This window comes from Psittacula echo, assembly GCF_963264785.1.
Source record: "Psittacula echo genome assembly, chromosome: 2".
Taxonomy (NCBI): Eukaryota; Metazoa; Chordata; class Aves; order Psittaciformes; family Psittacidae; genus Psittacula; species Psittacula echo.
The window spans coordinates 27,505,010-27,577,098 of NC_137737.1; the positions used below are offsets into that span (position 1 = coordinate 27,505,010).

The following is a 72,089-nucleotide window of genomic DNA, read 5'->3' on the forward strand; positions in this document are numbered from 1 at the left end:
ATATTCAGGAACAGATAGGAGGTGTGGTGTTGTTTATTTGCAGTGTTTTGTTTTGGTTTCGTTTGTTTGCTTGTTTGTTTTAAGAAACTGAATTCTGAAGCAAAAGTGAGGTCATGTACTCATAGAAGACATATATATGTATTTGCTCTGTAATATTTTACCATATTTTAATTTACTTCTCAGTGCAGACTAATACCTTATTTACATTTCTGCACATTGAGCAAACATCCTTGCTAAACTGCTAAGGAGCATGCCTAAACTTTTTATAAGAAACTAGAACTAGTTTAGAAATCAAAGTGTATGAGCAATTTTAAATTGCTTCTCTGAAAGCACCTCCTCAAGGTCTTACCTACCACAAATGAAGTCTTATGCTGTCCAGTTTTTTAGGCTTTCCAGTAATTCTTTATAGTCTGTTCTAGTGTTAATAACCTCACTAATTTCGGTTTGTGAGCAAACACTGTCATATCACTTTCCTCTTCCCTTCCCTCACTTACTGTATACTTCAATAAGCAAAGGTACTGGAGCACTTCCCTACTAAAGAGCAGTGTTGAGGTTGAATCAGTGCTTTGAACCACTGAAAACCAGAGAAAACTGAAACAAAGTTTTATTACCTTGCAGCAAGTGATGTTTCGGGCTCTTTTTAATGTTCTCATCATGAAGAGGAAAAGTTTATTAGGTTTGAATGTAATGCAGACATCCTTTTCAAGGAATGTTATAGGAGGCATATACTGTTAAATTTCTGTAACAGCATGAGTCCTTTCCTTGTGTAGCTGAGCTTCACCTTGTAAGCCAGCCTGCTCAGGAAGAAGTTGGCCAATTATTTAGCTGAAAGATGAATTATATACCCCCAGATATTACCTTCCCCTTGCTGTGTGGGTGGCTCTGCAGGCTGAAATGCTCTTGAAACCCAGTGAGTATCCTGGCAGCCCAGAAGAGGTCTTCTAGGTCTTCTGCTTGGGATCTGTATTTATAGAAGACTCTGGATGACAATTGCTTGAGTCCAAAACGTAAATAGTCAAATCCCTTTGCCATTTTCTTCAGCTTTCTCAATGGGAAAAAGATCTTTTTGAATGGTTAAAGGAAGTCTGCCTTCACTGGGTACTAAGAGTACTTAATTATTGTATTCCTCTTTACAACATACTTGTGAGGTTGGGAGATGCCATTTTACTTTGGGTAAGTTCTTGCACTACATTTAAGCTGCTCTAATGGCTAGCTGCTGCTGAATGAGGTAGTCCCATAGCTCATACTTTGCCATTACTTCCACAGGCCAGCACAGGTGAACACTGACTCATCATGCCTGGGCTAGCTCCCTGTGAGACCAGATAAGCACCACTGTTGATGCAAAGGAGATGTAGCATTGCTGCTTTCTGGAGCAGCCAGCCAGACAACCACCCAGTCAGATGGCAACCTCAAAAGCAGGCTTAGCCTCAAGCAGAATGCCAGGTGATCTTCTCTCTTGTCTAATACCTTAAAAACTTTGGAGATTTAACCCTGGTTCTATCCCAGACTTGATCTGAATTAATTCTTTAATCTCAGCCTCTCTCTCCATGGAGGCATTATGTTACTTCCTTGCATTAAATAGGAGTTCACAAGCATTTAAATTGATTCTAAAATGTGTTGGCTTATATTTTAATCTGCGCTGACCTCTAGTTAGATATAATGGTATTAATTCTTGTTGTGTCTTTACTAATAAGAACTGTCAACAGCCTTGCTTGTCCATTATGCCAGTCATCTTGCAGTTGTGCCAAATCAATCAGCCCCTTTCTCACTGGCTGCAAGAGGCTGCATCACAAAACATTTTTGCTACAGCTTGAAGAGGAGTCATTCAAGTTCCCACCTGAGCCTACTTCTAGAAAAAAACCCAGAGTTCACTAGTAGACTTAAAGCTTGTGACCCATCAATGGCAAATCCTACAGCCTAACTTGTCCTATGATCTAATTGGGACTGAACTTTGGATACATATTTACATGGAGAATAAGCTGCATTTCTATATGTACTAAGCTGTGTAATTAAAAGGAAATGACTTTGAAATAACTGGGGAGATGAGCAGCTCGCAAGATCTTTTTGTGGTTTGTTTTGATTCATATGTGATCTCATGCAATGCCAACTCTGAGCCCTGAAGAAAAGCCTGTGATGTGATGATAACCTTTATATGAGTTCACTCCCTCTGATACACTAGCCTTAATTTAACAGGATCTCTGTAAAGGTGGGAGGAGTGTGATGCAGCAGAGGCAAGAATTCTCAATTTATTCATAGTGCTGCCCTAATTCCTGCAGTACAAATTGTCACCTGTTGCTCTGTGTGAAATTATAGTGCTGTGAACATGAGTAATGCCAATTTCTTCTTCTGCTCAGTGATTTGTTTCTGGTGGGTTTTTTTGTTTTTGTTTTTTTTTTTTTCTTCTTATTTGGAATTTGTTCTGCTCTTTGATGTAGCCTCTAGTTCTTCAGCTCTGGGCTGAGATTGTTTACTTGTTTCCAATAAGTTATATACAAGCATGAAGTGAAATGGTTAATATCACAAATATATTTGTGAAGTCTCATTAGTTTTCCAAGGAAACTAACAGTTCTCAGCAGAAGGAGCTTCTGATTGAAGTGTTCCTAACATCTGTCTTAAAGGGTCAGAAAAGGAAAGCTAAACTCAAACCTGTCCCCTCACTTTCCATATATAGGGCAAATTGACAAGGAGCACAGTTCACTAGTCCTACGACTAGATGGTACATAGAACATGGGTTACATTGATTGAATCATGCTTAAAAGCCTTCAGGCTAAACGTTATATAGTTTTCAGGAGAGTGTGGGAAGCTAGGAAGCTTCCGTGGTTTCCCTAGTGAGATAAGTGGGGTTTTTTAAATTTTTGTTGGAACACTCAAAAGTGTTTGATCTCTGATGTATGTGTGTGTGGTTCTAGTTGTATAGTGCTTAATGCATGCATAAATAATTTCTTTATCTCACCGGCGGAGAGCAAGAGGTGCCTTTAATGGCTCTGAGAGTTACCTTTTTGCCTGCCAGAGTGCAGGTATTTATGCTCTGTCAGCTGGATTTAACCCACAGTTACTTGCCTAGCTTGCACTCTTAGGTGGATACTAAGAAGGCTGAGCAGAAAAGTGCTACTAATCTGGAAAATATGTAACAAGGATCTTTGTACCTTGGAAATTCCTGGTGTATTTTTACCAGTAATGATTGTACTGGAGTCATAAACCACACAAGCAGTAGATACCGTATGCATCACTGATCTGCTCCCCAGAAAATTGAGAATTTCTCTAGACTTTTCCTCATACAGTGTATGGTAGAGAAACAGAAGGACAATTTGCTTGAAGTTGGAGCTTACTGAACTTAATGGAAGTTGCATCCACCATCACTGTTATTTTTATTTATTTATTTTTAAGCAATATATAATCATAGACTTCTAAGTCTGGCTACTGGTGAGTTGTTTTACCAGATAAATGGAAGCACGGCAGAGAGGAAACAGTGTTAGGTGTGTGTGCATACATCGGTAATTTTCTGCTACCTCTCATACATAGCTACAGTTTACTTATATATGATTTTGAAATGTGATTTCTGCTCATAGCTGGAATGGGAGGCCAAACCTAACAATGCCAAAGGCTTCCAGGAGGCGTTATGAATACCTGCCTTGCTTTCCAGCTAATTGCCTTTTCAGAGCGTGAACACCTTGGGACTCTGTGTGGCTCTTGTGATATTTATACATTTACTTTTAAAGCCCTTTTTCTTGGTGGCAGTTTTCTTCCCATGGCATTTGCATATCCATTGCTCTTGTCACTGATTTCCTGAGTGGTCTGGGGCAAGTTGTTTGGAGCTGGATTTTTAAGGGATTAGCACAAGCTTATGCAGTTCTTATGGCAGATGCTGGAATGTGACTATCGGTCTCTTTGTGTTTTAGTCTTTCCATCTGTAAGCTTGTCTATCTCCATTTTTATCCCATCCCTTCCTTTCTTTGTCTTGTGCATTAAACAATCAGTTCATTGTGACCAGGCTGGGCTTGCTATGAATTTGTACAAAGCTTAGCAGAGGGATGCTAGTCCAGCAAGTTCTACCAGGATAGAAATGAAACCCTGGTTTGGGTCCCAGAAAATATAAACAACAGCTTTGGGTTTCAAAATTGGATTTTTTAAATTAAAAATTCAATAAAAATTATTAAACTTGGCATAATAACAGGTAGATGAAATCTGTGGTCTTGATTCTGCATAGGAAGAATAAAGATGATTGCTTTGTTTCTTTGGTCTTGAAATCTATGAATAAATCGTATTTAGTGATTCTTAAACAGTCTGGCAATTATAAGACCTGCCAGGTTTTGAGCTTCTATTCCTGTGGTGCTGAAATCTGCGTGTCTCGAGCCCCTTTCCTCTTGGGACAGATAGATCTGGGAGGCTGAAAAACTAACATGTTTCTTATGAGGCAAATAACCTGTCTCCTAATACTGAGAAATTGGAGTGAAAGCTCACTTTCCCTCCAGACAAAAAGTTCAGAAATGGATTATGGGTTAAGTCTTAGGTTTTTGTAACACTAATCTCCAAAGAACTTTAAAATGAAATTACTTGTGTGGACGCTAGTGATTCAACATACTGAATGATGATCACAGACATCAACTTACTATTGTAAAATCTTGCTAGAATCAGCAATGTGTGATGAATCTGCACTGTAAAATAAAATTATCTGAACTGACTTTCACAACAGAACAAGCTGTTTGGCTACATTTGTCAAGACTGTCTGGGCATATGGTCATTTCTGCTGCACGTGAAGTTGAGTGAAATCTGAAGTTCTGAAGATTAGAACTTGCACCAAATTAGACAAATATCTTTACATGTCCTTACTGATGATTTGCTAACTGATACTTCTCACTGCTGGTGCGTGTGACATAGCTATGCAATAGCTAACAGAAAAACACTACATTATAGAAGTTTTTTAGATCATGGTTATTCAAGTTTTGAGCAAAGTTGTACATCTTTCTGTTTCTTACAGACTAGCGACCTACAGAAATATAACCCTGGATTGTGAACAGTCAGGAGATGATCTAAGCCAACTTCCTGCTGAACAACATTTGGACCATGCATATCCAGGAATAGTTGACAAATTAAAGTTTAGATGAAGCTTTGGAAGCAGAGCGTACTTAATTTGAGTATTGATTTTCATACCTCATGCTTTTCTTTCCCTTTGTGTACTAGGCAGCTCTTTGCTGGAGAATCCTAAGTTCTGCAGATATCTGCTTGTCATCATTAATGACTTGAAGCATAGAAGAATAATTGCCATAAAAGGGAGACTGAAAATTTCACCCAATAAATTGCACAGTCAGGATTGCATGTGTCTGTAGAAAAAGAGATATAACGGGAGTCTCCTGTCTCACTACAGCCAAGGAAAAACATCTTAAGCAAAGTAGCTTGTATCACACACTAAGATCTGTGTTTGATTTGGCATTTATAAGCTAAAGGTTAAAATGATATCTACACATTATGACACTTGAATACTTTCATCAATGAACCTCTGACAGTGATGGCAAGGATACGTGTGTAATGGCAGAAGTGAGCTGCTTGATCTGAAGAGTTTTTCAATTGCACTGTAAATGTGTTGTGTATGTTGGTCTCTATAGAAAACCCATAAAATAACATATTTGGTTAGGAAAAAAACCCAGACAGTAGGATTTTTTGTGTATGATTCTGCAGTATTTCACATAACACAGCACACATTTTGAACTGTTATCCTGAGAATTAGGAGCTAGTTAAAGGTGCAAAACTCAAGATTTACTGCCTAGGAGGTGAGATGGGTAGGGTAATGCTTTGATCATCAAAGTCAGTGACCTTTTGGAGAAGCTGTGAATGCTTCTTCCCACACTTCAGGACAAATGGAGCAAGGACAGTACAGTTACGAAGGTGAATCAAGAAAAAGTGTTTCTTTAGGGTTGGCATTTGGGAGGTGTTGCTGAATAGGCTGAATTCTCTGAGCTAACATATGGCATGTGCCTTCAGGTTCCTAATTAGGAAAGTCAAAGTACTAAAAAGCTGTTGTGAGTGTGGACTGGAGTTCAGCTTATTTCACTTGTAACTTTGTTCCAGTTTTCTTTCTGTCTGAAGCAAAGGTTACTCTGCTGTTATTCATTGGACTGAAACTGGTCAGCTAGAGGAACTCCAGCTTCAGAGGCCTTTATCCCAAAAGAAATTGCCTGTTGTGGTACCTGTAGAAACTTTTCACTCTGGGCTGTTTAGTGATATTTGAAATGGTTGTCTGCTCCTTTCAATCTGCTATAGCCAATATATAGAACGCTTAGCAGTTTCCAGCTGTCAGAAAAGCCTCAACTCTAGGCAATGCATGAAAACTTCATTTCATAGTAATAGTTGTGAAATTAGTGTGGCCTTGCATGATGTTTAAATATCCTAGTGGTCCCAAATAATTTTTCTGTAACTTACTTCTGTAGTCTGACAATAGCTTATGTAGCATTTTCACTTCATACACCAGATGATTATTCTTCCTTGTGAATGGAGGATCATAGGGCTGCAGATGTGGTTTTGGATGATAAATGATGCCCACAGTTTCTTTATGTAGGAAACCAGTGAGGTCAAGGAACTGCAGTATTTTCAGAAACTTAATAGTAAAAAAATACTGATGTGCTCGGACTACACGAAGTTGGAAGGGGAGCATGCTCAGTGTTTGTGAAAGGTGAGTCACACCAAAGGATTGACACCAGAATCTTCACTAGTGGAAGGTTGCCAGGTCTTGCAGAGACTGCCATGAATTTACTGAATGTAAAAATTCTTGATGGAGTGCAGGACTGACTGGAGCTGGGGGGGCTCTTTTTCTGGGAGGGGTGCTGGTGGTAGTAACATGACGGGGACAGACCAGAGGGAAGCTGGGGATAACATATTGAAATAGAATCATAGAATCACAGAATAGTAAGGGTTGGAAAGGACCTTAAGATCATCTAGTTCCAGCCCCCCTGCCATGGGCAGGGACACCCCACACTAAACCATGTCACCCAAGGCCTCATCCAACCTGGCCTTGAACACTGCCAAGGATGGAGCATTCACGACTTCCCTGGGCAACCCATTCCAGTGCCTCACCAACCTTACAGTAAAGCACTTCCCCCTTATATCCAATCTAAACTTCCCCTGTTTAAGTTTGAACCCGTTACCCCTTGTCCTGTCACTACAGTCCCTAATGAAGAGTCTCTCCCCAGCATCCTTGTAGGCCCCCTTCAGAGACTGGAAGACTGCTATGAGATCTCCACGCAGCCTTCTCTTCTCCAGGCTGAACAGCCCCAACTTTCTCAGCCTGTCTCCATACGGGAGGTGCTCTATTCCCCTGATCATCCTCGTGGCCCTCCTCTGGACTTGTTCCAACAGTTCCGTGTCCTTTTTATGTTGAGGACACCAGAACTGCACACAATACTCCAAGTGAGGTCTCACGAGAGCAGAGTAGAGGGGCAGGATCACCTCCTTCGACCTGCTGGTCACGTTCCTTTTGATGCAGCCCAGGATATGGTTGGCTTTCTGGGCTGCGAGCGCACACTGCCGGCTCATGTTAAGTTTCTCATCAACTAACATCCCCAAGTCCTTCTCCACAGGGCTGCTCTGAATCTCTTCTTTGCCCAACCTGTAGCCGTGCCTGGGATTGCTCCAACCCAGGTGTAGGACCTTGCACTTGACACAGTTAAACTTCATAAGGTTGGCATCAGCCCACCTCACAAGTGTGTGGAGGTCCCTCTGGATGGCATCCCTTCCCTCCAGCGTATCAACCGAACTACACAGCTTGGTGTCATCGGCAAACTTGCTGAGGGCACACTCAATCCCACTGTCCATGTCACCGACAAAGGTGTTGAACAAGACTGGTCCCAACACCAATCCCTGAGGGATACCACTCGTTACTGGTCTCCAGATGGAGATTCAGCCATTGACCACAACACTTTGTGTGCGGCCATCCAGCCAGTTCAGGGATTATATTTAGAAGTTACTGATCTGCAGCCCTCCCAGATGGCTGTTATTACGTGTTATAATTATAATATTATAATTAATAATTATATAATATATAATATATATTATATATACAATATATATAATAATTATATAATATATAATATATAATATATATAATAATTATATAATATTATATATAATATAAAATATAAAATATAATATAATATATATAATATGTAATATTATAAATTATATATATTATATAATATATATATAAATAGCAAATATATATATATATACACATCCACAGAGAGAGAGAGATATATCATTCCTTAGTGCATGGACCAATCCCTATAAAGCTGCTGAGTCCATTCAGTCCATGATGTTGGGCTCCATCTTTTGTAACAGTCTTTCAGAGCAGGAGCGGCTGTGTGCAGTGTTCACACTCATGAATAACTTGGGCAATAGTGTCTATTGCTAAGTCCACCCCTCGATCATGAGTCCATCTCTATGTTTCATCTCTGCCTTGATGGCCTGAACTGTTATGGGCCCACCAGGCTCAAAATAATTCACCCTTCCTTTCAGCAGTTTCTGCAGCTTGTCACTGGGGTCTCCATACAGCTGCCTTCCATCTCCAATGCTTCCAAAACACTGGAGGAGCCCAGGGGACTAGATATTTGCCCATATTTTCCCACACACCTTGCTACTCATGACTGTCCAGCCTCAGGGAAAACCTCTTGGTGGTCGCCCAATATCGTCGTCTAATCCTAGACAAGACCCAAACATGACTCCGCTTAACTTTTGAGATCAGACAAAATTGTTGTGGATAAAACACACTCTGTGTGTGTGCCAACATAGTGATCCCCATCACAATCAGCAGGCGGTGCTCAAGGGTACCCAAAGGCCATTCAAAACCTTCAGAACTCTCAAATGACGCTGCTGTACTTGTCACTGGGGCTGGTGTAGCTGCTGTGCTTGGAGCTGGAGTAGCTGCGCTGTCTGCTGCAGTCAGAGTTTGAGTAGCTGCTGTACTTGTTGCAGGGGTGTGTGGGAATGTCTCCCTCATAGGCTGACCACCCGAGGAGGGGAAAAAGGATGTGTAATCGCTATGCTCTTCCATTATATACCTCCCAAAATATAGAGGTGGTGACCACACTGGGAACACAAGCCAGATCAGTTTCATGATCAATGAGTCTATAGTATTACAAGTCATTACCATGAAGTACAGTGAAACAAGAATCTTAGGCCAAGGCCCCCAGCCGATAAACACTAACACAGCAAATACCGGCTGTAAGTAAGGTACGACATGCTGAAACTCCGAGATCAAGAGCAACAACTTTGAGAGCAAATGAATCAGCCTTGTGACGAGTGGCTATTAATCCAAAACAATGAATGCTTATCACAAATATGATTAGACACACTCTGCTCAGATCTGTGTTTATCTCAACCCTTCATGCCCCACATTGAGCGCCAAAAAGAACTGTTGTGGTTTAAGCCCAGCCATAAATCAGAACCATGCAGTCTCTGTTTCACTTCCCCCCTTCCCCCCCACCACTCCCGGATGGATGAGGAGGAGAATTGAAAGAATGTAACTCCCAGGGGTTGAGATAAGAACAGTCCAGTAACTAAGGTATAACACAAACCACTGCTGCTACCACCAATAATAATAATGATAAGGGAAATAACAAGGGAAGAGAATACAACTGGTCACCACCCACCGACCGATACCCAGCCCGACCGAGCAGTGATCTAGCCCTTCTGGGTAACTGCCCCCTGTTTATATAGTGTGCATGACGTGCTGTGGTATGGAATACCTTTTTAGTTAGTTTGGGTCAGGTGTCCTGTCCCTGCTTCCTCCCAGCTTCCCATCCTCCCTGGCAGAGCATGAGACTCAGAAAGTCCTTGGTCAGAGTAAACATGACTTAGTAACAACTAAACACATCAGTTTCATCAGCACTGTTCCCAGGCTGAAAGTCAAAACCACAACACTGCACCAGCTACTAAAAAAGGAGAAAAATGACTGCTACTGCTGAACCCAGGAGAACTGGGTAGACACCCATCTTCACCAATTTTTGCCCCAGAAGTCAGTGATGTTGGCTCAGAAGGAAGGGCTGGAACCAGTGAGGAGGTAAGGTGCCTGCAGTAGCCTGAATGGTAGGGCTGCTGTGAAGAGCAAGCTGAAGATGTGCTGCTGCTTTTAGGTATGAAAAGAGACAATGGGTGATTGAAGTCAGCATAGGAATGCCTGGGCAAACATGGGGAATTTCCCTGATTTGTTGTATGAGCAGTTTATTGATTGAGTTTTGGAGGTTGGACAATTGGCTGGTGATAGCCTCAAGAATGGTTTCTGCTTATGAGCCGTACAGCGAGACAGGAGAAGGAAACACACAGCTTTAATATGCTTCTAGTGGGTAATACTATCCATTGCAATATAATAGTGTGGTTTTCCTGGATGGAAAAACTTGCTTTCCACTGAGGTATTGCATCCAGGCTAATGGTATGCCTCACAGATGGACGACTGCTGCTGGAAAGACAGCTGGACGCTGTGGTGCAATGGAGAGAATGAAGGTGGTTAAAGAATATAGGGACTAGAGGAAGAGGAGCCATAGCACAACTGTCTCACTGTCGTGGTTTAAGCCCAAGCTGTAAATCAGAACCACGCAGTCTACTGCCCCCCCCCCCCCCCACCTTTCTTCCCTCCGCTTCTGGAGGGATGGGGAGGAGAATCAAAAGAATGCAGCTCCCACGGGTTGAGATAAGAACAGTTTAATAACTAAGGTATAACACAAATCACCACTGCCGCCACCAACAATAACAACGACAAGAGAAATAACAAGGGAAGAGAATACGATACCGCCCGTCGGAAAAAAAACAGCCCGACGGACCAGGGGACGTGCCCTTCCGGGTAGCTCCCAGTTACATCCCCTGGCATGACGTGCTGTGGTATGGAACACCTCCTTGGCCAGTCTGGGTCAGGTGTCCTGTCCCCGCTTCCTCCCGGCCCCTCCTCCTCCCTGGCAGAGCATGAGACTCACAAAGTCCTTGGTCAGTCTAAACATCGGTGTTATCAGTTTTTTGTTCCCAAGCCAAAAGTCAAAAACACAGTGCTGCAACAGCTACTAAGAAGGAGAAGAAAAACTGACTGCTACTGCTGAACCCAGGACACTCACAAATTCTTTCACTTCTGAAAAAGAAGAGAAAATCTTCAAAGAGTGACTTTGTCACCACTGCATAAAAATGGATGAGATTGGACATGTTATACTGCATATCATAGCAAACAGTATGGAGCAAAAGCATAGATGCCCTCCCCTGAATAGGTGTGAACAGATGTCTCAATCTATGAGCCTGTAAGGCAGCTAGATTTAAGAACTAAATTTAGACACGAGGGTACTCAATTTGTTGGGAACTTGTTGCCTCAAGTCTTGAACTTCACTGTTCCCTTAAAACAATATCCAGTGTTATTGTAGACTGATGTCCATTTTATTTAAGATAGAATCATCCCTATTTTGGTTATAAAACTACCAGTGATACTGGAAGCAGCTCTTCTTTGTTTTCATAAGCGGAATTTCCTTCTTGTTGAATACCTAGTCTTCTGTGATCAGAGATAGATTATTTAATGGGATCTGATATTTCATGGCAGTTTATCTCCCTCCAACTTCATTTGTGTTGCTGGATCATTACCATTTTAGAATCAACCTGACAATCATATTATTTCAGTAAAAATATTCTGTTAATGATACTATTAATAAGAAGTAGTTAAGAGTACAATTCAGAGATTCAAATGTCCTTCATTAGTAGAGAAACTATCCACTTAAACATGAATCTCTTTTTGTAGAAATAGAGAGCTTTTTGCTTGACAAGAGCGTTGTGTAATTTTTTCTCTAAAGGGAGATTCTGCAATATAATGAGAGGCTCTGGGTTCAGCTTTTAGAGAACAGAATACATTCTTATGAATTCACTTCCCTTCTTCCCTTCAAAATTACAGTGTCAAAAATACATTTAAAATATTGGCAAGTGCAGTTTAATGGATATCTCAGCCTATTATTAACAACACAGGCACAAATATTTTAAATGCAATGATGTCTCACTGCTGGAGGAAAGTTCAGACCAAACTTTGGGGCCTGTAATTGTCACTAAAAAGCAACAAAGAAAAAATGCACTTTCTGCAGTATACCTTGGAAACTGTCTCTGTGATTAAGACTCCCTCTCTGATTCTCTCTTCACTATGTTCCTAAATTGCCAAGGACTATTAAACAAATTTTTCAGCCAAAACAGATCAATATACGAAAAATAGAAATCAGTCTTTCTTTGTAAATATTATCACAATCTATCAAACATACTGTTTATGCTGTTACATATTCCCTGTGTCTGTTATTTGGTCAGTCAAGTAGAGCAAAATGTAATTTGTGGATGCACTGGAGAATAATTATACTTACAGTTATTAACTCTTCAAACTAACCTCTAATGACAACCAGAGGAGTCCTTGCCAAATGGATTTACTTTCTTCTACCATACTTAATGGAATTCTTTCCCCCAACACAGATGGCTGCCTGTTTCATTTTTTTCCATGTTGAGCTGCTCATATGTCACCCTCTCCTCTCATTTCTACCCTCTCAGTATTGACCTCTTTTTATATTTCCTGGAAGAAAAGAAACAAGTGACTGACTTGAGTCCTCTCTCCCCGCTGCCCCATTCATACCCTCCACAATTAGGATATCTTCTTGGCTAGTTCATACATGTTGAAAGCATGCATGACACAATTTAAACATTGATATCAAACTCTGGGTGTGGCTTGGCATGTTAACTTATTTTTTGGTGTTTGTGTGTTTATGGCTTTTTATTTTTTGTGTCCTTCCTTCCCCCCTGCCAAGTTAACCACCACCAAACCAAAGTGGTTCTATGTAAAAAGTCCACCTGACAGTGCAGGCTTTCTGATGTGTTTTTCCTTTCCACTGGAGCACAAGCCTGTTGTGCTTATGGAAAGAGCCCTTTCTCTTCCCCTATCTCATCAAAAAGCACAGCTCACTGCCGTATCCACTGGTATCTTTCTCCAGGTGCTCACCCTAGGTTGCTGAAACCAGAACACCAGGAGAGTAAAGGCACCTTTTATATGCCTGGGTACCAGTTTCGATTGCCTTCAAGTTCTCATTGCATGTTTTGCTAATGTATCTTCAATCTACATCTGTCCAGAATAAAGCGTCAGTATCCAGGCAGCATGCTGACAGGCAATTTAGTTCCGCAGTTGGATGCTGAAGACTGGGTCCTGGCATAGTGCGGCTGCAATGTTTTATTATAACATTTTTAGTCTGGAATAGCAGAAAAAACATCCTGCATATTTTCAACTTATCCAGCTCAAACAGGCACTTAAGATCTCTTCTTAACGTTAATTACAATTATAATTGTAAGAACTTTAAGAGCTGTGAGCAAGTAAAACACAGGCCCTTTTCTCCAGGAGGGTTACTTGGTGCATTCTGCTTTGCCCTGGTGCTGTGAAAAGAGCACAGCTTTTGTATTCACATCACTGGACCAGATGAGATTTAAATGTTGAAAATTGAGAAGTATTTTTAGCTTGCTTGTGCTCAGCCTTTAAATGTAAAAGCAATTATTTCTATAAACATGTGACTCCTAAATGCTTGATTGTCAGTTCCTAATGAAAAACTACTTCACTACTTGACCTGGGTTTGATTGTCTAGAAACTGGATGCTTTACTTGCTTTCTGGGTGGATAGTAGATATGCTATTTTCTATATGTAACTGGAAGAGTGTTAGTCAGATGTTGCCAAAATGAAGTCTTCAGGCAGAGAAAGCTTCTTTTGGGTTTTTTTTGTCATGTCACTGTGACTCTGAGGCATACAAAGGATTTCTGCCTCTTAAAAAAATGGATTTCTTTTATGATCCTTGAATTTACCTCTGAGATTGTAAATCATTCAATACTGTTAAAGCTACTTCTACTTCTGTCCTGTACCACTGTTTCCTGCCCTCAAAGACCACAGTTCCTGTCTGTCAGTCTGCAAAGCTGACTTTTGGCATTAACAGGCAGAGACACCAGCCTTTTCTGGGGAAGAACATAATAAAGACTGTGCATAGTTGGGAGTAGGCTCTAAGCCAAGCTAGTGTGCAGATGTCTAAGGCCTTTATCTCCACTTGATACTAACAGGTAAGCTGCTCAGTTAAAGACCCAGTGTAATATCTGCATGCAGCTTGGTTGCAAGGTAAAGCCTAATTAAACCGAGAAGAAGAAATCAGAGGCTTTTGCAAGGTAGTAAGCACATGAGTTCATAGAAAAAATAAGCTAATACACTTACAGTTTTCTCTGTTCAGCAAAAAGAGGAAATATTACAATTTAACATTATGAATTTGGATCCTTTAATTCATTTGTTAGTAATATCTTTACTTTCCATCTTCAGTTCTTTAAAAAGAACAGAACTTACTAATGTAAGTAGAAGGCAACATATTTTTTTTCCTGAGGCCAAAGTGGAAGCATGGAGTATTTCAGATTGGTAGCTGAAACCTCAAAGACATCAAGACTTAACTACACATTCTTGAGGATTCTTGAAAGCAATATTCCCAAATGTAAAGTTTGCAATTGGTAAAAAAAAAAAAAAAAAAAAAAGTTCTAGCCCTTATGCTTACAGCAAGCAATTTTAGAAGCACAGATATTTGGAATGGAAGGAAGGACACTTGCCTTGCAGAGGGAGGGTTTACGATATAGTACTTTTTACTTGCATACAGCCCCAGCTGGGCTGTAAAACAGCCAGTTCTGGGCCACCCAGAACTGTAAAAACCTACTTGTGAACTTGTGGAAATCTACTGAGAGGATGACTCACTTCAAACCCTGTTTTTGTTGTGCTGAGACTACTAGCTCTACCTATGCTAGCTCAGACGCAGTATTACCAGAAGCAGTTCTGTCAGTTACAAGCAGCAGTGTAGACCTATGTTGAGTCCGCGGAAAGCTTACACCCTGGGTTCAGGAAGGAGTGTGAATGGCTCTGCAGTTCCCACAGGGTGATAAAATTTCAGAACACTGAAAAAGTAGCTACCAAACTTGACAGCTATTTTAACAGCAGAGGAAACCAGCAGATGCATCAATTGAAAATTCTTTTCTATCATTATAGGCAAAGTTATAAGTAATAGGGACATACTAAAGCATTAAAGTTGCTGCCAAGCATTAGTAAAGTAAGGGCTGAGATCTCTTGAAGGCGAACATTAAAAGCCATTTCTGTCTCTGTTCGAAATGAGATACAGCTCCATTTCCTTGACTGCCTCATATGCACCAGGCTAAGAGAATAAGTCAAAGACTATCACTTCAGCTGAAGGTTTTGTTTGCTATCCTGTACTACCATTAGCTACAGTGCCACAGTTCAGCCCTGTAACCATATTGGTAAACTTGGGTCCAGACTCTGAGCTGTATAAAGCTGTTCCAGGTCACAAGTACCAAAGGACTGTTAAAATATGACCTAATACTGTAATGTTTACCTAGGAACATATCAATCTGCAGAGAAGAGGCAGTGTTTTAGATTTGATGGTGATGTGTAGTGACTTCTGAAACCATCTCTCTTCTGTGTATTGTTTTTTCTTTAGAATTCCTTTTCTTCTGTCTATGTAATAGAATTTAAATAATTCAGTATATTCAGTATTTGGTCAGATCACCATATTTAACATTCTGGTGAGTATACCTTGTTCCTTTTTTTAGCAATAAACTTGTAGAGTAAGTCTAACAATCCACACTATATAACTAGCAAGTTGTTTTTTCCCTATGATAGCTAAAAGCAAGCCTGAGGAAGGAAGCACATCTCCAGCACCTCCTTCTGTTGCTTGTCCTGTCTGTGTAAACACATAAGCTTCATCCTCTGGATACAAAGGCCATGAATCATTGTGAATAATGGTATGGCTGAGTAGTACTGTTTGTGTAAGGTTCATGTAAGAGACCATGGGAAGGCACTGCCATGGGAGAGTTATGCTCTTAATACAACCTGCTTTTGAAGAAGGGTTAAGATTGAATTAAAGGAAAATTGCTACTGTTTTGCTCTGGGATGCTGATATTTTAAAAACAGAGAGTAATGCCTTCTCTCTCATTTTTGAGGGCAAAAGCAGTGGGGAATTGTTTGCTTTTGGGCTTTTTTTATCTTCTTCCTTACCACTATTTTAAGCACAGCAGGACATATTTTTTTTGGTAAAGAGACTGGAAATTAAAAAAGCAGTGCACTTGAATTTTAAAAGACCTGGAAGAGATTTCTGGAGTCATCACATGCGGCAAAAATTCCATTTGTAGAAAATCTGTCTACTGACTTCTGGGAAACTGAACTTTCTACCTGAGACTTTCCTTTTCCTCTAATGCATTTTTCTTCCCCTGTAACAGTGCTGCAACATGCCTGCCAGCAGCACTCTGGGTCCTGAGTCCCACTGTTTTATGGGTCAAGCGATGCACTCCAGCCTTGAACAGCAAAGTGCACCTGGCATGCTGTTTTTTGCCCTTACACATAAAAATGCCACATCTCTCAGCAGTCACTCAGGTTCACTCCATGGTCACCTCCATAGCTGATCTCTTTCCAATCTCTTCATTTCTCCATTCTCTGCTCACTTCACACTGTGAGCTAACATGCTGTCAGTCAAATCATTCTTTGCACCATTAAGCACTTGTCAGTTTACATCTTTCTTACTCGGTAGCTGTAGCAAATGAAAAGCTTAGCTTCTGATTCTTCCTATAAGTAATTCTCAGATTTTTTCAGCAGAAGGGTTTCCCCTTTGCCACTGATCAGCATGGTTTTATATCCCATATGCATTGATTTCTTTTCTCTGCATGATAGTTCTGGATTTGTACAGGTAGGTTCCTAGTTAATAGGGTTATCCTATGAAAAATTTGAGATGCCATTTTATCACAGAATGTACCCATGGAAAAGGGGGAGCATTGGATTTTCTTATATTTCTAATCTCATACAAAGACATTAGGGATTTATACATTGCCAGAACTTAGGCTGGAACACAGGAGAGACAGGATGTGGCCCTGGTGCCAAATCATGTAACTGTTCAGAAGGCACATTGCCTGGTACCCAATGGTGTGTGTACAGCTTGTCCCCAGCATTTCCCACATCCCTTAACATGCTGAACAGACATGGTCATCTTTTGCCCAGGACTGATTATATCTCCCCCCTTCTCTTGTCCTCTTCTTGGCTGGCCTGAAAATGTGCCTGAATCACAAAGGCTCCCTCATCACACTCACATATGCTTTTGAGGTAGGGAAGCATGACTTATTTTTGAAAGTGGTTTTCCTTTCCAGTATCCGCCTCTTCTGTCCTTGTGCCAGGCTAGTGGTGAAGGTTTTAAGGAGTTCCCAGAGGGAACTTTCAGGAAATAGCTTATTCTATTTGCAGAAATTCTTAGTATTTATAAAACTTCCATATGCAATCTTGCGCTTATGTCTCTGTCAGTATACTCCCACTGTGTAAAGTGATTGCTTTTCTTTCTCCCTCCCCTTTCCCCATGGGTTTCCTATTTTAGCAACTGTGCATCTACTTGCACTCTTATATACTTTCCTTATCCTTACTGCTTCCCACTTCATACAGCTACTGAAGCAATTGTGGGTCTTCTATTTAAAGAACTGTTCTTAGATTCTCATGTCAATTGATCAATAAATTATCAGTCAGATGCTGCATCTCAAAATGCTGAAAAACTGAACACATTGTGTAAACATGCAAGATTTTTATCTCAAGCTTCTGCTTCAGGAATTGGGGAGGTTTAATTACACCTGCGTAATTTTAAAATAGCAGTGTATTTGTTGCCAACACTAAAGCAAAATTTATTTCCTTTGACGGAATCTGTATACATTATCAAAGATACTGTCTTTTATCAGAGACAGAAGGAACAGTGATATTTTTTAACAGGTATGGGATGTCAGATCTTGGAATTATGGTGCTGGGTTTAAAGAGTCATTTTAATTCCCAGTCTGTTTCAGGTGGGAGTATTAATAGCAGAAGCCCCAAAGTATTAGTCTTGGAAGCTAGCTTTCACTACTGTCTGAAATCAGCAGTTCTAAAGCCAACATCTGACATTTCTGGTAACAGAGGATCCTGAAAGTCCATATAGCCTTGTGATAGCAGAGTGGCTGGGTGACAATTGGGCTGACCTCAGCCTTGCACCTGCCTGAGTGCAAATCAGTACCTGAACAGATTGCCATTAGCTGAAGATAGCTCTTGTGGGAAGAATAAAAAGTACCAATTTATATTTGCAATGAAAAAAAAGATATCTTAAACCATTGCGTTTTGCAACGGAAACAGCTGACTTCCAGTTTCTATGCTTTGATATAAGGTATGCTTCCTTTTTCCCATAACTCACCTACTAGAACTGTAACTGAAAATTCCTTTTTCTTACAGTCACAGCAAGAGATCTGCTTAGGCTGCAGTTGCTGCAGAAGTAGCAGGCTGCAATATTTCAGAGTCTTGAACAAAACTGGCTATTGTATCCTGTGGATGCACAAAAAAAAACCTTCTGGCTTTTTTACCTCTTTTTTTTTTTTCTTGTTTATTTGTAGGGTTTCTTTTCAACCACACATTTAACGTATTTATTGTGTATCAGCATTTATACCCCAGTATGTATAGGATCAGTAACAGGATTCCGGGACATTCGCTAAATGGCCTCTTTGTTTATAGCACTAACTTGATGAGCTTTTCCTGCCCCTTTGAAGACCTGCAACTTGCTTTTCTGGGCAGCTGAAAATAGCATAAGGCAATGGGTACCTTGCGAGGTTAACCCTCCTGCTGCCTGCCTTGAAGGGATTCCCCTTCTGCTATGCCACTGCAATAGTTTTGTTGTTGACTGTCTCTCAACTGCAGCATCTATTTTACAGCTTTCATGTGGTTCAGTCCATTGCAAACTGCATTAAAACCAAACAGAACTTCTTGTAGCCAGAACAAGGAAGAGGAGAGACCTGAATGTCCTCTCTTTGGGCTGTTGCTGTGCTGGTGTGGACCCTAAGGAAGGGTACTTTACATCATTCGTGTACAGACTAAAGAGAAAATCTGACCTGATGTTCTCTCAGGGAAGAGCAAAGGAAAAATAATAAAGTAGGAATAATTGGATGTCCTTTATATTAATTGGCAAAGGAAGGAACAGAGATAGCTCTGTACCTATCATGATTCTAGTCAAACTTATTTGAAAACAGGTATTAGGATGTTTCTTTTTTTAAAAAGACCTGAACAGAAGTTATTGTACAATTGGCTCAGTTCCAATTGCAAGATGTTGAATTATGTGGGTTGACCTTCACTATGGACTGGGATACCGTATTGTACAACAGCTGTAACATCTGGTGTTTTTGCTGCAAATGAGACAGTAAGACTCAGGATTGTGGTGCTCTTGGGCAGACCATAACTTCACTTTTTTTTCAATTTGTGTCACATCACATTAACAAAGCGCAATTATTCTTCAACAGTTTCCCCTTTTTCAAATTGCAAACTTGCTGATGTTTTACATGTTTAACTGTTTCCTAGGAGGTAAACACTTCCAGTAGTGGAACAGATTCCCTAACCAGTGGAGAGATTCCAAGGAGCAGGTCAGAGGGGACTTTGATTGATGTGGATGACCGGATGCCTTCTGGCAGCTACGGTACGTTTCTTCTGCTACTTTCTGTACTAAGGCTCTTGGCCTAAAGTCTTTATTTCTGAAAAACTCTAAATAATGTCAGGAGCTTTAAGTACTCTGTAAACCCCTGTACACGTCTTAAAGTTATTTTTTATTGCTTGTGTCTTGCACTACTCAGGCCATCGTAGATGTCTCTGAAGTCAGAACATTGGGGATTGTCACAAGGTCCCCTAGAATAAACTTGCTGTCATATAAGAGAAGTCCTCTGTCCTCTGCCACAGCAAACTCGGGTTAGACAGGTTAGCAGGAAGAGCTGGAGCCATTAACCTTGCATGAATAAATGTCAAGACAGGGAAGAGAAGAGGGAGTTCTTAGCCAAACTACATTAATTTTGGGATTTAAGAACCAGGAAGGCAAGGTAATTTTGGAGTTAGGCCAGTTTAAAAACCAGAGTCTCAGCAAAGTTGATTTAATCTCATTGCTGTTTTAACACAAAAGATAAGAAAATATTTGCCTCCACAAGGCAGGCATTCTCCTAGCTGTTTTGTCCAGCAGCAGATAGGAGTAACAGTGAACCTGGCACTTGCTGTGTGAGTTGAGAAGAAGGAATTGTTTCCTCTCTAACCTCTTGCACCCAGTAATCTGTGCTGTTACCTTGGCGTGAGAAAGTGTTCGGCCTAATGACTCAGGCTTTGTCAGAGTTTTCTGCTCACAATATTCCTGTAGAAACATACCCTTTAGGATATGGGAAAAAAAAACCAGGCTAAACCCCTCACATTTCTTTTGGGACTAGTTAATTTAATTTTTAATAGCTGATAATGATTTGACTATAATAGCATCACAGCACTAGGAAAGCTTTTGGCCTGCAAAACAAAAGGACTTTCCAGCTCCATCTGGTGGTTCTGGCCAAGGCTGGGTGTCCTGGGCTCGCTCTCCCCTGCAGCTCACCTGGAAGGCTCTTCTTCAAACAATGCCTTGCTGATGGGCAGCTGGGGAGCAGGTAAATTCCACTATGGTTCTTCCAAATTGGGATTTTTCTAGAACTGTGGAAAAAATTCATGGCTTTGGCTTTTTGTCACAATTCATGACAAATGAAATGGAAAAAAACCATACTAACATTTCTCTTTTTTTTTTTTTTTTGTGCATGAATGCACTGTCCTTGCAATTGAGCAACAATTAGTAACCTTGCAGATAGAAGTAATACTTAACGATATAGATATGCTGAAAGAATAGAAATGTTGAATTAAAATTCTTTACAAAGATGTACAAAGAATGGATAGATTAACCTTTATATATGTAGCAAAATAATGGAAAACTGAAGTAATGGAAACCCTCAGCCCAAAAAGCTGTAGATACTCTATTAGCTGCAAGAAGCATGAGTCTTAACCTATAAACCAACTTCTGTGAACAGTTATTAATATAAAATATAAGCACACCTTGCCTTCAGAAGAAATGAACATTAATTAAAAATAAGTATTTTTATTAAAAAATATATTTAAATATCACACCCCCCACTTGTCTATTAAAGTACAGTCTCAGAAAATTTAGTAGCCACAAAAACATTTCTCTCCAAACTTCAAATTGTATAAAACCTCATAAATGATAACAATTAATTCTTTTAATGGAAAGACAGTATAAATTCCACACACCCCAAGATAAATTCTAAGAGCACTGTTATCAATTAAATGCATGTGCACTAGCATGAAAAGGAATCCTGAATAGTACATTTGTCTGTACTGTCTGCAGTGTTTGAAAAATGAAACAGTAGTTATTTAATCTTTGCAGAGAGTTAGATAGAAAGGAAAGACATCCATGGCATTTTGTAAGAGGCCAAAGATTACCGGAATAGAAGGATTTAAACCTCATGGGACCTTAGCATACTTGATGCCAATTAATAGTCATAGGAGTTGATAACAATCAGCACCTTGCAGAAGATGCTTTACATCCTTCACCACTAATTTGTTAGCCATCTTTATATTAGCATAGATTCTTAATGCTACTTAGAAACCAATATTAATACTCTTTAAAAACTTGAAGGAGAAATATATAAATTATCTATTTGCATTTTAGGAGAATAAATTTAGTCACTTGTTAGCTTAACAGACTATCAGTTGGAAATTAATGGAATGTCTCAAGTCTCTGTGCTTTAGAAAATGCTTTTGTTTTTTCTTTGAAACAGATGTCAACGAAAGCAAATCAGATTTGGATATTGACTGGCCTGATGTATTCAGACATACCAATGTTTCCAAGACTAATCCCTTCTGGAATGAACTGTCAGCCTCCAACCCTTTTGTACATGACATAGCTGCTTCAAATAGAAATGAAAACTATAAATACCTTTCGATCTTAAAAGCAAAACCCTATTTATTCTCCAAAGTTTCTAGCAACATGGATTCTTTGGCTTCCTCAGGCGATGAGCTAGATATTGACTGTCTTCTAAGAAAGACTTCAGCAAGAAGATCTGGACGATCCAAGAGTGTCTCTGACTTCCTGGATATTGTTGATAACAGAAGATTTAATCCTCGCAAGACAACACCTCAAAACCCTATAGCTTTGGACATGGCATGGCTTCAAAATGATCGTGAAGCCTACAGGATGGCTTGGTTGAGTCACCGACAACTCACACGATCTTGTCTAGATTTAGAAGCCATGAGCCATAGTCCTGGATGGGCACAAACGCAAGCTACAGACATCCATGTAGTTTGTAAACTGAATCATGAAGGGGGTTCAGTACAGCTACCTGACTCAGATATCAACATTCATGTCCCTGTGGGTCATGTATTACCTGGGGAATTCCAAGAAGTCGGTTTAAAGGCTATCCTTAACCCTCCATCGTCATTTAACAATGAGATGTCTAGTACTGTAAGTCCTCTGATAGAACTTACACTGAGCAACCTCAGCACAAGGCAAGCCATTTTCCTAGAGGTGAAAGTCGCAGCTAAAGTGAAGAATGATCCACTCAGCCAAGTTATGAGTGACATTGTATGCTTTCTTAGTCTCAACAAAGAGGGGCCTTTTAAGAAGTTAGAGAATTGCTACACTTATCAAGATACCATACAAGTGAAACTAACGGACCTAAGTCATGTGATGTATGCAGTGATTGCTGTACAAGCAAACAAAATCCAGCCTCCAGCAACTAATGTCTGGGACTACGTTCATAGAACAGTCTCAGTTGGAATTTATGGCCCCAAACACATTCATCCATCTTTTACAGCAGTTTTTACAGTCTTTGGTCATAACTACATTCCAGGAAAACTCACCATTTGTGATATAAAAAAGGGAGGGAAAAACATGCCTCCCGTTGTATTTCAGCTGTGGGGAAAACACACATTTCTGCTTGAAAAGCCACAAGATCTAAACATTTCTTTGGTATCCTGTGATCCAGATTTTGAAGTGAAAATGGAAGAACAAAGCAAAAAAATTAAGGAGGAAGAGCTGAAATCTGGTGAACTGGTCCGTCAACAATTCCTGTTTTCCATGCTTGGATGTAAGGAGATGCATTTCTTTGTTTTCCTCGTTCAGATTAAAGTCTCAAAAAGTAGCCAAGTAACGCAGTTCCATGTTACAACTCCTGATCCAGCTCCAAAATTAAGTGGAATTATCAATAGGCCAAAGCACTTACAAAACTGCAAAGAAATCAAGTCTGAGCCGTGGCTTTTAATACCAACAGTTAAATACCCAAAGTTCCAAGATAAAGCCTTGAGTGTTAATACTTATGGAGTCGCTTTGAAAACTGTGTTACGTCAAAATAAGATTGACTATTTGCTAGAATATTTTAAAGGGGACACAATAGCACTTCTTGGTGAAGATAAAATAAAAGCTGTGGGACAAACTAAAGTAAAAGAGTGGTATGTGGGAGTTCTAAGAAAAAAGATTGGTCTTATACATTGCAAAAACATAAAAGTGATTTCCAAAGAACAAGCTATGGACACTGCTGATAGTGAGCTTACAACCAGGAATCTTGTTGAACAAATTGCATTGCCATTCAAAAAACTGACTTACATCTACTCAGTAGTTCTGTCTATGGTATCAGAGAGTGTTTATGACTGGAGAGCTTTGGCTGAGGTGCTAGGATATTCACATATGTGTTTGGATGACTTTAATGAGGCACATGCTGATAAAGAATCGGAGAGAGTTGCACATGTTGTCAAGAGGATGAAGGAAGACTGCCATGCTAACAAAAAAAAAAGACTATTTCTTTATGAGCTCATTGTTGTAAGTATTGCATGAATTAATGGTTACTGGGAATGCACTGAGAAGAAACTACTCAATAGTAATGTGTGAACAAGAAAACATGGTCCTGCACCCTTGTGGGAATCTTTACAGACCTGAACATATTACTAGAAGTTGTAGACACCTACAGATGGAAAATACATCCAGACTGTCATGAAGAATAAATAATACTTTGATGAATTAATTCTAAACAGTGCTCTGTAAATGTTCCAGGAACCTTGCTCATTTAGTAGGTTGACTGAGTTGAATTTAGTGGGGTTTTTTAAATAACCACGATTGAAATAGGTTTGTTATGGAAATCATCATGGTAAATTCCTTCCCTGAGCAATTCTTATTCCCATTGAGAAGTTTTCAGCAACCTTATAGTGTGGAAATGCCACTATCTATATACATTTTTGTAGCCTAAGTTGCATGTCTAATTTATCTTCATATATTTAAAGCAAGGAAATCTTGACCCACGTGTTAAAGACAAGATTTTCTATCGACACATGATAATTCTATAGTCAATGTTGTAGCAACCTAAGGACAATATTGCAAGTATTTCAGTACATATTTTCATGGGCCTTATTTGTAAGCCAATGAGCAACTTCTATGTGATTCAGAACAGTTACATGTGAATCATAGAATCATAGAATAGTTAGGGTTGGAAAGGACCTTAAGATCATCTATTTCCAACCCCCCTGCCATGGGCAGGGACACCCCACACTAAACCATGCCACCCAAGGCCTCATCCAACCTGGCCTATCAAAAGCAGTTTTATTCTAAATGCTTCCAGGTAATAGGTTGCATTGTTCACCACCTTAATTTACTTATGGATCTGTATGCAAATTAATCTGGAATTAATGATTACTCAACACTGTCCTTGGCTCTGACTGAAAAGTCTACCAGCCTATATAGGGACAGAAGAGACTTAGATTTCTGATATAAAACTAAAGTATTATAAAAGTGTGTGTTTAAAATTCACACTATAGCCTTTCATCTAGAGCCTTTTGACTTTTTTCTTTTTTACAATTACCCTGAATTGTAAACCTTAACAGGACTTACTTCTCACTAGACTATCCCCTTTGAAGTGCTGAAGTCACTTTCAGCAGGAATCAGAATATTTTGGTAGCAGTGGCCACTTAGAACTCTTAAGACTGCATTAGACTGTGTGGAATAAAACTGAGCAAGTATGAAGTGCAGTTTAATCCACCATACCTCTGTATGAAAAGGGGAGGGGGGAGTTAAAGGTGAAAATGATCCAGACTTTTAATTGAATACAGTGAAACAGAGTTCATTATAGAATAGGCAAAAGTGGGGAATAAACAGATTAATAATATGTCCTGTTTTGTTGAAATATGTATGATTTTGAAGTGCCAATGCAGGTCCCTATCTTTATAAAGCTAGACTTAAAACTAGATATCATCCATGTCACTTTTGGGTAGAATTTACTGGTCATTTCTTTCAATTAATGTCTTACTATTACATTTTATAGGGTTCTTGATTACGAGGGCAAAGACCAACTGAACAACTTTGCATCCACTTTGCCAAAGTATAGGGGGATTTGTCACTGTACACTATAGTCTGCTTCTTGCCTATTCTGCGTACCAAAGTTCTACTGCTTGCAATCAGGACTTTTATGGAAAAATGTTTTACAATTAAATCACACAAATGTCTAATTTCTTCAGAAATGCTTGATATTTTACTAAAAATCAGTTTCTAAAAAACAAGAAAAACTTAAGGACTTTGTTCTTGATCTTTCACTGAAAAAGTCAACGTTTTCAGTGGAATATTTTGCTGTTAATTTGAAGAGAAATAAAAAAACCCACCACCTATTTTTCTCCTTATCTCTTATCCAAACTAATAAAGAAAGGAGAACGCAACATACCTGCATTTCAGGGTTTCACTCCTGGAATGGTTTTAATTTGTTTGTTATTAATTTCTCATTTGACATGGAGGAGGGAAGAGTTTGATGCTTTCACTTCTGCTTAATGGTCTGCAAATTATCAGTTCTACGGAAGATGTAAATCAAAAGGTGCTGGCCAATGTAATCAATTATTTTCCATAAAAACAGCAGACAAAGGACCACACCTTAGTGTAATAGGGTTCTAACTTAATTTTTAAGTTTATGCCATGTTTCAAAAGCTAAATTTGTTGTCCCAGATATTTTTGTTGGAGAAGCATATTTTTCCTCCAAGCTTGGCAAGATCCATTTGACACTGGAATGATGAAGCACCTGAACGCCAACTTAATTTTTTCTTTCCCTTGTGGGCAGTTTTCCTCTGAAACTGTTGGCAACACCTTTTTGTAGGAAAAATAGTTACATATTTGTAAGAACACAGACAAAAAGCCCTCCTGTCTGCTTAGAAATGCAGAATAGTGCTATTAAATTATGATGTTCTTTTTTAATTACTGGTGAAGAAAAATTAAAGAAAATTATTGTTGCAGGCACTTTTGAAAATAGATTGCCAGGGATTAGTGGCACGTCTTACCCAGGACACCATCATTTTGACTTCAGCTGTCAAGCTTGGCAAATACTGGCGTGAGCTTGCGGAGAAGTTAGCTCGACTCACAAAGCATCAAATTGAGGCTTATGAAGTACCCCACCAGGGGAAAAATGGGGCAGTAGCTCTGGAGGTAAGGCTCAGAGGTAATGGTGTGTGCATACTTTCTCCTCTGAACAAACACAGCCAGAGATCTTTCTTCTTCTTTGCTTTGTGCACTTCTTTCTTTTTGCAGTTTGGCCTCTTCATTTAATTCAATTTTAAATTTAATTTTGCAGTTTGGCTTCCTCATATAACTGTTTTGACCTCCTCATTTAAGTCTTTCAATACGAGGAATTCTCTCCAACTTTTGCTTGCAATTGTCTAGATATTCCTTTGCAGCCAGTTGTTCCGTGTTATTGTGCCAAATAAATTGGCTGTGGACATCCTGGTCTCCCTCTTGAGCTTCAGCTTTTTATTCCCACACCAAGGGCCACATTTAGTCCCTTCTTACTGTCCTGTTCACTTGTTAATCTTACTCACTTCAGTGTTGTCATTTCAGACTCAATCAGGAAGTCCATCCAGTCCTTTCAGGAGCTGCTTCAAATCACCCTTAATACAGTTTTTGCTCTTTCCACTGAAAGGAAGCTTATCTCCACCATTAACACTTTTCTGTTCCTGTGTCATATTTGTCATCATTTAGCTTGAGTAGTATGACAAAAGGTTGGAATCTCTGACACTAATTCCACTTCTGTCCTATTATATAAACAGGGCAAATCCATGTTTTAATTTCATAGTTTGTCAGGCAGGTCATGCTATTTATTCTTCTTTGTAAAGCACCCTGCTTATACAAAAGTATGAGTACTAAATAAAAGTCAGGTTGTCCTCGTAGATCTCTAGTGCCATTTGAGGTGCCCAGATGTACCCATGGCATCCGTGCAATGTCAGATATGTCACAAGACAGGGTGAGCCCTTGTCCATGTCTCTGAGCTGAGGCCCAGCCTGTGCTCCTGGCACAGGTTCCCTGGGCAACCAAGTTTCTTCCTGCACTTCCCTAACACCAAAACATCCAATAGATCCATTGTTGCCCATAGAGTTATGTGCCAATGACTTCTAGGTCCCAGACTGGGCATTATCCTAATATCCTCTTATATAACAGCTGCTGAATGATGCTCAGGCTGACCTGCCTCTAGTGCTTATATTCAGGCTCAACTCTCTCTCTGCCTGTACCATCATTCCCTGATCATTGCAGGTAATACACATGATCCAGCCTGAGTTCCTTCTCTCTCACCTTTCCATTCCAAAGAAATCACTATTTCCCATTCACATTTTCACAATACTCAAGATAATTTTGTGCCTCTTCCTCTGATCTTACTTACAGCTATTTTGTCTATTTATTTATTTATTTCACTTATTCTGGGTATATTGCTTGTGTCTGGATGCGCCTTCCACCTTACGTTGTATTTTTTTCCATCAGAAAACTTCAGGTCTACCATTGCTAGTTTGCTACTCTCTTTTACTGAAAAAAATCACCATGTTTTTGCACTCAAATCCAACATAATATGAATGCTTCTCATTTCCATTATGTTGGTTTGTTCTGTTGGGGTTTTTTTTTATTTTTTACAGTTATGAAGTGCCTTGTCTAACTTCCTAGAATTTTGTTGTACTTACTAAGCTTTCTGTGCTTGTCTGACAGAACTCCAGCTTTCTACAGAAGGAATTATAGACCTGAACGATTTGTGACTTTACTGGTCTCCATGGTATTTGGAAATGTTTTCTCCTTTGCTAACAGACAGTGCAACTAAAATGATCTTAAAACTCTTTTTCCAGTGCCATACCTTTTTATTTTTATTTATATATGACTGTATATATATAAATATATTAAAAATATGTATATTTACTTTGTTTTGAATGGGTGTCTACTTCTGTGAAGCCCATCTTCTGCCTCATGCACCCTATTGATTTATTTTTAAGAGCATTTTGTATTATTTTAATGATAAAACACCTACAAAATTCTCTGCCTTTCAATAACAGTGTCTTCTGCCAGAATACAGAATAGTTGAGTTTATCATAAAACCCCCAGTAATATAGTATGTTCCATTTTTTAAGAGAACATTCAACAAACAATGAAAAATCAGAATTTTGCTTTATTATGTCATTTTTCAAGGCTTAGGGTGTGCTCATGGGGAATTTATTGGTTTTGTGTGAGATTTGTAATAGCATTTGCCCACATAGGTGTGAGTTCCAACCACATCAGGTTTCTGACACTGGTATTTCATGTGAATACTCAGCATCCTCCCTATCCTTTGAATCTAACCTTAAATTTCAGTACTTTTTACTGAATTTCAGTGCTTTCTTCAGACCTCTGAACTTCTCAGTGCCCTGGTTAATTGAACTTCTACATACAGAAAGCAATATTCTGTTTACAAAGCTTTGTGCATGTTGTTCAGCAGGAATTCAAAATGAATGTAGCTAATGCAGTGTAAATTGCTATCTTTGTGGAGATTCCCCCAGCATTGTTACAAAGTTAGCATTAGTCTCACTAATCTCGAGATGATTGCTGATCATCACTTTTACTTAACAGGTATAAAAGAACCCTGATTAAAACAATCTTTTGCCAGCCTGGAATTTTCTAATGGAAAAACTTTACCCTTAATAGTAGTTGTTGGTGTGAAAACAGGAAACCCAGCAAAGATTGGGGTGTAATAAGTTTTTTTTCATTAATTATTGTGGATTATCTGAAAGCATTAATTAATTAACCATCAAAGACTGTGTACTATCAAGAGGATTGATTGGTTGAAAAATGTTTCTGCTTTTAATTTTTCTTATAGTGGGAGAAATCTTCTCCTAGGTGATCACAGAGGCAGCTTGAGGTGCATACAATTGGTGCCTAGTTTTTGAAGTGCTTTTCATCAGTAAATTCCAAATCACTTTATAGAGGATGTAAGTATCATTATTACCTTGTCTCTAAATTGGAGAGACACCAATTTGATAGATGGACCACTCGGTGGATAAAGAACTGGCTGGATGGCCGCACACAAAGAGTTGTAGTTAATGGCTCAATGTCCAGTTGGAGACCAGCAACGAGTGGTGTCCCTCAGGGATCGGTTTTGAGACCGGTCTTCTTCAACATCTTTGTCGATGATACCAAGCTGTGTGGTTCGGTTGATACGCTGGAGGGAAGGGATGCCATCCAGAGGGATGTTGACACACTAGTGAGGTGGGCTGATGCCAACCTCATGAAGTTTAACTGTGTCAAGTGCAAGGTCCTACACCTGGGTCGGAGCAATCCCAGGCACAGCTACAGGTTGGGCAAAGAAGAGATTCAGAGCAGCCCTGTGGAGAAGGACTTGGGGGTGTTGGTTGATGAGAAACTTAACATGAGCCGGCTTCAGTGTGTGCTCGCAGCCCAGAAAGCCAACCGTATCCTGGGCTGCATCAAAAGGAGCGTGACCAGCAGGTCGAAGGAGGTGATCCTGCCCCTTGACTCTGCACTCGTGAGACCTCACTTGGAGTATTGTGTGCAGTTCTGGTGTCCTTAACATGAAAAGGACATGGAACTGTTGGAACAAGTCCAGAGGAGGGCCACGAGGATGATCAGGGGACTGGAGCACCTCCCATATGAAGACAGGCTGAGAAAGTTGGCGCTGTTCAACCTGGAGAAGAGAAGGCTGCGTGGAGACCTCATAGCAGCCTTCCAGTATCTGAAGGGGGCTTATAAGGATGCTGGGGAGGGACTCTTCATTAGGGACTGTAATGACAGGACAAGGGGTAATGGGTTAAAACTGAAACAGGAGAAGTTTAGATTGGATATAAGGGGGAAGTGCTTTACTGTGAGGGTGGTGAGGCACTGGAATGGGTTTCCCAGGGACATTGTGAATGCTTCATCCTTGGCAGTGTTCAAGGCCAGGTTGGATGAGGCCTTGGATCGCATGGTTTAGTGTGAGGTGTCCCTGCCCATGGGAAGGGGGTTGGAACTAGATGATCTTAAGGTCCTTTCCAACCCTTACTATTCTATGATTCTATAATTCTACCTACTCATCAGAGGCAGTGGGAGCAGAGGGAAAACTCATGCACACACTTGAGATGAGACATGCCCAGGATACTGTAGTGATTTAATATTTTGCCTGAAAATCTTCTTTGATATAATTCAGGAAGGTCAATGCAATTCATTTCATCAATGCATGCAAATATGTGGATGTGGAGAAGAAACCTTGTTTGTATTGTTAGCTCAGTGTGGTGAATGTGTAGATTATTGCTGATATAATCATGCTTCACTAATGACCAGTTTATAAGATTTTTGTTCCCCCTTTCTTATATTTTTTTTTAATAAAAGAAAAAAAAATCAATTGTGACAGAGTAGAAGAAACCTGCATTTGTATTTTACACATATTTTGGCCAATTGTCCAACTGCAGTGTCAGACTGACCTTTAGCATAAGGCAAAGCAACAGCATGTTTTCATGCTTGCTGTCTTTCATATTCTAGTGAAGACAGAACACTGTACTCCTATTCGTCTTGGCCTAGCAGGAATATAAGTAGAGCAAGCAGGAGACAGAGAAAAGACATAGGAAGCAGCAGAATATGAGGAAATCCCAGCTTCTCTTGTTGGCTGCCTTGGTTATCAAACTAAAAATAAGACCATAGAAACTTTCTAGTCTCAGCATAAATGCAAGGTGAAAACAGGGTGAGCTGTTTTAGTTCATTAGAATATGCTGTAATATATAGTATTTACAGTAGTACATTAAAAAACTTATTTTTCAAAATAGACTGTTTAATAAAAGGAAAGAATTCATCACTCTCCTTCTTCTCACCTGTCACTTTTCTTTCCTCCTTTTGTAACCTTAATGGTTACGACTTAATCTAGATTTCCTTAAACGAGAGCTAGACACCATTCATTTTGGGTAAATGATAATACTCTTTCCTCCTGTAGACCTAAATGAGAAACTTCACTGAAAGCACTTTTTTATGGCTTAAACTGAAGGAAGAAGCCAGACGAATCAAACTGTGAGACATGCTAATGGGGATATGATTTTGTATTTGGGGATAGGAGAGAAAAGCAGTAGAAGCTAAGGGAGATGTTTACAGAAACTATTACAAAATTAATCTTAGTGTATGTTGCAAGTTCTTAGCCCAAATGTGGAGAAAATCTCAGAACTATGAGCAACGGAATCTTCCTGCTACTCAGTTCCACAAAGGTTGAGGTAAATAAAGCTTATATCAAGGAAGCAGAGCTTTATGGTTTTTTTTATTTGTAAACTAAGAGGATAGTATTAAGGAAATAACCAATTTCCTCCTGAATTATTCTTCAGAACAATGAAAACTGATTTTCCATTAAAAAAGAATAAAATGTTAAAAAAAAAATGGACTTCCTGATCACTTTGTATTTGATTTTGTATATATGCAAATAAATGTGCACACATCAGTCCATATGCTTTTATTACAGTGCATAAGTGTGTTCGTGTTAAAAAAGCAAATGCCAGAGCCTTCTAGGACAGTTTTTGTGGCTTTTTGTATGTATCATCCCTGCAATTCCTAACTTGATTGCTATTTGCCAGACCTTTATTGTCAGTGAGGAGTGGGAAACTAGCAAGTGAATAGCCCAAGTTAAATTTGGAAAAGCAGCATCTGGGAAAACAATCTTTTTGTTTGTAAACTGAGCAGACCATGAACACCAGCACTTTGAAAGATGTAAGTCCTGCTTGGTATTTGAATCATGTTGTCACAACTTAGTTAATGCCACTAGATCAATGACAAATTACACTTGCTAAGGATCTCCTCCATATTTGTTTAGCATAAAACATATTGTAGCTTGCAATAAGGAGTACTGGTAGCCTACCTTTTAATTTCCTTTGTTACTTGCAGGACTCTTTCTAAACTGCATGTCCTGATTTTAAAAGATTAATTATAAAAGCTTTTGACTCTCCTGCTTTTACATGCCACGTGATGGCATTCCCTGACACTGAGGTCAGACTGACAGGCCTGTAGTTTTCTGGATCCTCCTTTTGACCATTCTTGTAGATAGATTTGATAGATTAGATAGATAGATAGATAGATTTGCTAACCTCCAGTCAACTGGGACCTCCCAGTTAGCCAGGGCTGCTGACAAATGATGGGAAGTGGCTCAATGAGTCTTTGTGCCAGCTGCTTCAGTACCCTTAGGTAGATCCTATCTGGCCCCATAGACCTGTGTGTGTCCAAGTGCTGTAGCAGGTCGCTAATCATTTCCTCTTACATTATGGGGGCTTCATTCAGCTCCCCATCCCTGTCTTCCATCTCATGGAGCTGGGTACCCAAAGAACAACTGGTCTTACTACTAAAGACTGAGGCAAAGACAAGTACCTCATCCTTTCCATCATCCTTTGTCACTATGTTACCTCCAACATCCAATAAAATATGGAGGTTCTCCTTAGCTCTACATTAGTTGCCAATGTATTTCTAAAACACTTTTTTATTGTCTTTTACGTTAGTAGCCAGATAAAGCTCTAGTTGGGCTTTGGCCCAACTTCCAGCTTCTGTTACTGGAAAACCTTTCTGTAAAGGTAAGAAGCAAGTTTAAAAGTTCCAGGTTAAGTAGAGGGACAGTAGGATGTTGATTAGTGAGACCAAAGGAGGCATTAACCACCAAAAACACAGCCAGACTCCAAAAGGGAAACTGCTGTTGGCTATGCATTGCAAAAATGACCTAGGGTCTTTCTTTCTATCGCTGTTCTTTGAGTTATACTTTCAGACACGGATATATTTTGGATTGGTGATAATCATCTGAATGAAGAATTTCTCTTTCTTTACCCCTCTAAGGATTTGAAAATTTCATAGAAATGAAGTATATAAGGTTACTGGAGTTTATATATCACCATGCCTTTTATGATAAAGCATTTCAGTGTGGCTAGGGATCAAATACCTATTTTCTTTTTTCTTTTCTATGATTTTTCTACCATTGGAAAGATTTAGCTTTTTTTTTTTTATTTTCTTAATAATTCAATTTCTGCAACTAAACCTTTTAATTTTTTCCCCTTTTATTTTCAGATGATGTGGAAACCTGCATATGACTTCCTGTACACGTGGGCTGCCCATTATGGAGACAGTTACAGGGATGTCTTACAAGACCTGCAATCAGCCTTGGATAAAATGAAAAACCCAGTAACAAAACATTGGCGAGAGTTAACTGGAACGTTGATTCTTGTGAACTGCCTGGAGGTGTTAAGGGCAAGTGCTTTCTCCAAAACGGAGGAAGAATAGATTACCAAGATATGTTTTGGGAAATTTTTTTGGGAAACTGTACTGCTGATACCTGTGTTTCAGTGATGCTTGCAGAGTACAACAGAATGCAGCTTGCTTTACCTGAGCTGATGTTGGGTCAAGCCCCACAGTTCTTGCATATAGTTCACCGAATCTTGCTACTGAGTAAATAAGAAAAGAGGAAGGGATTAAACTAGTAAGGTCAACAAAAATTACATGAATTCTACAGGGTAGTTTCTACAAGGAGCTATTTCTGATTGCACTGACTTCTATGTGGAGATCACTTTCAAACCCAGAACAGTGCATGGATGAGTTCAGCCTGTGGGGCCTAGGCTTACATTGTTTTCAGTGAAGTATTAAAATCTAAACATTTAATACATTATTTTAGTTAGTGCCCAAACCCCTCAACTGTATGTCAATGGGTGCAGGTTAGCCTGGAAAAAACTTTAGGATTCTTTTACACTCAACTGGGACAGAAGTAACCTTATCTCTCACAAAACAGGGATTCAAGAGTTATTTGCACCTGGAAATATTTGCTCAGTCCTCCAAAAAGAGCTTTTTTTGAAAACTGGAAGAGAGGCAATTTGGTGGTCGAAGGTGACTTGATTTGTTTGGTTTGTTGATGTAACTCAAGAGGGTTTGTGTCTTTTTATTTATTGATTTATTTATTTTAATTCCAACAAATCTGTCTCGATTTGGCTGAGTAGAAATTCAGGAAGCCTTCTTGGTGTACACTGCCCATCCCTCTCATTATTTGCTTATTCCTACTCTTGTTATTAAATAGGTAAATAGGGAAGAGTGTAATGTACAAGGGCTATAGAGAGTTCATACCTGTTTCTGTTTACCATTTTCTTCTGCCTTACTGTATGAATAATATGGATGATGGCTATTATTTTCGCAAAAATAGTTAACAATGGGGTGTTTTAAATTAATTTATTTATGCAGCAATTAATCATCATTAGTTATATATTCTAAAAAGAACACTGCTTAGATGCTATCAATAAAAATCTTTCAATTACTGAATATAGCTTATCATAAATAGAGAAAGTACAGGCTGAATAATAACTTCAGGCTAACCAACTTCTTTTTTTTTTTAACATGTTAAATATATTTTTAGTTAAGTGGCAGATCTAAGAGGTTAAAGCTATTTTGAGCACCTTTGATCAACATTGGTTGAGAAATATCAGCAAATACTCATGACAACCAGCTGAAATGAAAACTGGCATTCTGACATCACTTACAGTTGACAAGACAAAGACAAATTCTTTCAGGAGTACCACAGAATAGTAGCATTTCAGTCCAGAACATTTGCTTCCACTGTTATCTCAGTTGATCTCTACTAAGATGGGAGGTTTTGTGATTCTAAAACAAAACAGTAAACTTCAACACTTCTCTTCCTCTCCCATTTCCTCAAACCTGCTTTCTTTACTGCTTTCACTAAGCTTTCCCAAAGCATGCATAACTCAGGAAGGAGGCTGAGGAAAGAGCATTTGCTCCAGTAACAGAGGGTCACTCATCAGAAAACCCTTTAGCATCAGGGAATGACTCTACTAGTTTGTGTACAAGTTACCCTGTGGACTTGCTTCTGATTTGCATGAGGATATTTGTGTTTTCTGATCAAGGAAAGGTATCACAGTATCACAGTATGTTAGAGATTGGAAGGGACCTCAAAAGATCATCTAGTCCAATCCCCCCGCCAGAGCAGGAACACCTAGATAAGGTTACATAGGAATGTGTCCAGGCGGGTTTTGAATGTCTCCAGAGAAGGAGACTCCACAACCTCCCTGGGCAGCCTGTTCCAGTGTTCCGTCACCCTCACTGAAAAGTTTCTTCTCAAGTTTAAGTGGAACCTCTTGTGTTCCAGTTTGTACCAATTACCCCTTGTCCTATCGTAGTTTGCCACTGAGAAGAGCCTGGCTCCATCCTCGTGACACTCCCCCTTCATATATTTATATACACTAACAAGGTCACCCCTCAGTCTCCTCTTCTCCAAACTATAGAGACCCAGCTCCCTCAGCCTTTCCTCATAAGGGAGATGCTCCACTCCCTTAATCATCTTAGTTGCCCTGCGCTGGACTCTCTCCAGCAGGTCCCTGACCTTTTTGAACTGAGGGGCCCAGAACTGGACACAATATTCCAGATGCGGTCTCACCAGGGCAGAGTAGAGGGGAAGGAGGACCTCTCTCGACCTACTGACCACCCCCCTTCTAATACACCCCAGGATGCCATTGGCCTTCTTGGCCACAAGGGCACAGTGTTGGCTCATGGTCATCCTGCCGTCCATTAGGACCCCCAGGTCCCTCTCCCCTACACTACTCTCTAACAGGTTGTTCCCCAACCTATATTGGAACCTGGGGTTGTTCCTGCCCAGATGCAGGACTCTACACTTTCCCTTGTTATATTTCATCAAGTTTCTCCCTGCCCACCTCTCCAGCCTGTCCAGGTCTCGCTGGATGGCAGCACAGCCTTCTGGCGTGTCAGCCACTCCTCCCAGCTTAGTGTCATCAGCAAACTTGCTGACAGTACACTCAATTCCCTCATCTAAATCATTGATGAATATATTAAATAATACTGGTCCCAATACTGACCCTTGAGGCACTCCACTAGATACAGGCCTCCAACTAGACTCCGCCCCATAGACTACAACTCTCTGGCTTCTGTCCTTCAGCCAGTTCGCAGTCCACCTCACTACCTGATCATCCAGGCCACACTTCCTCAATTTAGCTATGAGGATGCTGTGGGAGACTGTGTCAAATGCTTTGCTGAAGTCAAGGTAGACCACATCCACCGCTCTGCCATCATCCATCCACAATGTTATTTCCTCATAAAAGGCTATGAGGTTGATCAAGCATGACTTCCCCTTGGTAAAGCCATGCTGACTGCCTCTCATAACCCTCTTATCCTTGATATACCTTAAGATGGCATGAAGGATAAAGTGTTCCATCACTTTCCCAGGGATGGAGGTGAGGCTGACCGGTCTAGAGTTACCCGGGTCCTCCTTCTTGCCCTTTTTGAAGACTGGAGTGACATTTGCTTTCCTCCAGTCCTCAGGCACCTCTCCTGTTTCCCAAGACTTGGTAAAGATGATGGAGAGTGGTCTAGCAATGACTTCTGCCAGTTCCCTCAGCACCCGCGGGTGCATCCCATCTGGACCCATGGATTTATGGATGTCCAGATTACTCAACTGGTCTCTAACCCATTCCTCATCGACTAAGGCAAACTGCTCCAGTGACCTGACTTCATCTGAGGTCACAGGTGTACAGGGCTCTTCAGGACTGCCTCCAGCAGAGTAGACAGAGACAAAGAAGGCATTCAGCAACTCTGCCATCTCTGTATCTTCTGTCACCAGGGCACCCATCCTGTTCATCAGTGGGCCAACCTTGCCTCTGGTGTTAGTTTTATCTGCCATGTATTTGAAAAAGCTCTTTGTGCTGCCCTTGACCCCTCTCGCCAGATTTAATTCTAAGGAGGCCTTAGCCATCCTAGCTGCCTTCCTACATCCTCTAGCAGCAGCCTTATAGTCCTCCCAAGTGGCCAGCCCCTCCTTCCATGACCTGTAAACTCTCCTCTTCCACTTGAGCATACCCAGCAGTTCCTTATTTAGCCACGCAGGTCTCCTGGTCCTCTTCCTTGACTTCCTACGTGTCAGGATGCTTTAAGGTAGGAAAAAAAGGAGTCAGATTATCAAAGCCCCCTGTGGTTTCGGCTGCTAGCACCTATTTTATGTCTTGCCCCAAGCAGGCTTAAAAAAACCTGCAGAGAAAATATAAAATAACTTTCTGTTGTTATCTGTACTTCAGTGCAGAGACCAGCTGTTTCTTCCTTCTTGCAGGTAGTAAAGCCCACAAAAGGGGAGAAAGTATATGTTGTCTTTCTCTTTCGTGCTGCTGGGTGAGGCAAAGGTGCATACTGGTTCCTTTTAAAATAGGCTTCTTTAAAGGTAAAATGATAAATTCAAATGCTAAAATTCTAAGTATTAAAAATAGGCATTAAATTAAAACAAATTCTTTAAAATGATACTTAAAATGTATTACTGCATACTCCCAGGGTACTTTTCGTAGGTTTCCCCAGACTGCTCCATCCTTCACCTTAGATCCTGTTTATAGCAGATACTGTGAAACCTGAACAGGATTTTGCAGTAGCACAACAGGTCTCACACCATTTCCCTTTTTAAAACTGCTCCCTAACAACTGAAATACCAGAGGAGATGACTGAGCAAATCTTTCAGCTTCACCATGTTCTCTTACCAGCTGATCTTCATGCATCCCATCAGACTGTGCTCCCTTACTTAAAGCCCTTGCTTTTTCCCTGTTCTCTTTTGTAAACCTGATTGCAACACCTAAGCAACTCAGCTTACTTCTGCTTCTGAAGACAGGACTCAACTTCCATCCTTTTTTTTTTTCACATCTTAATTTCTTACCTTTAGTAAACATATATTACAGGCCCTATTAAAAAAGTAATTAATTAATTAGTACAGTCCTGTATTTTCCTGTTGTTACTACTAGCTAAAAGCGGGGAGAAAAGCTATCAGAAGCACCTATTCCTAGCTGTGTGATTCTACCAAATTGAGCAGCAAGGACAAGCTGCTCAAAGCCTTCAAGGCTGAAGTAGAATGCATCATGAGAAGGTGGTCAGTGAGCAGGAACTCAGCAACGTAAGTGCTCAAAGAGCAGAAGCTGTTGCCTGTTACTCTTATGGCCAGGAACTTTTACTGTAAAACAACAGCAAAGTTGTTTCTGTCTTCAAGGAGAGTTGAATTTGGTCCAGTAGATATAGCAAATATTGACTTAGTGAGTCAGTATTTGTCTCAGCTTGCAGAATTATGCAACTGGTCCTCCAAGAATATCTCTTTAAAACGGCATTTATGTGTCTGCCTGTAGTTGTGCTGTACTCCAGGGTCTTTGACTGTGGGCTTTGGTTGCTAATTGCACTCTCCATTTTTGCTTTAAGTTTCTGCTCATATGAATGAAATGTGCACTCGTGCAATATTCTGTTTACTTTAGCAGCCCACATGGGTTATATATATTAAAAAAAGGTATTAAGCCCTCATAATTTATTTAGTGTTCTAGTATTCAAAACCACAAATGCCAGCTGAGAGTGGAAGCAGCTGCACTCAGCAGCAGCACACAGCTAGGAGCACATGGCTTGCGTAAACACGCTCTGTTCCTGACCTTTTCTCCTTTCCTCCCACCCTTTCAAGAGAGAACAGCTTTCTCATGAGCCTGCACACATACCTTCTTGGGTTTCTTCAAAGCGGGATGAGATTAACAACTCCTCCAGAGAAGACAAGCTAAAATACCTGCCCCTGGGCTTTGCCTTAAATGACCCTGTTTCCAGGTTTCCCAATTTCCTTGTGTAGCCTGGGGAAAAGACCTGTGTCAGCCAGTTCCATTTCCCTTCGTATGTGTAGGCAGAAAAAAAACCCTTTCCTGCTAACCCTGAACAGGTATGCTTCTTGAGTGAACCAGCAAATGAAAAGCTTGCTTGATTTTTCATTGTTTTGCAATTCCACCTTCCCATGAAAACTGGAAAAGTGGCTCCCTGGGTGTGACTGCACCTGAATGTGGCAGGGGCCTTCCACAGTGGGCAGTAAGCAGGAAAATCTAGTTGTCATTCATGCTAGAAATGCTGTTTTATCACTGCAGTTGGAAGCTGTTCCTGTTGTTACAGTGCAGAGGCATCTCAGCTCCATGCCATTTAATGGCACAGTGTGGTGACATATTCCTGAATTAATAATAGTCAAGACAGGCGAGAAAAGGCTAATTATTCCCCTAATAAATTCCAGTCCTCCAGCTGGGTTTGGGGAAGGATTCAGTTCCTTAGGTTTCACTTGATTTTTTCTGGAAAGCAAATGTTTAGAAAAGGAAAAGGAAGGGTTCTTTTTAAACAGCCAAGCCAGTCTCCAGGCAGCAGGTTGGATGCCAAGAGCAAGCTGCAGGTTGAGGGGTGTTCTTCATGGAATCATGGAACCATAGAATAGTTAGGGTTGGAAAGGACCTTAAGATCATCTAGTTCCAACCCTCCTGCCATGGGCAGGGACACCTCACACTAAACCATGTCACCCAAGGCCTCTTCCAGCCTGGCCTTGAACACCGCCAAGGATGGAGCATTCACAATGTCCCTGGGAAACCCATTCCAGTGCCTCACCACCCTCACAGTAAAGAATTTCTTCCTTATATCCAGTCTGAACTTCCCCTGTTTAAGTTTGAACCCGTTACCCCTTGTCCTGTCACTACAGTCCCTGATGAATAGTCCCTCCCCAGCATCCTTGTAGGCCCCCTTTCAGATACTGGAAGACTGCTATGAGGTCTCCATGCATCCTTCTCTTCTCCAGGCTGAACAGCCCCAACTTTCTCAGCCTGTCTTCATACGGGAGGTGCTCCACTCCCCTGATCATCCTCATGGCCCTCCTCTGGACTTGTTCCAACAGTTCCATGTCCTTTTTATGTTGAGGATACCAGAACTGCACACAATACTCCAAGTGAGGTCTCACGAGAGCAGAGTAGAGGGGCAGGATCACCTCCTTCGACCTGCTGGTCACGCTCCTTTTGATGCAGCCCAGGATACGGTTGGCTTTCTGGGCTGCGAGTGCACACTGCTGGCTCGTGTTAAGTTTCTCATCGACCAACACCCCAAAGTCCTTCTCCACAGGGCTGCTCTGAATCTCTTCTCTGCCCAACCTCTAGCTTTGCCTGGGATTGCTCCCACCCAGGTGTAGGACCTTGCACTTGGCATGGTTAAACTTCATAAGGTTGGCATCAGCCCACCTCACAAGTGTGTCGAGGTCCCTCTGGATGGCATCCCTTCCCTCCAGTGTATCAACCGAACCACACAGCTTGGTGTCATCGGCAAACTTGCTGAGGGCACACTCAATCCCCCTGTCCATGTCACTGACAAAGATGTTGAACAAGACCGGCCCCAACACCGATCCCTGAGGGACACCATTCGTTACCGGTCTCCAGCTGGACATTGAGCCACTGACCACGACTCTTTGCGTGCGGCCATCAGCCAGTTCTTTATCCACCGAGTGGTCCATCTATCAAATTGATGTCTCTCCAATTTAGAGACAAGGATGTTGTGTGAGACAGTGTTGAACGCTTTGCACAAGTCCAGGTAGATGATGTCAGCTGCTCTGCCCCTGTCCATTAGTTCCATACCCCTATCATAGAAGGCCACCAAATTGGTCAGGCATGATTTCCCCTTAGTGAAGCTATGCTGGCTGTCACCAACCACCTCCTTGTTTTTCATGTGCCTTAGCATTCCTTTCAGGACAATCTGCTCCAAGGTTTCGCCAGGCACACAGGTGAAACTGACTGGTCTGTGACTCCCTGGGTCACCCATTTTCCCCTTCTTGAAAATGCGGGTTATGTTATCATTTTTCCAGTCATCGGGAGCTTCACCTGACTGCCATGATTTTTCAAATATAATGGACAGTGGCTTAGCAACTTCATTTGTCAGTTCCTTCAGGACTCGCAGATGGATGTTGTCAGGTCCCATGGACTTGTGTACATTTAGGTTTTTAAGATGGTCTTGAACCAGATCCTCTCCTACAGTGGGCCTAGGGTCCTCATTCTCACAGTCCCTGCGTTCGCCTTCCAAGACTTGGGTGGTGTGGTCAGAGCCTTTGCCAGTGAAGACTGAGGCAAAGAATTCATTAAGAACTTTTTTTCATCCAGGGATGAAAAGAGGAGGAGACATCAGCCATCCTTTTTCCTACTGAGGCCAGAGAAATAATAGGCAAGTGTCTCTTAAGATTTTTATTTTTTTTACCTGACTGATTATCATGAATTCATCTTGTAAACCTAAACTTTATGAAAAGCAAACACTAAGCAGTTCCAAAGGAGCAGCATTATTTTGTTTTGTTGAGTTGACTCTAAAGACTTATTCCTAAAGTACTTCTCAGTAAGTTACCCAGTTGACAATGACTTACTAAATAATAAAGGCTATTGCTTAGAACTGTAGATGGCAATACCATGCTTTCAGCTGAACCCAGTGATCCTGGTTTTTCATCAGCTAATAGCTTGCTTAGCTATGGAAAACTGAACCAAAATAGGAATATAAAGCTTTGCTGTTTTGTTCTGTTTGTGTCACAGCTATGAAAATTACCTGTGAAAAGACAATAAAATGGAGACTAAGGGGTTTGGATTTCAACCCCCACCCCCAGGAAAAGAATGTAGCAAACGGTATTCTGCACATTACAGTGAGATACCAACAAGTCTATTAAATTCTCTGGAAAGGACCTAGAACAATTGTCAATATTTAAAGAAAATGTTAGTGCAGTGTCGGTGATAACCATTATGCTTGATAGTACTGCTGCCAATAGATCTCTACAGACAGTATGAGATACAGCTATTCAAATAACCTGTGATATTCTTACTACAGAAAGTGCTCTTTTATATTTGTTTCCAATGTGTATATATTATCTATTTTTTTTAACTTACAGTATATATTTTTAAACAAAATAAAAAAAAGGACAATGATACTATCCACTGGAATCTTTTATGGATTTTATTTTGCATTTGTAAGACAAAGAAGAGAAGAAGACGGCCATGGTGTGAAACATCATGGTACAGGGAAATGAGCAATGCCTTTATGTGCATTTTTCTTCATTTAAAAATTCTACCTGTTAAAAAGATGAATGTACACTCCTTTTAGCATGTTCACAAGCAAAAGTAATCTGCTTATATTGTTTCTAGTAACAGAATGAACTCACTGTTGAGAAGACAGCTGTTTGTGGAGCTTGCTGGGGAAGCCAGGCTTCCTCACAAGAATATGCTCTGTAATTTTCTCCTTTGTTCTTGGAGAGTCATGAAAATAAGTTTGAACAGGTAAGCCTTTGTTTGAAAAGGTCAGTCAAAACTAGCACAAGCTCCTGAACCTTCAGTAGAAAGAAGTAATACTGCTGATCAGTTTTAACTGAGCATTCATTTCAGTTTTCTCAACTCAAATTGTTACTTTTGATCATTTCAGTAAAAATTGACCAGGAATAGAGCCTACAGCCTACACTTTAAATCCTAAGTTTATGATTAGGATTTTAATTTAAAACTAAACAGCAGGAGTTACTATACAGACTGGAAGGTCAATTTACATATCCGTTCTAAATCCCAGGCTTTAAAATGTAAATGAACTGGCCTGCCAGAATAGGGGCAGCACAATAGTCCCAGGAGAGCAGAGAAAGACAAGTGCATGCAGCTCCATTCCACAACTTCAGAGCTTTAAATGTTACATTTGTGGTAAATTCAGAACAAGATCTAAAATACAGCATTGTCAAACACAATACCCTGAGAACAAAGGGAATCAGGAGTGACAGGGAGGAAGTGAATAAGCAGTGACTGCTCGGTATGTCTCATAACAATAAAGTTATCAGGCAGTAGTTTAAAAATAAGCGAAAGTTCCTTTTCATACAAGGAGGCACTGGGGAATGTGTTGTTACAGGATATTGTCAAAGACAAAGGCATAAATCGGTGCAAAAGGCAATTAGTCAAATTTATGGGAAAAAATGCCTTGTGGATGTAGTGGTTTCTGTACAGCCACCAGCTTCACATAACACAGAGCCGGATACTGAAAATCTAGCAGGGAGAAATATTATCCTTTGCTCACCACTCTGTTTCTCACACTCTCCCCTGGAGATTGCAGGGCTGGAATGGGCAGGCATGTACTCTCACCCTGACTCTTGTAAACACAAGACTCATGCAGCCCTCACACATCCCAGTAGGCTTCCTTCTAGCACCCTACCTTCCTTCTGCCCCAGCTAAGGTGATAACTCATCAAGTCATTCAGTAACAACCTGGCCTGTCTCCTGTTCCCTGGCCTCAAGTGCCACACAGGCACTTCAAGTGCCTCAACTGCCAACAGAGCAGCTGTTTGGGCTGACCTGTGATCCTCTGATCAGCTGCCTCTGGTAATGGGCTCACTGATGGGGCAGCATATCCTAAACTTTCAGCAGGGATCATAGCCAGACTCCTCAGGGCTGGCCCTGCCCCATGGTCCTCCTTCTCTCTCAAGATCCAGCATAGCCCAATTTCATGCATCTGAGGGAAAAACACGAAGAGAGGAAAAGATGATGGGGGGAAAGGACTGACAGATTTTAAATGAAATCTCACATGAGAAAGCTTATTTCTTAATTCTACTCACAAGTAGGAAATGTTATTATTAGTCTGAAACCCTTTCATATAATGCCACTCCTTATTCTTCATACAAAAGCCTCGATTGCTATTAATAGTTAGTTGAAAAAAAAAAAAAAAAAAGCTAATGGATGGTTTAATAATGCTTCTTATAAAACTAATTGTGTGTAACTGAATAGGTCTCCCTGGGGTTCCATTTGCAGGAGAGTTAAATAGGATAATCAAATCTAAAAAATAAATAAATATTCCAAAGCCCTGAAGTCCCAGCAAGAAGATGACACAAAGCAAGGAGTTGGGACATTTTGCTGAATATATTACAGACCTTAGTCATTAGAGCCAGGGGATTATCCCATGGAAATGTAAATCTGAACTGGCTCTGTATGCCTGCTAGCATTGTTAATGGTTTTAAATCAGAAGCCCCACTTTTGTACATACAAACAAGTCTCTTTACATGGAGGTCTCCAGGCAGCAAGATGAATTCAGTGGTGGTCCATATACCCTGCATGTCAGGATATCAAACTACTGTAGAATCACTAAATAAATGGACCTTGCCCTTTCCTCATTTTTTATTTGCCAGTAAAAGGCCTATTTTGCTTCATAAAGCAAAATCATGGTGCAGCTGAGATGGGGAGAACGAGAGTGAGTGGTGCACACTCGTGTGGGATCTGCCTTGTGCCCATTTCCCACTGCAGGTGCTGGTTAGGAGAGTTCATATCAGTGCCTTGGTTGCACAGACCTCTTTGCAACCCATGCTACCAGCCTGCCTTCCCAGGCTTGCTCATCCCTTCAAAACCTCTCGCCCCTCTCCCCAGAGGTGTCCTCTCCCTCAGCCTGGCTGGCAGCCATACAGCATGGACTCCAAACACACCTCACATCTGAGCTGCCCTCCATCACCCAATCATGAGCCATGTCCAATGCTCTCCCATTAGTGCCACAGCAGCTGAGCCCAGCCCTTCATTTGGCTCTTTGCTCAGGGACAGATTTCAGGATCTGGCCCTGCCCTGGTGAGGTTGAAAGCAACCTGGACATAGGCTGTTTCAGCCAAAAAATCTGCCCACACATAACTTTGAAGGCAGGAGAGAAGAATATATCCAGACAAAAATAAACATGATAGTCCTGCCTGCTAACAGACAGAAGCCAAAGGTGAAGGATGCTTTTTTTGACCCTAGACAAAAGACCCTTTCTCTCAGGTTTTTTTTTTAATAATTTTTTAATTAATTAGGCCAAGAAATTCAGTAGCAGCACACAGTTAAAGCCAGTCTCCTGTTTTAAACAGTGCCTTTAACCTCACATGGTTTTGTCCTTTTGAAAGACTTTTTATAAGTAAGATTTTACTTTGGAGATTGAGTTGCATAAAGGTAAGCACTGCCGGTACAGAAACTTGGTGTATTAGTCAAGGAACAACGTTGATGAAGCTTATGTGAGACTATTGCATTCTCATGGAAATTCATGTCACATTACTTCACCAGAGAAGAAAAATACAGCAAAATACAGGATGTGGAAGACACAGTAACTAAAGCCACTACAAGATATTAACAGTCAATCGACAAATTTCAAGCCCTCTTCACGGTTTATTTTAGTCTACGCTGAAGTACATCTGGAGAGAAGGGTAAGGTAAAAGAGGAAAGGGGAAGGAGGTTGTTATTACTTGGATGTTTATTATTTATTTGCACTACATCAATGGCTTGCTTGACACTGAAGATCTACTGTGCAGTGATCTGTAATAATGGAAAGTTAGAAAAAGCGTAAGAAGGAAAGTGGAGCTAGAAGATAATTTTTTCAAGGTCACTCAAAGTATATCTCCAGTTTTTTTCCACACTCTAGGCCTTATCCATTAGGCATTGCTGCCTTTATAGTTATCTGGCTTATATATATACATATATATATACATACACACTTCTGTTAAGAAGTACTTGTCTTTTGGCTGCAGCAAGTTCACAGGCTCTTCACAGGATGCATTTGTAGAAAGTATACAGTGAATATTCTGTCATGTAAACAGACACATATCCATCACTTAACCAAACTGTGGGCATCCTCTGCAATGCAACCTATGCATCTCACTGCACACGGAGAAAGTCCTCTCCACCTGACCGTTACTGCACTCATGTGAGGGGTTTGTGATACCCTTACAACACATGCAGGTGTGGGATGGAGCCTTAGGAGAGAGGAGCTAGCCTAGATTGCAACTGTAGGTCATAAATTGTGATGAGCTGCAAGAATAACTGTGTAAGAGATGGTTTTATTCACTTACCAGAGACTGGATGTTTTTGTAGAAATCCTGACTGCTGTAATTCTTTTATTTCAATCTTGATAATGTACATACAGCCAATAAAAATAAAAGCTGGGAAATATTTTTAGGAGACAAAGACATTGATAAAGGAGTCCCTCTGTCTGTGTACCACTCAATCAGCAAATTTATCTCAAGAAAAGACAACATTTAAAAATCCAAGAGTCAGATATGGTAATGTCAGATGCATCTCCAAAATGGACAGCAATAATAATTTTGACTGCTTATTAATTGAAATATTATTTAATTTTTCGTTATAGAATAGGATCATTCCCAAAATGAACAGCTTGCTTGTAACTATAATTTCAGATAAGGTCTCTCTAGCAGACTGGTTATTTTGAAATGGATGTAACTGAATATAGGAAAATAGTATCCCGGGCTAGTTAACCTAAATGAGAAATCTTGAACATGGGCTCATCTACAAACATCTAAATAAGGTACTGGCTTTGCATAAGATTTTTTCCCTCAAGCCCAATTATTTTTGGCTTCAGGGATACCCATTAACTCAGAATAGTGCTGTTAGCTCTCTCATTAAGGCAGAAGGGACTCATTAATTAAGATGTGTATAAGCTAAGGATGCTCTGGCCCTTCATTATGTGCAGTAATAATAGTTTTCACCGTACGCATTAAAATATCTTAGTTATATGGCTGTATTTGCCTGTATTCTACTGGTTTTATGTCACCAAGTGTTACACTTTTAGGATTGTACTCTTGCAAATCATAGAATCATAGAATCATAGAATAGTTAGGGATGGAAAGGCCCTTAAGATCACCTAGTTCAAACCCCCCTGCCATGGGCAGGGACACCTCATACTAAACCATGTCACCCAAGGCTCTGTCCAACCTGGTCTTGAACACTGCCAGGGATGGAATGCTGAGGAAATATCCCTCCCCCCATCCCCCTCCCCCGGAGAGGCTACACTGTTTCCCTATACTTCCATATACTGAATGGCCTATACCACAAATTTGATTATTTTTTTTTTTCCCCAATTTTTTTAGAAAAGGAACTTAAAATTCCACATTTCCTCTCTTCCCATTTTCCCTCCTTTTCTGTGCAGCAGAAGGATGCAGCACTTGGTATATAGTCCAAAGGAACATTTTTGTGGGAGGTACTTATTGAAATACTGGCAGCACATGACTAAGATTATAATGAGCACAAAAGTGCTTACACAAATCCTAAGAGGAAGCCAGCATAGTACAGAGTAACAGGAAGAGAAATAATTCTTGAGGTTAGTGTCGTGGTTTAAGCCAGTCGGCAAGTCAGCCACACAGTTTCTACTCCCCCCCCCCTCCACCCTGAGGGATGGGGAGGAGAATCAAAAGAATGTAACACCCACGGGTTGAGATAAAAACAGTCCAGTAACTAAGGTATAACACAAATCACTACTGCTACCACCAATAATAATAATGATAAGAGAAATAACAAGGGAAGAGAATACGATACCACCCGCTGGAAATGAGCCTGACAGAGAAGAGGACGTGCCCTTCCAGGTAACTCACAGTTACATCCCCAGGCATGACGCGCTGTGGTATGGAATACCTCTTTGGCTAGTTTGGGTCAGGTGTCCTGTCCCTGCTTCCTCCCGGCTTCTCCTCCTCCCTGGCAGAGCATGAGACTCACAAAGCCCTTGGTCAGGGTAAACATTCTGACCAGCAACTGAAAACATCAGCTTTATCAGTATTATTCCCAGGCCGAAAGTCAAAACCACAGCGCTGCACCAGCTACTAAGAAGGAGAAAAACTGACTGCTGCTGCTGAACCCAGGACAGTTAGTTAGAGAGTTCCCATATGATGTTATTAGTTAAGGTCCACTAAAATTTTGTAAAATAACTGACTTAAAAAGAAATAAACAGTAACATCAGCCATTGTCTCAAGACACAGACTAATAAAAACCAGAGTGACTCTTCATAATTCTGGAGTTATTTCTTTTTTCTGTGTTTCATTTAGTGGGAGATGCCTCACAGTTTCCATGCATGAATGCAGTAAGAAAAAAACCCCATGGATTCCTTTTTCTAGCCTTGTTTGGTTCATATACAGTTCTGGAAAATATTCCTCTGTGGCTAGTATTCTCCTCAAGAAAATCAAACTTTTCTGACAATACAGTAATCACAATCTAGCTCATACAATCTTGCCTCTGTTCCTATTTGTAATTTGCTTAATTAATGGAGAGGATCACAGGAAATTCAAGTGATGGCATCCAAAAACCTCAGTGTTTAAAATTCTTTTTTTTTTTATTACAATTGTTGTTTTTTGATTGTTTGTTTGTTTTAAGACTGGTTTACCGTTTCCCTCCTCACTGTCACATTAACATCAAGACTCATAAAGAACACTTTAAAGGCAACATTATAATACTATAACCCTGTCTTTGCCTTTCGTTTCTCTTACTACATCTGCACCTCCTTCTTCCTCTTTGCAAATCTTGGATATTGATGCAGTGAAAAATCCACACTGTGGAGATCTCTATTCTGATGCTGATAGGATGCAGCTGAAGGTAAGGAGATACTTTAGACCAATATATTTAAAGAGATTTATTACTGTGCTATTTGTAGTAACTGATCCAGAAACAGGCAGCATCAATACTGTCATGCTAGGCATTGCATAAAGTCAGAGCAAAAAGCACTTGTCAAGATCTTGAAGCAACTACAGAATTCAACTGTAAAGGGCACAGAGATACTTTTCTTCTATGCAGAAAGGTCACAGATGTCCACTAATTTACGACTGTCACAGTCCCTTTCATCATGACTGTTATTTTAATACCATTAGCCATCTGATTCTGCAAAAGCAGCTCAAGTACCATGGACCTTGTTCTCCCTCAAAAAAGGACTGTACACACATGAATATTTATAATCCACAGGACAAGTCAAAGTGATTGGCATGAAGTAAGGCACAGAAACTCCTGCATTCTAGCCCTAGTCAATGTCTCAGCCATCTCTTATACTGGCTCCTCCTGTGGTGGTGAACACACAACAGTACGTATTTTCCTGAGCTGAGGCTTCATACTGACCCAATTACCTTATTTTACAATCATAGAACCATAGAATAGTTAGGGTTGGAAAGGACCTTAAGATCATCTAGTTCCAACCCCCCTGCCATGGGCAGGGACACCTCACACTAAACCATGTGTCCTGGGTTCAGCAGTAGCAGTCATTTTTTCTACTGGTGCAGTGCTGTGTTTTGACTTTTGGCCTGGGAATAATACTGATAAAGCTGATGTTTTCAGTTGCTGATCAGAATGTTTACCCTGAGCAAGGACTTTGTGAGTCTCATGCTCTGCCAGGGAGGAGGAGAAACCGGGATGAAGCAGGGACAGGACACCTGACCCAAACTAGCCAAAGAGGTATTCCATACCACAGCACGTCATGACCAGGATGTAGAACTGAGAGTCCCTGGAAGGGCTAGATTGCTGCAGGTTGGGAGTGAGGTACCGGTTGGTGAGCAGTTGTATTCTCCTTCCTTGTTATTTCCTTTATCATTATTATTATTGGTGGTAGCAGCAGTGATTTGTGTTATACCTTAGTTACTGGACTGTTCTTATCTCAACCCATGGGAGTTGCATTCTTTTGATTCTCCTCCCCATCCCTCCAGGAGCAGAGGGAAGAAAGGTGGCGGGGGAAGTACACTGCATGGTTCTAATTTGCGGCCTGGGCTTAAACCACGACACCATGTCACCCAAGGCCTCATCCAACCTGGCCTTGAACACCACCAGGGATGGAGTATTCACAGATTCCCTGGGAAACCCATTCCAGTGACTCACCACCCTCACAGTAAAGCACTTCCTCCTTATATCCAATCTAAACTTCCCCTGTTTAAGTTTGAACCCGTTACCCCTTGTCCTGTCACTACAGTCCCTAAAGAAGAGTCCCTCCCCAGCATCCTTATAAGCCCCCTTCAGATACTGGAAGACTGCTATGAGGTCTCCATGCAGCCTTCTCTTCTCCAGGCTGAACAGCCCCAACTTTCTCAGCCTGTCTCCATACGGGAGGTGCTCCACTCCCCTGATCATCCTCGTGGCCCTCCTCTGGACTTGTTCCAACAGTTCCATGTCCTTTTTATGTTGAGAATGCCAGAACTGCACACAATACTCCAAGTGAGGTCTCACAAGAGCAGAGTAGAGGGGCAGGATCACCTCCTTCGACCTGCTGGTCACGCTCCTTTTGATGCAGCCCAGGATACGGTTGGCTTTCTGGGCTGCGAGTGCACACTGCTGGCTCGTGTTAAGTTTCTCATCGACCAACACCCCAAAGTCCTTCTCCACAGGGCTGCTCTGAATCTCTTCTTTGACCAACCTCTAGCTTTGCCTGGGATTGCTCCCACCCAGGTGTAGGACCTTGCACTTGGCATGGTTAAACTTCATAAGGTTGGCATTAGCCCACCTCACAAGCGTGTCGAGGTCCCTCTGGATGGCATCCCTTCCCTCCAGTGTATCAACCGAACCACACAGCTTGGTGTCAACAGCAAACTTGCTGAGGGCGCACTCAATCCCCCTGTCCATGTCACTGACAAAGATGTTGAACAAGACCGGCCCCAACACCGATCCCTGAGGGACACCATTCGTTACCGGTCTCCAGCTGGACATTGAGCCACTGACCACGACTCTTTGCGTGCGGCCATCAGCCACTTCTTTATCCACCGAGTGGTCCATCTATCAAATTGATGTCTCTCCAATTTAGAGACAAGGATGTTGTGTGAGACAGTGTTGAACGCTTTGCACAAGTCCAGGTAGATGATGTCAGCTGCTCTGCCCCTGTCCATTAGTTCCATACCCCTATCATAGAAGGCCACCAAATTGGTCAGGCATGATTTCCCCTTAGTGAAGCTATGCTGGCTGTCACCAAGCACCTCATTGTTTTTCATGTGCCTTAGCATTCCTTTCAGGACAATCTGCTCCAAGGTTTCGCCAGGCACACAGGTGAAACTGACTGGTCTGTGACTCCCTGGGTCACCCATTTTCCCCTTCTTGAAAATGCGGGTTATGTTATCATTTTTCCAGTCATCGGGAGCTTCACCTGACTGCCATGATTTTTCAAATATAATGGACAGTGGCTTAGCAACTTCATTTGTCAGTTCCTTCAGGACTCGCAGATGGATGTTGTCAGGTCCCATGGACTTGTGTACGTTTAGGTTTTTAAGATGGTCTCGAACCAGATCCTCTCCTACAGTGGGCCTAGGGTCTTCATTCTCACAGTCCCTGCGTCTGCCTTCCAAGACTTGGGTGGTGTGGTCAGAGCCTTTGCCAGTGAAGACTGAGGCAAAGAAGTCCTTAAGAACTTCAGGCTGCTCCAAATCCAGGGTAGCCAGTTCTTTTGATAGCTTCTGGAGAGGGCCCACATTGTCCCTAGTCTGTCTTTTATTTGCCATGTACCTATAGAATCAATTGTTGTTATCTTTCACATCCCTAGCCAAGTTTAGTTCTAACTGGGCCTTAGCTTTCCTAACCTGGTCCCTAGCTTCCCAGACAACATCTCTGTATTCTTCCCAGCCTGTCTGTCCTTGCTTCCATCTTTTATAAGCCTCTTTTTTCCCTCTAAGTTTCCTCAGGTCTCCTGGCCCTCCCGCTGCACTTCCTTCTAGCTGGGACACAACACTCCTGAGCTTGTAGTAGGTGATTCTTGAATATCAACCAACAGTCTTGGGCCCCCCTGCCCTCTAGGGCTATATCCCATGGAACCTTACTAAGCAGGTTCCCAAAGAGGCCAAAGTCTGCTCTCTTGAAGTTCAGGGCAGTGAGCTTGCTGCATGCTCTTCTCATTGTCCTGAGGATCTCGAATTCGACCATCTCATGATTGCTACAACCAAGGCTGCCCTGGAGCATCACATTTCTAACCAGCCCTTCACTGCTGGTGAGCATGAGGTCAAGCATGGCACCTCTCCTTGTCGGCTCCTCTATTACTTGCAGAAGGAAGTTGTCTTCCACACAATAGAGGAACCCCCTGGGTTGCTTGTGCTGAGCTGTACCATCCCTCCAATAGGTATCAGGATCGTTGAAGTCCCCCATGAGGACAAGGGCCTGCAAGCATGAGGCTGTTCCTATCTGTCTATAGACTGATTCATCCACAAAGTCCTCTTGATCAGGCGATCTGTAACAGATCCCCACAGTAATTTCCCCTATAGTTGTTTTCCCTTTGACCTGATCCACAAACTCTCTGTTAACTGATTACCTGTCCCCCGATTGAGTTCCATACTCTCCAGCCTATCCCTAACATAAAATAGCAACTCTCCCTCCCCGTCTGCTGGGACTGTCTTTTCTAAAGAGCCTGTAACCTTCCATTCCAACACGCCAGTCACAGGAGCCATCCCACCATATTTCTGTGATACCTATTATATCTGTCGTCGTTTAAGCCCAGCTGGTAACTCTGAACCACGCAGCTGCTCGCTCACTCTCCCTCCCTTCCTCCCCCAGCTCCCAGAGGGATGGGGAGGAAAATAGAAAGAATGTAACTCCCATGGGTTGAGATAAGAACAGTCCAGTAACTATGGTATAACATAAAACCACTACTGCTACCACCAATAATAATAATCATGATAAGGGAAATAACAATGGAAGAGAATACAACCGCTCACCACCTGTCGACTGATACCCAGCCCGACCTGAGCAGTGATCTAGCCCTGCCAGGTAACTACCCCTAGTTTATATAGTGGGCATGACATGCTGTGGTACGGATTACCCCTTTGGCTAGTTTGGGTCAGGTGCCCTTTCTCTGCTTCTTCCTGACTTCCCCTTCTCCCTGGCAGAGCATGAGACTCAGAAAGTCCTTGGTCAGAGTAAACATTACTTAGAAACAACTAAAAACATCAGTGTTATCAGCGCTGTTCCCAGGCAAAAAATCAAAAACACAGCACTGCACCAGCTACTAAGAAGGAGAAAAATGGCTGCTACTGCTGAACCCAGGACAATATTATATCCCCGCAGACGTGCACACATCTCTAATTCTTCTTGTTTGCTCCCCATATGGGCATTTGTATAGAGGCATCTGAGCCAACCTCCAAATGAAGCCAGCTCATTGGCTGGAGTGGCTGAAACATCTCTGCATCGCTCCAAGCATTTATTATAGGTGCTGACAACTGACTGGGAGTGCTGGGATGGAATGATGTCCCCCTCTCCCAACACATCTAGTTTAAAGCTTTCTTGACCAACCTAGCAAGCCTCCTACCAAAACCACTCTTCCCCTTTGTTGTCAGACCAGCTCCACCAGCCTCCAGTAGACCTGGCCTCCCAAATTGAGTCCCATGTTCTAGATACCCAAACCCCTGACTACGGCACCACTGTTCTAACCATTTATTAACCTGGGAAATCCATCTAGCCTTTTTAAGGTCTTCCCCTTTATCCTGGAGAATTGATGAAAAGACCATCTGAGCTGCAGAGCCCCTAATCACCTTTCCCAGGGCTCTGTAGTCCTTCTTAATGTCCTCCAGGCTACTGCTATCTACATCACTAGCACCCACTTGGATCACTAGAAGTGAGTAATAGTCAGTGGGACTTACTAGAGCAGGCAGTCTATCTGCAACATCCCTGATCTGAGCCCCTGGTAGGCAACACACCTCACTTGAGACTGGGTCAGGCTGACAGATGGGTGCCTCTGTGCCTTTCATAGTAGAGTCCCCTATCACTGACCCGCTGCTTTTTCCTGGTGGCACTAGTAGCGATCCTCTTTACCATCGCATCAGCAGGATTTTCATATGGCAAGGTGTTTGTTTCCTCGTTAGTCCCCTGCAGAAATGAGAAGCAGTTCTGAGTGGGACATCAGATTTGAGAGGAAGCCCTCTACTTTTAGTTGTCCTCTTCCTCCTTTTTGTTGTGGTTTTTTTTTGTTTGTTTTGTTTGGTTGGTTGGTTTTTTTTGTTTTTGTTACTATTTCTCAGCTTCCTGGGTTAACGGCCTCCTTCTTTCCTCCTTCAGCTACAGTGGACGCTTGAGGCCCCTGCACAGTTTGGGCCTGGGGCAAGCAGTCTGCTTCCTCTCAGCTTCCCTGCCATCTTTTAGCCTATTGACAGTGTCCCGCAGCTCAGTCCCTGCTGCAGGAGGACCTTCACCAGGGCGCAGCAAGTGCAGCCCTGCTCATTGTGTACCCTCGCCTCAGGAGAGCAGTAGAGACACTTTCTACACCCCAAGCTCTGCGCTGCTGCCTCCCCTCTCATCGGCTCTGTCTGGGTGCCTACACCGCCACCACTGGGGCAGCCAGAGCAGAGCTCCCAGACCGCGCTCTGGTCACGACGCGCGAGCTCACCATCCATCCATCCATCCATCCATCCATCCCGCCCGCCCGCCCGCCCGCCCGCTCTCCCCGGCTGACACGCACCACTCCTACTCACTCGAGCTCCCTGGGGCGGGTTTTTACCCAGTCAGGGCTGGTGCTGCTCCTCGTGGCTCCGCCCCCTGTGAGTCAGCTGCTCGCGTCAGCTGAGCTGCCGGCTCCTGGGCAAGTCCCGTCGAGGACCTGAGGCTCCCTCGGTGGCTATTGACGTTCCAACCTGAGGCTCCTGGACGCTGAGCTTCCCCTCGCTCTGGTGTCGAAGGCGTCCTCTCTCGAGCTACTCACCTCAGCACTATCAGTTTGTCTGCTCTTATTACTCACCTATTGGAGCTCACATAACTGCCATTATAAATTATCAGGGTCAACAAATGCAAGCTCTTTACAGAACTGTTTGCTTTGTTAAGTGCTGCGAGCTATTTCTGGAGAAGACCTGGAATCCAAACATGCATCTTACTAGCTCACCACAAATTGAACTTTTTTCATGATCACCACCTTCTATTGGGAGAAACAACTTCCTTCAGACAACTGTGCTACTATATCTGTAACTGGCCCATGCAGATAGTCCTCTGGAGGGACCCACAGTGCTCCAGGGCACAGGTTTGTCACTCTTTTACAAGGAATACCTTCCTGTTATTTGCGTAACCATGAAGTTGCACTTTGCTGGAGGCAATTCAAGGTAAAATTCAATTGAAAACACACATCCCTGACAGTGTTCAAGGCCAGGTGGGAAAGAGCCTTGGGCAACATGGTGTAGTGTGAGGCATCCCTGCTCATGGCAGGGGGTTTGGAACTAAATGACCTCAAAGTCCTTTACAACCCTAACTAGTCTATGATTCATGTAAATTCACAGTAGGCAACACAGTTGCACTTATTTATACAAGAGAGCTACAAATAAAAAAAACCCTAAACAAACAAACCCTAGTGTGCTTAACACACTTAATAAATCAGAAATGCCCCTGTTTCTATACCCCTTATAAAACTGGTTTGCTGTCATATCTTACCAAAGTGAGGTATGCCACAATTTCCTACTGTTAGAGAGTTGGTCATTAAACAGATCTCATCAGAAATTGCACATGTGTCAATGGGGCATGTTGACTTTTATTGTTAATTTCTTTTTCAACACCTTTAAGGGGTTTGGATAGATTTAACTTTATTCTATAAACTCAAGGAGGAAATTTCCAGCTGACTAAGTAAATTAGTAACTGCTCCTTAAAGGGTCAGTGCTCACAGGTGTATGATGGCCCTTCTCACTCCTTTGCAATTCTGTGACAAAAATAAGAATTTTACTAACCTGAAAGAAAACAAATCACTTGTTTTCCTACTTTTATGCTGATCACGTTTAACTGGCTGTCTTCAGTGCCAGAGCATAGCTCAGCTGTCTTGTGAAATCCCACCTTGAATCTTTCTTGGCAAGGAGATGTCTGGCCATTCTGAATTAAAAATAAGCATGGTGTCATTTTCTTAGATAAATTTACGAGGGAAAGGAGAAAAAGAAAAGGGGCTACGCTGATCAACAATCTCTTTCTTTTAAGGATGGCACAGCACATGCTAGAACAGGTATAAGGAGTTCTTCCCCAAGGAGGAAGGAGCAGCAAAGATAACATGCGATCAGTTGACTGCAACCCCTATTCCCCATCCCCCTGTGCCACTGGGAAGGAAGAAAAGAGAGATATGGGGAAGGGTTTTTTAATATTTGGTTTTATTTCTTGTTATCCTATTCTGATTTGTTTGGTAATAAGTTAATTTCCCCAAGTTGAGTCTGTTTTGCTTGTGACAGTAACTGCTGGGTGATCTCTCCCTGTCCTTATCTCAACACACGAGTCTTTTGTTAAATTTTCTCTTCCCTGTCCAGTTCAGGACATTGAATGATAGAGTGGTTCTGGTGGGTACCTGACATCTAGCCAGGGTCAGCCCACCACAGCATCTCAACATTGCAATACACAAAGTGAGAACTCTGAATTTAACTGAATTAGGAAGGTTAAAGAAGGAGCTACAGCCCTCTTAGGACAGCACCATAAATCTGTGGCTGATTCATTCAATCCCCAAGGCTACCTTAAAAAATTTCCAGTTCTTAAACTTTCTGCCTATAAAACTGAATATAAAACTTTGTTTATCAAACTCACATGATTAGTAATTACAGGTCAGATGCACAGCATCTGTGTATACCAGCCCAGCATCACTGATACACTAAATGAGACTTGAATCCAAAGCTTTTAAAGTGGTAATAAATATATACAAATGGCATAGCGTATCCTCACCTCCCCTTGCACCCCTCACTTTTAAAATATTTTTTTAAGTCTTGTTGCAAGTGTGCTTTAATTTTACATCAGTGACAAAAAGGAGTTAACCACCCCTTCACCATCCAAACCAGAAAAAGGCTCTGCAGCACTCTGTAAGCTGTGTCAATTGCCATGGCAATTTTATTGCAAAAGCCAGCAGGTATATAGGTACATTATAACTGGCTTGCTGGTTTTGCAAAGCTGCTTTTACATGGTTAGCTTCTTCTTGGACACATACATCTATGACACAGCCTAGGTAAGTAACTGCAAAATGTCCATTTGATGTCAGGAGAATGCCAAGAGCAGGGTAAACTTGATAAGATTTAAAAGCAATGCACCTGAGGGCAAAGCACACTAATAATTTTTCAGCTACACTCTATTTGTTTGATGGTCAGCTCTTCTATTTCCAAAATATTCACTAATCATAAACTTAAAGTGCTGGGATCATTTCACTCAAATCAGTAAAATTAACTGAAAATGTTTAAAATAGTAATGAAAAAATATTGGTGTTTACACAGTTACCTGAAGTGCATAAAGTATAGTTCTCATGAGTGATAAAACAAAGTCTAGTGTGGAGTGTGAGCAAAAACTGTTGGTACTACTTGTTGCTCTCTTGACACCTGGGCCTCAGAGCCTTTTGCCGAAAGCTGGGCTTTATGTTGGATGCTCACTGTCTTTAGATGTTTAATTCAATCTTTGTGATGTCATTTGCCAAACACTCAATAAAAGGAAGAAATGCTTCTCTCTCTCTTCAGACAGGTGGCTTTGCAGAGTGAGAAAACCCTTAGGAAATATTTTCAGAGATGTCCAGTTTGGCATGATTTTAATATCCTGGTTTAGAAAATGGTATAATCTACCCCTTTATGGATTTTGAATGATAGTTTAGTTTTATAGACCATAACAGTAACAGTTGTTCATTCTCAAGTCAACTGAGGGATGCCTAACTGTGCATACGCCATATGGCCCTGGTGAGACTTTCCAGTGTAATTCAAATGGAAAACAAGAGAAAATATATCGTTTATATATTCTTTATCCTAGGTAGGTTGTAAAATTGTTTAGACACACATCAGAAATTTTCTAAGCACTGGAGGCTATGTTATTTTATGTTGTAACTAAGCCAAAGGACCTCACTAGAATTTTCACTGTTCATATCTGCAGTGATTTTGACTCTTTTGAGCAAGTAACTGTTTCCTTCTTTCAATGAAAACCACAAGTAACCTAGCTGGATTCCACTTGTTAGAGTACTGACTTAGTTTACTACTGTAACTGAGCAGCACAGATCTAAAATGCTACAAACTCATTAATATTTGGAAAAAAAAAAACAAAAACAAAACAAAACAACAACAACAACAACAACAAAAAAAACCAACCAAAAAAAAACCAAAAAACAAAAAACCTGCTTGAGTCTGCATTATGTGTAAGAAATACCTAGAGTTTAGTAATGACCACTACCCTCTTTAAGATCAACTTTTGCACATTAAAGAAGCTGAAATTAAAGGTAAGTAAAGGATGATGGAATTATGATGGAAAATTTTCTGTCATGCATTCTCTGTTAGATCAGTTTAATAAGATTACTATAAACATCCTTATCAACAACAATATACAGCTGGCTCTTTTTCATTACTCTAGCAAATGAAACGTCACATAAAATGGAATAATGTGAAAGGTGTTAATACAATAATACTAGCTAAGAGTCATTGCATCTACAGTGTAATTGAAATAAAGGTTTAATTGGTCTTTTATTCTTCTCACTTTTTTAGTTAGATAGCTTTTAAATCTAACTGGCAGTCACTAAACATAAATAGAAAAGTAAGTCTCTTTCTGAACTTCCTCATTTGAAAAATATTGGAGCAGAGCTGAGAAGCATCACAAAACTGATGGTCTGGGTTGGAAGGGATCTTGAAGATGACTTAGTTCCAACCCCCCTGCCATGGGCAGAGACACCTTCCACTAGGCCAGGTTGCTCCAAGCCCTGTCCAGCATGGCCGTGAACACTGCCAGGGATGGGGCAGCCACAGCTTCTTCTCAGCAGCTTGTGCCAGTGTCTCACCATTAAGGTCCTTTCTGGAGCTTTCTCTTCTCCCCACTAAACAAGCCCAGCTGTCTCAGCCTGTCTCCATAGGAGAGGTGCTGCAGCCCTATTTGTGGCCTCCTCTGGATTTGCTCCAACGGGTCCACATCCTTCTTATGTTGGGGGCCCCAAAGCTGAATGTAGTGCTCCAGGTAGGGTCCTACAAAAGCTAAGTAGAGCTGATTTATATGTGTATGGCACTTTGACAGACAAACTGAAGAGCTGGTACATTAAGTAATAACACAAATTTGGTACTAGCCCTGATATTTTGCTGCATCTGAAAGGAAAGCCTAGACTATTACTGTGTGATCAATTCCTCAAGTGCAAGAAGCCTTGCCTTCTTTTTGTGGTATAAAATATATTCAAACTACAGTCATATCCTTGTAAGTGCACTAAGCCACAGATGTTTTATGGGACCTCTCGAAAAAGAGAAATTGGAGAATATCTTTTATCTATTCATGTTGAAATGAAAGCATACAATTCTAGCACCATCAAAGACAAATAGCCTAGTCCTGCTGCTCAGTGTGTCCATTTTGTGCTGCTCTCCTCATCAGGTTCTTATTTCAGAGGAAATAAATTAGAAATTAATAAATTCAGCTTCCGCAATGAATTAGACATTTAACACTGTATATCTTATATACACTTCTACATGATCAGATTTGCTTCAGAATCTTTTGATAAGAAAAATCTGTAATTTCAAATAAGGCAGTGCTTCAAAGGAAACTCCTTTGAAAGCTTTATATGCATCTGTTTCAATACAGCTTGCAGCATTCTTTATGTTTGAGAAGTCTGGATGATGAATGGACTAATCAATGAGTCATATTCAATGTACGTATATATGTGTATGTGTGCATATAAAAGTTAAGTGTTATTGAATAAATTAAAACCAGGTATTGAAAAAGTGCCTATAGCTTGGATCAGATCATCAGGATCACCACCAGAAAAACAGCTCATATGCTTCTGCAACAACAACCTGCTTCTTAAGGCATGGAGAAGTACTTTCTATAACAAAGGCAAATGAAAGAGAGATATTCCCAGTGTGTAAGACACAAGTAGCCTAAGTTCTTAACAAAAGACAGATTTGAAGGTTGTTATAATGCAGCTACAAACTATGGATCAAACCTTCTGATTTACAGGAAGCTATGTTGCCTCTCAAGAAGTGAGAAGTAAATCTCATCGGATTCTTCTTTTCTTTCCTTCTTTAAGAAGCTACTAAGCTTTTTCAGTAATTCTCAACAAAGAATCTATGGCTTTGGAGTATCCTTGCCCCCAGGCTACTATGGAAATGCAAGACCTAAGGTGTTGCTTTATTTTACACTGCAAGCATTATCAGACTCGGGCTCTTGAACACACTAGCCAGTTGTCCTGGGTTCAGCAGTAGCAGTCATTTTTCCTCCTTCTTAGTAGCTGTTGCAGCACTGTGTTTTTGACTTTCAGCTTGGGAACAGAGCTGATAACACCGATGTTTAGACTGACCAGGGACTTCGTGAGTCTCATGCTCTGCCGGGGAGGGGGAGAGGCTGGGAGGAAGCAGGGACGGGACACCTGACCCAAACTAGCCAAAGAGGTATTCCATACCACAGCACGTCATGCCCAGGATGTAGAGCTGAGAGTCCCTGGAAGGGCTAGATCACTGCGGGGTGGGGGCGAGGTACCGGTTGGTGAGCGGTTGTATTCTCTTCCTTGTTATTTCCTTTATCATTATTACTATTAGTGGTAGCAGTAGTGATTTGTGTTATACCTTAGTTATTAAACTGTTCTTATCTCAACCCGTGGGAGTTGCATTCTTTTGATTCTCCTCTCCGTCCCTCCAGAAGCGGAGGGAAGAAAGGTGGGGGGGGAAGTGGACTTCGTGGCTCTGATTTATGGCCTGGGCTTAAAGCACAACACCAGTGTGATGACTTTTGCCATCTCCTCCATCAGCTACGTTTCTGTTTCTGAAGAGAGACACTGAAGAGAGACATGCAATTACTGGAGTGTATCAGTTCAAGCAGCAGAAGTGAATGTATAAGCAGAGATTAAGTGTTTTAATAAACTAATCGTTATAATAACAGACATCTTTAATAAAATTAAACACACAAGAGAGGATCATATATCTGGACAAAAATAGAAACTTAATTTTAGAAACCTAACTCTACATTAAAGGTGCCCATGGATGGAATTCTCAAAAGTGACACACACACAAACAAACAAACAAACAAACAAAACCACCCCAAAACCAAAAAAGTACTGAAGTTAGTGGTTTTTTAATATGATTTATTATTATTATTAAATTATTATTAAGCTTTTAGGTACCTTTAGAGAAATATTTCTGACTGGAAAAGTTGGAAATCAGTATAATGATTTCCATAGTTCTCTGAGTTTTGACTTTGAGCTTTGAAATTATGAATCATATTGTAATAGTTTCATTATAGAATCATAGAATCATAGAATACTTAGGGTTGGAAAGGACCTTAAGATCATCTAGTTCCGACCACCCTGCCATGGGCAGGGACACCCCACACTAAACCATGTGATCCAAGGCCTCATCCAACCTGGCCTTGAACACCACCAGAGAGGGAGTATTCACAACTTCCCTGAGAAACCCATTCTAGTGCTTCACCACCCTCACAGTAAAGCACTTCTTCCTTATATCCAATCTAAACTTCTCCTGTTTCAGTTTTAACCTGTTACCCCTTGTCCTATCACTACAGTCCCTAAAGAAGAGTCTCTCCCCAGCATCCTTGTAGGCCCCCTTCAGATATTGGAAGGCTGCTATGAGGTCTCCACGCAGCCTTCTCTTCTCCAGGTTGAACAGCCCCAACTTTCTCAGCCTATCTCCATACGGGAGGTGCTCCAGTCCCCTGATCATCCTTGTGGCCCTCCTCTGGACTTGTTCCAACAGTTCCATGTCCTTTTTATGTTAAGGACACCAGAACTGCACATAATACTCCAAGTGAGGTCTCACGAGAGCAGAGTAGAGGGGCAGGATCACCTCCTTCGACCTGCTGGTCATGCTCCTCTTGATGCAGCCCAGGATACAGTTGGCTTTCTGGGCTGTGAGCGCACACTGCCGGCTCATGTTAAGTTTCTCACTGACCAACACCCCCAAGTCCTTCTCCACAGGGCTGCTCTGAATCTCTTCTCTGCCCAAGCTGTAGCTGTGCCTGGGATTTCTTCGACTCAGGTGTAATTAAAAAAAATAAATAAAAAATCCTCCTGTTTTTTCCTTCAATTTTAATGTGGTGCTTTCAGGGCAGTTAGAACACCAATTCTGAGGATAAACTCCATTGGAGAGACAGAATGTAGAATGCAGGTACCCATGGAGCTGAGGCACTTTCTTGATTCGTGCCAGGATCTGGGAATCCACCACCTTCTGGTCCGACTTGTGCTGCTCTGTTATCTTGTATTTTTCCTTCTCAGTGTCAAAGATCTCGCCTTCCTGGTGCTTGGGCTTCTGCAGCCTCTTCTTCTTGAAGTATGCATCAGTGAGATGTTTGGGAATTTTCACTCCAGAGATACCCACCTTTGTAGATGTAACAATAACACATTTCTGATGGGTCCTACGCAGAGGGACACGATTGACAACCAAGGGTCCTGTAACAAGCTAAAGGCTGGTATCAAGATGCTTCAAGAAGATGACAAGCTTGCCTCTGTGACGACCAGTCGGCAGGATCAGAACAATCCATGGAGTGATGGAGGCCCTCAGCCGCCTCTTGTGCTGGCTGAAGGGCTTCTTGCCATGGCTCAAAAGCTTGTGAGGAACATCCTCAGTGGGATAGTACCTGGGCATTTTGTGGATTTTCACCACACAGCTGCCTCCGTTCTTGTCCCCACCCACTGGCTTGGTGATGGTCATGCAGGGCTTCTCTCTTTCTTTTCTATCCTTGTTACTGGAGCAGTGTACTTGTGTTTGTACAGTGCTTTCCTGGCATACGATAATTATGACAATTAAAATAATCAGGTTTCCATGCAATACATTTCTGTGTTTTAATGAAATGAAGAATAACACAGTAGGCTTATGTGACAAAAGAGAAAGCTCTTTAGCATCCTTCATCCTCCCCAGTCTCCTTCCAATGAGCCAAGCCTTACAGATGAAAACTGAACCCATTCCAGATGCCTAATTAGCCCCACAGTCTATTTAGTGTTTGAGCTGCCCAGCAAGACCACCAATGATGGAATCAGTTGTGACAGCTATTTTTTGCTTAACAGTGATGTTAAGCTGGTTATAGCGCTAAAGACTGGACTGAGCATGCACAAGCATTTTAAACAGACCACTGAACAGAGCTAGGCAGAACTGTAAGACTGATGATTTATTTAATGAAAGCTCCTTTACACAGAAATCTTTCCCTGTCCAAGTTATTCAAAATTTTAGGATAAAATTAACACAAATTGAGGACAAATTTGTGAAAAACAACGAGAGAGAAGAAAATTCCTGAAGTATTGGAATATTTTTTGCCATTTTCTAAACAGAAAAAAACCCCACCTATTTTAGACATTCACTGGAGAAACATGACTTTCAAAACTGAAAAATAAGTGCAAATGAAATGCAGATTTAGCTTCTTTTTTTTTTTTTTTTTTAAAGTTACTAGCTTTATCTAGGAAAAAAAAAGTGTTTTGAGGCTACCTGATGATTCTATTTGATCAGTCACTGAACCACAATAAATGAACCACAGAATTATTTGTACAACTTTGCTTCTGTATCCCAGAGCCAGAAGGCAGTCTAGTGCATTCTGCATCAAGTATGTTGGTCTGGTCCTACTTTTGGGCTTTTACACTTGCCAAAAGTGAGAGCTTTACGAGTGCAACACTATAATACAGTTTGCATAGTTAATGCAAGATCTCTCTCTCACACAATGCATTTGGAAGGAAAGGATAAGATTTTTCTCTAATGTCTGTAACATCCTCCATTTCCAAAAGCCAACCCTAAGGTAACCACTGCACCTCATTTCCATTTTTAAATCCTTTTCTGTAAAGGAAGAATTTACACAATGCACTGAAGAAGCAGTAAGTAGGGGTGATCAGGGTGCTGTCTCAGCTCGAAGGTCTGTATTACAGTATTGATTTAACTGCACAAGGTTAACACTGAGCCAGCCCTTCTGTTCTGTACTCATTTTTCAGATCTTTAACTGTACCAGAATTTCCATCTAAGCTGAAACCTATCCTTATGACTTATGCTGTAGAAATTGCTTATATTAACTGCCATGGGCCATACTTGTGAAGGAGAGTTTATGAAAAGCTCTTGGAATGCAGTGGATTCATCAAAATATGGCAATCCATTCTAAATTGAAGACCAAGATTTTCAAGATTGGCTAATGACTTGAACTAGCTGGTTTTGGATTGCCAATTTGAGGCAAATCTAAAGGACTGTGTTTCAGAAAATATTATTTTCAAATTGGGCAATTTAAATATTTAGTCTGCTAAAAAGCTTGATCTGGGTCAGTGTTTTGGGCCATTCTGCTAACACTGTATTGGTGACATGAAGTTATTTATTGTTCTTCAGTGGCTTAAGCTACAATGAAAATTTAACTACTGATGTTTCAAGTTTAAAATATTCCTGCCCTTGAACATCTAACGAATAAAGATTTCCAAGAATGTTTTCGGGTAGGTTAAATTATCAACCAGTTTCTAGAAGGCATCATAGTGACCATCTTTTCGAAACCTTTCAGATCACTGGTATCCTCATTCTTCAGCATCTAATAAATAATATGTCTTTTCACAATACTTCAAGGATAAATCTAACTCCCCATTCCTCATTTTACAACTGGAAAATTACTGATTTACTGAGGCCAAATAGGAAGCCTGGAGCAGAGAAATGCACTAAAGTTGTCTCTCCCATTTCTCTGTCAGCCTAAAGTCTTTGTTTTCCTGTTCTGCGCTTTTAGTACTGAAAAGAGAAAGGTACTGTCTGTTCCATTATTTTAGCAGTTACCAGGCATTCAGAATGGATACCTAGTGTTTGACAGTTAGGATGTAGTGGATTTTTTTCCTTTCAACAGCTTTTTCTTTTCTTCTAGAGAAGTAGCATAGTAATGGTAAAAAGATGTAGGAGAAAAACTATTTGCTTTTACTCTTAACAGACTCCATCAGTTAAGTTAAATGGTAGCTTTATTTTCCTCACTGCAAAATGGGTATTAATGAAATTACAAGTGTAGTAAGAAGATTCAGAGTACAATTAAACTTAAATTCCACTCAAATAAAAAATTTATGCTCATCCTTAAAATGCTTTGCTAAATTGAACCTTTACCATCATATTTATAGTATTCACTACAGTGGTGAAGTATTTATATAGTACTGTATATCAAAATGTCACATTTCTAAATAGAAATTATTAATATATATAAATGTTTAAATATTTTAGTTAATATAAAATTAGGTTGTAACACCAAAATGAACATGTAACTAATTGATTCTTACAGATGCATTTATATTGAGTTTAGAAAAAAAATCACAAAATATTTGGGCATTAGATAAAAGCCATTTTGCATGATAAAAATCACTAGCTGTCAAACCAGTGTGTTCCATTAAGCTTTTCAATCCTCACTCTACACAAAATTTTGTAGAGTGATTGTCAAAAAGTATATTAGATAGATTCTGTCTAGCTTGATTTCATGTGACTCCAGCTGGATAAGTAGATATTGAAGCTACTGTTTTTAGGAAAAGTATGACTATTGCCAACAACAATTATTTTAGAAAACTTTACTTCTGCTTGATTATTTCAAAAGAATGCAATTAGAGTACTGCAATTATCCTAAGCATCACCGTAGCAGCAGAAAACATGAAGTTCTACATTTTTCTCCCTGATCTATTTTCAGTTCACCTTAATTAAAAAAAAAAAAATGTTAATTTAAAGGAAACTGTCAGTCTCCTCACTTTCTACTTACATCAGTGTTCCTACCAGCAAAATACTCAACTGTGTTAAAAGAGAACATAATTAAAAAGTTGATGTGTGTCCTACTGATAATTGCTCAGTTTTATTATAATATAGTGTATTGGAATATATTACTATAGCAGAAGCAGTTAGAACACCTGGGTGAACTTGACTTGCAGGAAAACACGTGTGGGACTGTTATCAAGAGCAACCTACCAGTAAGTGTGAACACATTGCTGAGGAGGATGTGCAATCTCCACTTCTAAAATGCCACAAACCTGGCTGGTCCCACCAGAGGAATTGTGTAGATGACCTTTTCACATCTCTTCCAATTCATATTTTTAAACATAATTCTATGATTTCTTGATATATGAATCTGTAAAATATATTGACTGGCAAGGAAGACTAGTTCTTCAGTTATGCAGCTGATAACTAAGTGAAGCTTGCACATTTTAAACAAGTTTCCTAATCTTTGCCTAATTTTCATCTTTAGTATCTTGAATCATTGTATTACACATCTTTCTTCATCTTATTGTAGATCAGACAATCTTTATGCAGTGTAACTCCCTTAGCAGTGCTAGCATGGCATGGCATGATACAGTTATGGGATGGACTGTGACTAGGACTGGTATGGACAGACAAGCAAAAAGAACTTTAAAAGCTCTATAGCATTCTTTACTGACATTTTGCTTTCATGTAAGTTTTCTTATATATGTAACCTCCTACCATTTCTGATCAATTAGTTGATTTCTTGAACTGGAAGGCGGTAAGCTTAGTCTCAATTGTACATGCATAAGTTAGTTATTGGCAGTCCCACACAGACCAATTGATGGCCTTTGGCATACCACATAACAACAACAATTCTGCATTTTTGTGCAAAATGCCAAATTCATCTTGTTCATCAGGATTGCTGTCTGTTTTTTATTTCCACTTAAATTACCACAGACACTGCTTAAAGCAATATATTGTTTTCACGGATACTGCAGCACATTAATGACAGCTCTTCAACTGTGTACAGAGGTTATTCTCTGCCCACGCTCTACTTTGTAAAATGTGTCATTTTACAACTGCAGTAAACCACAAAAGCATACTTCAAAATATTTTCTTTCTTTCAGGTGCTCAATGTACAATTTACCATGTTAGTATGAGTAAGTTGCTGCCAGTGTAGTGTTCCTGCTATGCTGAAATTAAAGCCTTTATTGTTTTTAGCATGTTGCTTGGTTTCTGAGAGTACTAGTGATGAATGCAGATTCTAGATGAAAGACTTCAGTAGTTCAAAGTCATGTTTCAATGCTGCATCTCATTCTCAGAAATAAGCTGAATGCTTTGAAGCCAACATTTTGCCCCTGAAATCACATTGACACAGCTTATCTCAAAGTTTCATGGCTTCCTAGCCATTAGAGCAAAAAAGAAAATTAATACAGAAAAATTAATTCACTGTTTTCCCTCTACATTCAAATGTTAGAACATAAGCCTATAATCATAGGTCAGTTAGCAGCCAGAATCAATACAGTGCTAACTAAGCAAAATTTGAACACCTAAACTCTGAACAACAAATCAGAACAAACTACAGTTTTCCCAACCAGCTTAAATCATTGAATCCACGGGAAAACAGGAACCTCTTCGTGCTTAAAAATCAATTATGTGATACTATAGCTTGAACAATAGCATAGAACCATCTGGAAAGAAATATCAGTAATATGAAAAGAAAGTTATTACTTATTTCTACCATTCAGGTGAAACAAACCTAGCAGTTCCTGTGGTGGATGCTGCAGCAATATATATTGCCACAATAAAAGACAGCAGACTGATCTTAAGTGGCTGTTAAGTGTGCAAGGTGAAGAAACAGGCAATTTTATTTCTTGATTTTGCTTCCTTCACTTCTTCAAAGCTCTTCAGGAATGATGAGAAACCAGATGGACAACGAGGTGACCCTGTATGAATGTTCCATTCATCCACTTAGTGCTACAATAAAAAACATCCTTTAAGAGTATTGGAGTCTTTTTGTCAATACTCAGGACCTGACTCAAAGCATAACAAACACTTCTCAGAAGTTTAAACATATATAAGGCTGTACTGCACTCCTAGAGAAAGAAATTATTGCGTAATGATGTGGATAATTTTGGTACTGATTTAAAGAAAAAAAACCCAACACAAATCCTAAACTTCTTTCTACATTTGTGTGTTTTGAATCCCCTGACTGATAAAGTAGCAGCAGCAAAAACAAACTTCACTAAAGAAATATAGATGAGAAAAACTCACCCACCCATGCAACTCTTTTAGAAAGACTGTAGGGAAACTTGTAAATGAAGCCTTACGATAAGAATTTGGCAAAGGTGGGGTTCTTACATATTTTATATAGCTATTAGTGATAGTCTGTAAAACCAAGTCTGAAAACTTAAATGCAATTGAGTTGATATTAATGATTTTTCCTATAGCTAGTGAACAGTACAGTAACTGTGTTTAATTTATCCATAAGTTGGATCCGCTAAATGTGTTTCATTGACCCCAGCATTGAACAGCATATCTTGCACTCCATCTCAAAAAGTCACCAATGTAGATGAAAATAAACCTTATAATTTTATAATTTCTATTAGAAATTGTTTTAAAGGGAAGGCTCATTTGTACCTGCAGTTCTGTCTAAACCTATCCACACAACTCTGCTCATTAGTGCATCATGAACTGAAAACAAGTTGCCCTTTATTAATGTGGAATATAAACAACTTTGAAGCTCCATTTTCTGTTGCTGCTCTTTGATTTGCCTCTCTTTTATTACTATCTCATTATTTTATTATGGCAATGAAACATAATAAAATGTCTCCAAAGCACTCCTTATGACTTGTTTTCATTACCACCGGCTTGTTAACTGCATGGGAAGAAGAGAAACTAAGCTTTCTCCTCCTTGGTGTGACTCCAAATACTATAATGAAACCCCAAAATTATTAAGAGTAGTTGTATCACTGCTCTTAAAATATCAGTTAAAGACAGTTCATACAAGTCCTTGAGACTTAAAGAAGGAATGATGCTCAGAGCTTTGTTTTCCCCCATCAAATGTATGGTTGAAAATAGCTAGGCGTTTTGCAACTGGTAAAACAATTAGATTAATTGCTACTTATTTTGAGCATTGTATTTGTTGCTGTGTGTTCTGAGAGTCAGCCAGTTAACTGAATATCCAATTTCCCTATTTGCAAAATAAATCTGATATAACCTGCTTAATGGGGTCTCCCAAGGTTACTACAGCAACCACAGGTTACAAGGCACTGTAGAAGAACTAGAGGTCTGTGCTCTGCAGGAGACCAAAATCATGATTTCTGCTGGCTTAAAAGCAATTCCATCAAAGTGCATTGTGCAATCCTGAAATGAAAAATGCTACATAAAAAAGTTACTATTATGAGTTTCACCTCAAAGCTATTAAAAGCTTCTATTTCTTTTGGCTAGAGGGGGTTATACAATTTTAGGCATAATGCAAAAGGAAGTGCCTTGCACTCTGTTGAACTGTTGTTTGGAATTGGCACAGCTTCTTCATAAACCACAATTACCTCCAGAAAAATGATTTTGTCACTGAAAAGTCTGAAAGATATGTGACATAAATGGACCCATGTATTCCACACTGGGATTTCAGCAACATATACCAACATCTTCCATGGAAAACAAGATGGAATAGGGGCATATAAGAATTTGACCTTTAATAATGCTTCTGAAGCATTCTTTCAAGTACTGGTCATTAATCATATGTATTTTTATATTACTGAGTTTATCTATAGGCTCCAAAACCATGGAACTTCGCAAGGACTAAACTGTTTGCCAGTGTGTAGACCCCAAAGGAAAACAAGTGAACATCACACCGATATTAAGCACACATTGATTTTGACGTTATAATTGTGGCCACAAAAATTTTGGCCATAAAATTAATTGGAACAGACTTTGTTTAGAGAAAACAATAGTGTTCACATTTTCCTCTGTGCCAATTGATATATGAAAGCTCTGAAATGCTGCTGAGCAAAGTAAAGGTATATTTTCTAGGAGGCTATAAAGCTGCCAGTTCTGGCTTAGATGTTTCTGAAGCAGTCTAACTACCTGACGTTAACCTTTCACATACTGTCACTGTATTCTGCATGGTCTGATTTGCTTTAATTATCTTGCTCTCCAAAGTGTTTTGGTTGAACATTATTAATCAAGGAGGTCTAAATAGTAATTTCTTTGCTTTTTAATGTGACACCTCCATAGACATCAATGCTTCACGTAGAAAATTTCTGTGAACTGTTATGAAATTTATGGTGATTAACTTCAGGAGCTGCAGTTTTGATTTTTGGAGTTACAAAAATAAGTCTAATCCTGCACCCTCGCTCTGAAAGATTACTGTGAGACTACCAGGTGCCTGGGCATGAGCTGGGGTCCAAGGACCCATGGAGCTGGGGCAGGGAGCTCTTGCTTTGACATTGCACCTGCCTGTGGGTCACGAGGCTTGAGGCCCATATTGTTAGCACTCTTCTGTCAAGGTTAACATAAACCCTCTTTAAAAATAAGAAAACGCAAGCATGCAATGGTGCACATTTTAATTCTATTAGCTAAGTGCAAGCCTGGCCATTCTACAGAGGAATTTCACTACAAGGAGGAGGTAAGTTTTGGAAAACAAGCTGTGTATTCTTATTGCAACTTTCCTGCTCCAAATCTGCTTTATTGCACAAGACCTGTTCTTACAAACGCTGATCGCAAATATTAGTTCAAAGGTATTCTGCATGCTATGTTGATAGCATAGGATACTAAGGGAAAGGCTCTGTAAGTCAGGACATGCGGATGATGCTGCCCTATTCATCAGGCACAATATTACTGTTAGATGAAGAACCAGAGTGCTCCAGCACTAACCCATAGAGAAAAAAAAGTCTGTAGGGAGAAGGAGGAACCTGAAAGTCCTGCAGAAGAAGGACTTAGTGTATTTCTTGTGAGCTGTCAAAAATAAGCAAATATATCACTTACAATGACCCCTCATTCCTTCGACAATTGCCGCTGCCTTAGAAGCAGAGCTTTTACAGACCATTCAGAGTGCCAGACAGCATCAGTTACAAAAAATGCCACTAATTAAAAACCTGCCCTAGAGTGCTAATTCAAATGGAAATGTTCTTTTCTGAGAGGAGCACCATGCTGGGTGATGTGGTGCTGGTGCAGCCCATCCTGGAGTGGCCCTGGACAGAAGTAGAATGTGGGCACTGGTCCCCCATGGGACCAGCCACTGCCTCACTGAGAGGTGGTGAGAAATCTGAAAGCTATTGCTGGCCAGAGACCCTCTATGCCAAACCATCTTCCAGAGTTATTGTTTCTGCAGCAGCATAGTTAGATAATGTAAAAATGAAGGGATTAAAATTATGTGCTTAAAACTCATAATAAAACAGTCACTGTAACTAGAAGACTTTTGAAACATTTCTGTGCACGGTATCTACTTTATTCATGCTAAGCTAGAGCACTGTAAACTATAGGCTATAAACTTCCCCATCCTTCCCGTGTCACTACCTCTGCCATAAGCTAGGCTTTTGGAGGACTCAATTTAAATGCAAGATAAGGTAGCAGCTGAGACTGAAATTTCACTTATGTTTTATTATTCAAAAGAATTCCATAATTGATCTCTTAGGGGTTTGAGAAAGCAGGAATTGGCTATTTCTGAGGCAATGCAGGCCATGCTGAGGTCCTAAAGATTTGTCCAGGCCATAGCTTTGTTTTGCTGCTTCTTTATGATGTGATGCAAAGCTCTTAGATACCAGCCCCTGCATAATGATCTCCCTAGTGCCAGTGTCTCTCCTGGGTTACAAAGGCAACACTAGCATTGCTGCAGGATCTTCTGTAGGCTGTTTTCTTTTCCAGTCCTTGTGAACACTTTGTATTTCAGACACCCTCGCTCCTCAGTTCCTCTAGGAGTTTTAAAAATGATCTCACAATGAAGTTTTACACAGAATAAGGATCAGGTCTTTCAGTAACATGTATCTGCCTTTGTGAAAGAAAAAAGCACCTCGTGGTACCAATGCTTTTTTGCAAATATTAAGGCTGCTCACTGCAGAATATAGTATTTACGACTTCTGTTGGAAAATCACTTCATTTTCCTATAGCCCTCATATCTGTTCATGCAGAGCATACTAAGATCTCTTTTGAAAATAAAGGAGTAAATAAGCCAAACATTTATAATACACTGAAAAAAATACTCCTTTCTGGTTATAGCACTGGGATCAGCTGAGGCACAGAAACTGGGACACTTACTCCATTTAGCAAAGCCACCCTCTTTTTTATTCAAATAGTGAAACAAGACTTCATGGTATGTGTTGCAGGATTAGCAGCATGTTTTAAACATAGATGTAGATTCATACCTGTTATTCAATTCGTAGCTGTAAAAGTGACTTTTAGAAATATAGTTGTCTTAAATCAGCCTGTTGCTCACCTCTCATTAATAATAAGAAATGCTGATATTCCTATTCCTCTTGCCCCTTTGTATTTCAGTTCCTTTTGTATCACCAGCTCCTTCTTTCTTTTCCTCCCTCATAATTTCCCCTCAAATTTCTGGTCAACCTGTTCAGGCACGATAAGCGCAACTTACTTATTTCTCCACAATACTGCACTGACTGCCACCCAGACTGAGCAAGAATAACATGACCGGGGGAAAGAAGATGAAAGTGCGGTGCTGATATGATGCCACAAGTGCAGCCAGCAGCCCTTCCTGTGAGTACTGACTGCAGTCAGTCAGACCTGGCAGGAGTGGAAGAATGACGGATGTGACTGTCATGAAATTTTTTCCTGAAATATGACTCCATTCTCCCT

The 72,089-nt window shown here is 40.7% G+C and overlaps 1 protein-coding gene and 1 pseudogene across 2 annotated transcripts; one reads left to right on the top strand and one right to left on the bottom strand.

Annotated features, from left to right (window-relative positions):
* Window positions 1–19,180: 19,180 nt before the first annotated feature.
* Window positions 19,181–33,557, top strand: MACC1 (MET transcriptional regulator MACC1; the record flags this gene model as incomplete). The annotated part of the gene is made up of 5 exons (XM_080609602.1): window positions 19,181–19,195; window positions 19,403–19,517; window positions 21,673–23,708; window positions 26,154–26,342; window positions 33,213–33,557. 5 exons carry the CDS (start codon window positions 19,181–19,183, stop codon window positions 33,423–33,425), a joined length of 2,568 nt encoding a protein of 855 aa, XP_080465728.1. The 3' UTR covers window positions 33,426–33,557.
* A 28,053-nt stretch (window positions 33,558–61,610) lies between these two features.
* Window positions 61,611–62,277, bottom strand: LOC308216892 (large ribosomal subunit protein eL6 pseudogene; annotated as a pseudogene). Its single transcript has one exon. The product of its transcript is annotated as a large ribosomal subunit protein eL6 pseudogene (transcript).
* Window positions 62,278–72,089: the final 9,812 nt, after the last annotated feature.